At 41.6% G+C, this 72,089-nt stretch overlaps 2 protein-coding genes across 2 annotated transcripts; both read right to left on the reverse strand.

Annotated features, from left to right (window-relative positions):
- Nucleotides 1-30,869: 30,869 nt before the first annotated feature.
- On the reverse strand, nt 30,870-39,136 carry OTOR (otoraplin). The gene is made up of 4 exons (XM_067463209.1): nt 38,957-39,136; nt 38,534-38,673; nt 35,750-35,860; nt 30,870-31,121 (listed from the first exon to the last, which is right to left on the reverse strand). Exons 1-4 carry the CDS (start codon nt 39,126-39,128, stop codon nt 31,098-31,100), a joined length of 447 nt encoding a protein of 148 aa, XP_067319310.1. The 5' UTR covers nt 39,129-39,136; the 3' UTR covers nt 30,870-31,097.
- Nucleotides 39,137-46,270: 7,134 nt separating this feature from the next.
- Nucleotides 46,271-56,437, reverse strand: SNRPB2 (small nuclear ribonucleoprotein polypeptide B2). Its single transcript, XM_067469735.1, has 7 exons — nt 56,340-56,437; nt 54,383-54,458; nt 52,558-52,730; nt 51,527-51,664; nt 50,221-50,271; nt 48,637-48,725; nt 46,271-46,689 (listed from the first exon to the last, which is right to left on the reverse strand). The coding sequence occupies exons 2-7, from the start codon at nt 54,444-54,446 to the stop codon at nt 46,530-46,532; spliced, it is 675 nt and encodes a 224-aa protein (XP_067325836.1). The 5' UTR covers nt 54,447-54,458; nt 56,340-56,437; the 3' UTR covers nt 46,271-46,529.
- Nucleotides 56,438-72,089: the final 15,652 nt, after the last annotated feature.

Below are 72,089 nucleotides of genomic sequence, written 5' to 3' on the forward strand. Positions count from 1 at the left end.
AAGAGGAAGAGCAAATACCTTGCTTTGAACTTATTGGAAGAAAGATCAGTAATATATTAACAAACAAGCATTATTAACAAATAAGCTGTTAAAATGTGTACACAGTGACTGTATAGTAAAAACTTTTAGAACACCTCATTTTACACACCAGGCTGGAGAAATCCATGGAAACTTTGGAAGAGTTGTGGATCCAGATGATGGAATTCAACACAGGAGAATACAAAGATTAAGAAGTGGCTGTTGGATCCATTGCTGCAGGGATGGCTGAACCACATTTTTATGACTTCTCCTGTCACAGCTGCTCTGGATTCTACAGGAGATGTCCTGGTATCTGTGCTGGTACAGCTGTACCAGAAGCTCCCACTTTATTTGCCTTGTATTAAGTGTTTGCTTGCAGCCCAATTGCAGAAGGGTGCCTTCCTGTTAAAGTTTGCAGTTATAGGGCAGGCCCCCTGTCCATCATCGTTAAGTTTGGTTCTGCCCCCTGTTCAGGACAATTGAGAAGGGAAGGGAGCCATTTTCAGTCAGTCACAGCAAGGAAGTCAATGTACAGGACGTGTACAGACTTTCTCCTGTACAAAAGCTTCAACCCTTTAGACTTCCCGGGCGAGAACAATCCTAAAAGCATCTAAAGATTCCCAAAGGTTTCCAGGGAAACAGCCTTACAGCCCCGAGGATTTTCGGAGGGAATAATAGCTTTAAACACCAAGAGCTCCAGTTAAGTGACTACAGGCCTACTGGTAGGTCCACTCGGTGCTTTGAGACGCAGTTCAACCCGGTAGTGGCGCCCACATCAGTTAGGTTTAGGTTCACAGTTAGCCTGAGAGAAGTTTGGAAAGGGATTTTCCTTCAGAGTAAAAGTAACAGTTAGAAGCCACCAGTTGCACAAAGGCCTGGAAGCATTTGTTTACCCTTTTGAAGGCAAAAGAAGTTTCTGTTGATTGTTCACCAATAAAGACTTTGTTATATTTCACAAGCCCTCCAAAGACTGTTTATGGTGAAAATCCTCAAGAATTTCTCTTCGGGCCCCTGGCTTCCCACTGGGCTAAAGTTGAACGTCCTGTTTCAAAAGCAATTCGTTTCAAGCCCAGCGCGCGACAGAACAGGTACCCATGTTTTGCTAAGACTATAGACTACAACTTGGATAACTCCCATAGTAACCAAAAATATATGTGGCTGTAAAAACGAAATGTGGATTCATTGCCCATGTGGCACAGATCTACCAGCTATCCCTAATGAACACATTAAAAAAAACTTCAAACAACCAGATGTGACTGTGCTGAGTATAAGTGATAGTGAACATCAGAAATCTTTCCTTATTAAAAAAAAATGCAAAATTCTAGTCACTTCAATAGTATCCATTCTTGCCAATGCTTTGTGTGTTTTATTTGATCACCCAAATGAGATATGCCTAATACACACTGATCCTGTATCATGGAACGAATCGGAAGACTGTATTCATACGAAAGGCTTTAATGTTTAAAAGCAATTATTAAGACTCCAGTCACATCTCCACGAACTGCACCACAGCATACCCAAGGTTTGCTGAATTATTTATGTAGCAAGCAATCCAGATCGACCGAGTAAAGCAAGACTGGAGATTTCAATGCCTAAGTTTGGCTACATTTCCTGGAGCTATAGTTTTAAGAATTTAAACATAAAATAGAAAAATGTCTCTCTGAATATTGTGAAAAATAATTATAGTTCTACTCCGCCACTGAATAGGAGATTTGTTGCAGGCATTGCAAAGTGTTTGTGCCCATCTTGGATTTTGAAGAAGCGCAAATAGAGAAAGGGAGAAACATTGTGGCAAATAATAATAGTATTTATTTATTTATTTATTTCCTATATTTTTACTCTGCCCTTCTCACCCCCAGAGGGGGGACTCGGGGTGGCCTCACAAAAGCATCATAGGATGCCGACATCATAAAAACAATCAACAATCAGCAATACATTACAATACTAGCTGTCCCGTGCCACACGTTGCTGTGGCCCAGTCTGTGTAGATGTGATTTGTGTGTATATATATTTATGTATATATGTGTGTGTGTGCATATATATTTGTGGTTTTGTGCATACATTCTAATGTATTTTTTTGTTTTTTTGGCTTTTTAAGTCCCTTCCATTGTGTTTTCCAATGTTTTTATGAGTGATGGTCACTCGTTGGCCTGATAGGTATCTTGTGTCCAAATTTGGTATCAATTTGTCCAGTGGTTTTTTAATTATGTTAATCCCACAAACTAACATTACATTTTTATTTATATAGATTCTATTATTCTATTATTATTATTTTATTATGACCCTCTGCGCATGCTCTGGAACAATGGCCTAGCTTTACAGTGCTGGATTAATAATAATAATAATAATAATAATAATAATAATAATAATAATAATGGGATTTTTTTGGCTTTTTAAGTTCTTTCTGCTATGTTATTCAGTGTTTTTATGAGTGATGGTCACTTGTTGGCCTGACAACATTTAGTGTCAATTCATCCAGTAGTTTTTGAGTTATGTTAATCCCACAAATGAACATTACATTTTTATTTATATAGATTAAAAACAGTAATTAAACAATTGATTAAAACACACCTGTTAAAATCAGAATCCAAAACCCAGAGTCCAAGTTCCAGTCTGGGTCAATTCATTGTCTTAAAACTATTTTTTAACTCTTATCACTTGTTTTTAATTTATTTTGATAGTTTACCACATTTTCTCAGACTTTTTACCCACTCCTTTAACATGTTCTTTATAAGAATCTGTAGGTCCTCTAGCACAAGACTTTTATCAAAGTTTGCCAAAAAACTTCTGCAACTCTCAGAATTTTCCAGAATCTATGGTCAATACTCCAGAGGACAGGAGCAGAATTCAAAACGATCTTGACAGATTAGAGAGATGGGCCAAAACTAACAAAATGAAGTTCAACAGTGACAAATGCAAGATACTCCACTTTGGCAGGAAAAACAAAATGCAAAGATACACAATGGGGGATGCCTGGCTCAAGAGCAGTATGTGTGAAAAAGATCTTGGAGTCCTCGTGGACAACAAGTTGGACATGAGCCAACAATGTGATGTGGCGGCAAAAAAAGCCAATGGGATTTTGGCCTGCATCAATAGGAGCATAGTGTCTAGGTCCAGGGAAGTAATGCTACCCCTCTATTCTGCTTTAGTTAAACCACACCTGGAATATTGTGTCCTATTCTGAGCACCACAATTGAAGAGAGATATTGACAAGCTGGAATGTGTCCCGAGGAGGGCGACTAAAATGATCAAGGGTCTGGATAACAAGCCCTATGAGGAGCGGCTTAAGGAGCTGGGCATGTTTAGCCTGAAGAAGAGAAGACTGAGAGGAGATATGATAGCCATGTGTAAATATGTGAGAAGAAGCCACAGGGAGGAGGGAGCAAGCTTGTTTTCTGCTTCCCTGGAGACTAGGACGCGAAACAATGGCTTCAAACTACAAGAAAGGAGATTCCATCTGAACATGAGGAAGAACTTCCTGACTGTGAGAGCAATTCAGCAGTGGAACTCTCTGCCCCGGAGTGTGGTGAAAGCTCCCTCTTTGGAAGCTTTTAAACAGAGGCTAGATGGCTATCTGTCAGGGGTGATTTGAATGCAATATTCCTGCTTCTTGGCAGGGAGTTGGACTGGATGGCCCATGAGGTCCCTTCCAACTCTTTGATTCTATGATTCTATGATTCATGCTAGCTGATGAATTGTGAGAGTTTTCCATGCCTTCATCAAGTTATATTGAACTGCAACTCCCAGCAGCTATAGCTGGTGTCCAAAATGTCTGTAATGCACGAGAAAGGGAAAGGATGCCTTGGCCTATATATTCTGTGCTATTCTTCCATTTAGTTACTATCTAAAGGTGGTTTGCCATTTCTAAATATAGGTGTTCACAGCTGGGAAATGCCTATTATTTAGGACTGAGAATGTACTGTGAATGCCTCCAAATTGCTGCTCTTATCTTCAGCTTGGCATTAGATTATAGAACTCGCGGCAGAAGGTTGAATGGTAAATTGCATCATTTAAGTGGTGTAAGGGAGCAGTGTGGTTTCAGAGAAATCTTATATGGAACAAGAAACATTATATCCTGTGTCTGGGAAGCACCTTGGTGTATAAATGCCTTATCTTTAGCATGTGAAACAAAAAAGGAAAGCCACTTGACTGTGATAAGGCATATTCACTCTGTGCCACTTTGAAGACATTTTCACATGAATCAAGAGCTTGATCATATCCATGTTTGCTCAGGAATAAGCTCAGCTAAGAATGGAATCCTAGTAGTTCAAATATACCCAGAAACAGGGCTAAAAATTGAGGCACCAAAATATGTGTTGGCCAATGTTATTATAACAGTTCTCTGTTTGTCCTTCTCCGCAGATCATTGAACTGTGGTGCTTAGACTTCTGGTCCTTGTTCATCTCATCTTTTACTTTGCCTCTCATCTGTCTTAAAAATGGGAAAAGAAGTGAATAAAAATATGATATATATATATTGTCAAGCAGAGAGAAATGAAGTACACACAGTAATGGCAGACCGCAAAAGTCATAATTTGCACTAGGTTTTACTCTGAGGTTACTAGGACAATATATTAGACAACCTGGAGATATATATATATATATATATATATATATATATATATATATATATGTTGTTGTTCTTCATTCGTTCAGTCGTCTCCAACTCTTCGTGACCTCATGGACCAGCCCACGCCAGAGCTCCCTGTTGGCCGTCACCACCCCCAGCTCCTTCAAGGTCAGTCCAGTCACTTCAAGGATGCCATCCATCCATCTTGCCCTTGGTCGGCCCCTCTTCCTTTTGCCTACCACTTTCCGCAGCATAATTGTCTTCTCCAGGCTTTGCTGTCTTCTCATGATGTGGCCAAAGTACTTCAACTTTGTCTCTAGTATCCTTCCCTCCAATGAGCAGTCGGGCTTTATTTCCTGGAGGATGGACTGGTTGGATCTTCTCGCAGTCCGAGGCACTCTCAGAACTTTCCTCCAACACCACAGCTCAAAAGCATCTATCTTCCTTCGCTCAGCCTTCCCTATGGTCCAGCTCTCACATCCGTAGGTTACTACAGGGAATACCATGGCTTTGACTAGGCAGATCTTTGTTGCCAGTCTGATGTCTCTACTCTTCACTATTTTATCGAGACTGGACATTGCTCTCCTCCCAAGAAGTAAGCGTCTTCTGATTTCCTGGCCACAGTCTGCATCTGCAGTAATCTTTGCACCTAGAAATACAAAGTCTGTCACAGCCTCCACATTTTCTCCCTCTATTTTCCAGTTGTCAATCCTTCTTGTTGCCATAATCTTGGTTTTTTTGACGTTTAGCTGCAACCCAGCTTTTGCGCTTTCTTCTTTCACCTTGATTAGAAGGCTCCTCAGCTCCTCCTCGCTTTCGGCCATCAGAGTGGTGTCATCTGCATATCTGAGGTTGTTAATGTTTCTTCCAGCAATCTTAACCCCAGCCTTGCATTCCTCAAGCCCCGCACATCGCATGATGTGTTCTGCATACAAGTTAAAAAGGTTGGGTGAGAGTATGCAGCCTTGCCATATGCCTTTCCCAATCTTGAACCAGTCTGTTGTTCCGTGGTCAGTTCTGACTGTTGCTACTTGGTCCTTGTACAGATTCCTCAGGAGAGAGACAAGGTGGCTTGGGATGCCCATCCCACCAAGAACTTGCCACAATTTATTATGATCCACACAGTCAAAGGCTTTAGAATAGTCAATGAAGCAGAAATAGATGTTTTTCTGAAACATATATATATATATCCAGGTTGTCTAATATATTGTCCTAGTAACCTCAGAGTAAAACCTAGTGCGAATTATGACTTTTGCAGTCTGCCATTACTGTGTGTACTTCATTTCTCTCTGTTTGACAAATATTCTCCATATAAGGTAAATCAACATTTGCTTCCCTGAGAGTGTGGTAGGGAAAGGTGGGTTAACCTTCTCTTCACTGCCTTTCCATGCATAGCCTGACAAGTGAGCTGTTATTAGACTCCCTCCCTACCCCTCAAGTTTTATTTGGTTGCATGACAAATGCCTTCTGTATGAGAAAAGCACACTTGCCTTCACCCTTTTCTGTTTGTGCTTTAGAAGCTTGTACAGAAAGTCTCTGGGCTTTTGTTTGCTAATGATTTTAATTTGTTGCATGGCCAGAAGAGTTAGCAAATTGCTGATAAGCTTCCCTTTAGGTGTGAAAGGAATCACATGGTAAAGTGTTCATCAAGCCTAGAGTGAATAGCCTCTTTCCATTTGCTTTTGTGAAATGGAGAATAGCTCCTCACCATAAATTACAAGCACATAAGAACAATACATCTTGTCTATAAAGTGCTTTGCACAAGGTAAAAGCACTTTTCATACTCAGAAATCCTGATCCTCTCTGAGAACACCATACAAGTAATATGGAATTTCTGTAAAATGGAAGGAGCCCCCGGTGGCACAGTGGGTTAAACCCCTGTGCCGAAAGGACTGAAGACCGACAGGTTGCAGGTTCGAATCCATGGAGAGGCGGATGAGCTCCCTCTATCAACTCCAGCTCCTCATGCGGGGACATGAGAGAAGCCTCTCACAAGGATGATAAAAACATCAAATCATCCGGGCATCCCCTGGGCAATGTCCTTGGAGACGGCCAATTCTCTCACACCAGAAGTGACTTGCAGTTTCTCAAGTCGCTCCTGACATGACAAAAAAAAAGTAAAATGGAAAAGCCTTGTGTCCAAGTCTTCCTATTGATCTGAATAGGTATTTCATAGAAAATAACAAACGTGTTTGGTAATAGAAGCAGAGAAAACCTCATAAGGGGTATGGGAGATCAGTAGCTTTGAGCTTTTTTCTCTTGCAAAGACAAATTTCAACTCATTTGCAAGGGAGCTCTATCTATTATGTTGTTGTTCTTCATACATTTTCAGTCCAATAGTATTGAAGTGTATGTGTGAAATCCAGGGGATCTGTCCACTCATGGACTAGTTTCCAACCAGGGAATAGATTCCTCTTGATCATAGCATGGGAGCTTCTGTGCTGACATGCTCTGTACGGCCACGAAATGCCTATTCTATTTGGAGAAGTGATGTGTGTGTGTGTGTGTGTGTATGTGTGGGTGTTAGACAGTCTCAGAATCACTCAATCTACATGCTGGTCGCTTCTGCTAGAAACAATATCATACGAAAGCTGACTGGCACAACCTGGGGATCACAGCCAGACACAGTGAAGACATCTGCCCTTGCGCTGTGCTACTCTGCTGCTGAGTACGCATGCCCAGTGTGGAACAGATCTCACCACACTAAAACAGTAGATGTGGCTCTTAATGAGACATGCCGCATTATCATGGGGTGTCTGCGCCCTACACCACTGGAGAAATTACACTGCTTAGCCAGTATTGTACCACCTGACATCCGCCGGGAAGTAGCAGTCAATAGTGAAAGGACCAAGGCAGAGACATCGCCAGCTCATCCCGTTTGGGTATCAACCAGCACGTCAACGACTTAAATCTAGAAATAGTTTCCTAAGATCTACAGAGACACTCGCGGGAACACCTCAGCAAGTGAGAGTCCAAAAGTGGCAGGCTCAAACCTAGAACCTCAATCCATGGCTGATACCAAATGAGCACCACGAGATGCAGAGCCAACCTTAAGAAATGGGTCTACAAAGTGGAATCCATGGCATGCGAGTGCGGAGAGGAGCAAACCACTGACCATCTGCTGCAATGCAACCTGAGCCCTGCCACATGCACAGTGGAGGACCTTCTTGCAGCAACACCAGAAGCACTCCAAGTGGCCAGCTACTGGTCAAAGGACATTTAATCAACTACCAAACTCACAATTTTTGTATTTTGTCTGTTTGTTTGCTTTGTTCTGTTCGAAATGTAATATAATTGACTGGTTGCCCTGACACGACAAATAAATACTCAATCTACATGTTCATCCTGGGAGATTCTGATAGCTGTAGCCCAAAATAATGTTTCCAAACTCTGCAGATGACATGCCCAACCTTATGTAGACTTTCTTCTTCAACATCCACAGGATGTAGAATTACCCTAATCTTAAGGCTTGTTTACAAAAGCATAGAATCATAGAATCATAGAATCAAAGAGTTGGAAGAGACCTCATGGGCCATCCAGTCCAACCCCCTGCCAAGAAGCAAAAACAAACAAGGAAACAAAACAGATTCACCTAGTATACCAGGCTTGGTTGATCAAAAAAATAGTTCAAAACTCGTTTCGCACATAGGGGGCACTGGGGGTTCTCTTCTAAAGTCAATTCCTTTAAAAAAAAATATTCAAAACTTTCTGAAACTTCCGAAACTTCCAAATCTATTTGTTAATGGCGGACACGATTGTGCAATATGCGGAAAACAGCACTGGCACTGAGAAAATTCCAGGGCCTTCTCCCTTCTTCATTTTTACACCAATCTTGATGAAACTTGATATACTGCTACAACACATCCTCCTCTGTTAGCATATCAAATTTCAACATGTTCAGACAATATAACGATTTCTAAGAATTTTTAAAACAATTTGAGAAATAATTTATTAAAATAAATTATTGCTTAGTTGCATTAAAACACTTCATCATGGTTCCGACTCACTTCCGCATCCCTGAAATCAATGGCGCAAGGCGAGTCTAAACTATAGAGGACTATAACTTTGCAGAAACGTGGCAGAAGTTCCTTCAGAAGGCAAAAACATCCAATTTTTTCCCAAATTTTGCCACATCCGAGTGAACCTATCCAATCCTATAGTATACAAGACTGATTGCCTTCATAGCGACATCTAGTGAGTACCCCAGTTTTGTTTTTGTTTTGTTGTTTGTTTTTATTTGTTTTGTTTTGCTTGAACTTACAGTATTTTGCCTCGCCTATGGCAAAGTCAGGGAGTGGCCCTAAATTTGCTGGAAACTCCAAAGTATCCTGAGACTTTGAGGCTGCTTGGACAAGTAATCCACACTGCCAGGTAATCTGGGATAAACAGTAAACCTGCGATCAGATTCTGGGATATAGGGCCTGTCTGGAAGGGCCCTAGATCCACCCCCAAACAGTATTTTTTTTTTTGGAAGAATTTGAATAATTTTTCCCAGTTTTATTACCTTTTTTCTAAACATTGCAATTGTTTTATTTAAAAGTGAACGCTTTTTATTCAAATAATGCTTGTTCTAAGAGGTCCTTCTGAAATGGAAGGGAGAAGGTTTCAGGAAAAGAGACAAAGAGAGGTCCGGAGGTCTCAAAAGCACGGATTTATTTCCAGCTGGGGCCCTGGAGTGGAGTATGTCCAAAAGCATCCAGAGCCCCAATATAGGCGTTGACTATGGCTTTTATACCCTCCAATCGCAGTCAAACAAAGAAGATGCGTCTACATACATTGACCTCATTCACTACGTCACCTTAGCATCATACGAATATCAAATTCTACCTTCCAACATACAAAAGGCATGTCTCTGTGTCTTTCTAAAGAGCAAGCATACAGCTTACATTCATCAATCAAGGGGCCTAACTTTGACCTGTCAGGAGGGAGAGGTATTGGCTCCATTTGTACCAGTCTCTGTGGCTTATCTCTCTCTTGGAATGTATAGATCAGGGGTTCTCAGACTTTTTAAACAGAGGGCCAGGTCACAGTCCCTCAAACTGTTGGAGGGCCGGATTATAATTTGAAAAAAATATATGAATTCCTATGCACACTTCACATATCTTATCTGTAGGGCAAAAAACCACTTAAAAACAATACAATAATTAAAATGAAGAACAGTGTTAACAAATATAAACATATTAGTATTTCAATAGGAAGTGTGGGCCTGCTTTTGGCTGATGAGCTAGGATTGTTGTTGTTGCTGTTGTGTGCTTTCAAGTCGTTTCAGAGTTAGGTTGACCATGAGCGAGGGCCGGGTAAATGACCTTGGAGGGTCGTATCCGGCCCCCAGGCCTTAGTTTGAGGACCCCTGGTATAGATAATGTGCCCCCCTCTTCAGCCCCCCTCTTGCTGTGCCTGGACAGCAGCTTGCTTGTCCTGTTAGCTTGGGTTTCTTATACAGAGAGAGCCTGATTTTTCTATACATTTATTTATTTATTTATTTACTTTACTTTACTTGTATACCGCAGTTTCTCAGCCTAACCGGCGACTCAACGCGGGTTACAACAAGGATAAAATCAATCAACAATATACAATTTAAAACAAAAGAGCACAGTATACAATATTACACAACAGTAACAACCCAATGCATTTCATAACTAGAGTCGTGATCCAAATTCGTCATTCATATTTCCATTCATGTGATCATCACATTCATTGCACTGATTAACCAAATGCCTGTTCAAACATCCAAGTTTTTAATCTTCTTCGGAACACCATTAGCGAGGGGGCTGATCTTACCTCCATGGGAAGGGCGTTCCACAGCCGATGGGCCACCACAGAAAAGGCCCTGTCTCTCGTCCCTGCCAGCCGCACCTGTGAAGCAGGCGGGATAGAGAGCAGGGGCTCCCCAGAAGATCTTAGGGTCCTGGCGGGCAGGATAGAGAGCAGGGATACGTTCGGATAGGTAGCTTGGGCCAGAACCGTTTAGGGCTTTAAAGGCCAACGCCAGCACTTTGAATTGAGCCCAGTAGCAGATCGGCAGCCAGTGGAGCTGGTGCAGCGGAGGAGTGGTATGCTCCCTGCGCTCCGCTCCTGTTAGTATCATGGCTGCCGAACGTTGGACTAGTTGGAGCTTCCGAGCCGTCTTCAAAGGCAACCCCACGTAGAGAGCGTTGCAGTAGTCTAAACGGGATGTAACCAGAGCGTGCTTGTAAAGTACATACAATGTATACATAAATAAATATCTATTTTTTCCAATGTCTGTTTTTCCAATATCTCCTCATCACTTCCACATAGCCCTATATCCCAGAATATCAAAACAAAAAATCCTACAATAGTTGCTTTTAACTGGAATATATATTCCAGTTCAAAGCAGATATTGTGGAATTTTATTCAGCTGTGTGGAAGGTGCCTTGATAGTCTGGGATATAGGGCTATGTGGAAGGACCCATGGTTCATCATACTATGAGCTACCTGACATCTGACTGCTAATCTGAGTTTGATGTTGGTGGGAATTACTATGAGTTCAGGATTTACAGTAATTATTTTTTTCCCTCTTATGTCTTCCATTCATTCTTCATTTTTTAATTTAAAAAAACTTGCAATTCTTTGATATCATTTCTCTTTTCTTGCATTCTATTTTGCATTCATTCAATCCTTAGAATGCACAGAATTGTAGGGCTTTAAATGAAAACAGGAATAAGAACCCATTGAGCACACTCAGGCTTTTGCTCTGTGTTATGACGATTATAATTTCAAAGCCCTAGAAACATAAAAGGGGCTTTGAAATGGTAATATACTCGCCATCTCTTACAGTTCAGCCACTCCTCCTTCTTTTGAGAGAAGTGGAAATCTGACCCTTTCATCTAAATTCAGAGGAGAGAGAAATGTGAACCCAAATACATGCTTTTTGGATTTTTTTAAAAAATGAGAAGAAAGATGATGATTATATTTATTTCCACTCTGCCTTTTTCTGAGTGGCTTATAAGAAGTAAAAAAGACACATAGTTACAAACTCAAAACATGAAGTAGTTTAAACCAGATAAAGCAATTTTTAAACCAAATTGCAACATAACATCATCAAACATTCATACACACACACACACCCAACACAACAATTAGCATGATGCAGAGCATTGTTTAGCATGATGCAGAGCATTGTTCTGATCGACATCATCAGATGCCGATCAGAACAGAAAAGTCTTTCCTAGGGCCCTTCCACACAGCCATATAACCTGGAATATCAAGGAAGATAATCCACAATATCTACTTTGAACTGGATTATCTGAATCCACACTGCCATATAATTCAGTTCAATGTGGATTTTATAGAGCTGTGTAGAAGGGACCCTTGTCTGAGAAAAGAGAGTAGGGAGAGTGCCAGTCTAAGAAACAGAGAAGGACCCAAATTAGGTCAGAAGTTGTGGCTGTGAGTTGTGAAGTTAAACTGAGCCCCAAAATCAAGACAGACACAGGTTGAACATACCTTATCTGGAGTTCTTGGAACCAGAAATTTTTGGTGTTTTGGATTTCAATATACATCATCATGAGATCTCTCGGAGCTGAGACCCAAACACAACATTAATTTATGTTTCATATGAACCTTATACACATTGTCTAAAGCACTGCTTCTTAAAGAGTAGGTCCTGACCCTAAATTGAGTGCCCTTAGCTCTATGTTTATCCCCCGACCAACCCCAGAGATTACTCCGATCTGAAGACCAAAATCTGCTTGCAGTCCCTAACATACGGACCTATCATTTGTCATCTACTAGGCATAGAGCCTTCTCGATCGTAGCCCCTTATTTATAGAATGCCTTGCCGGTCGAAACTTGAACCATCCGAGACAGGCCCGTAGCCAGGATTTTGATTTGGGGGGGGGGGGGGCTGAGTTTGATTCAAGGGGGGGGGGGCTGAGTCTAAGTGGAAGAGGGTCTACCCTAGCAACCTTTTGTACCGTTACCCCAATACCCCCATACATATAAGATATATTGAGCATGGTGATCAGATCATGATATGAATAAACATAACGGTTTAAATAATGTACCAGTAAGGCCATTTCGCAGACCACCATGAGACAACGTTTCATCAAAAAGCAAAGATGCCACTTTGTCAGCCAGCCATGTAGGCAATGTTGGATTCTGGAATATTTTGGATTTCCAAGTTCCAGATAAGGGATGCACAATCTGTACCAGATCATGCCAAATAAAGCCTGCTGGGACTAGGACCCTTCCACACAGCCATATAACTCAGAATATTAAGGCAGATAATCCACAATATCTGCTTTGAACTGGATTATCTGAGTCTACACTGCCATATAATCCAGTTCAATGTGGATTTTATACAACTGTGTGGAAGGAGGCTAATGTCCAGACCTTGAATCTGTGTCTAGCTGCTGTGTCGGACTGGATGAGAGCTAACAAATTGAAACCGAATCCAGACAAGACAGAGGTCCTACTGGTCAGTCGTAAGGCCGAACAGGGCATAGGGTTACAGCCTGTGCTGGATGGGGTTACACTCCCCCTGAAGACGCAGGTTCGCAGCTTGGGAATGATCCTGGACTCATCGCTGAGTCTGGAACCCCAGGTTTCGGCGGTGGCCGGAGAGCTTTTGCACAATTAAAACTTGTGCACCAGTTCCGCCCATACCTTGGGAAGTCTGATCTGGGCACGGTGGTCCACGCTCTTGTTACATCCCGAATAGACTACTGTAACGCTCTCTACGTGGGGTTGCCCTTGAAGACTGTTTGGAAACTTCAACTAGTCCAGCGAGCGGCAGCCAGAGTGCTCACTGGAGCGACATACAGGGAGCACAGCACCCCCCTGCTGTGCCAGCTCCACTGGCTGCCGGTTCAGTTTCGAGCACAATTCAAGGTGCTGGTCCTGACCTACAAAACCCTGTACGGTTCCAGTCCAGTGTATCTGTCCGAACGTATCTCCCGCTACGTCCCACCTCAGAGTTTGAGATCATCTGGGGAGGTCCTGCTCTCTACCCCACCACTGTCACAAGTGAGGCTGGTGGGGACGAGGAGCAGGGCTTTCTCAGTGGTGGCCCCTCACCTGTGGAACTCACTCCCGGGGAAAATCAGAGCATCATCATTTATTTATTTTATTTATTTACAGTTCTTATATTCCGCCCTTCTCACCCCGCAGGGGACTCAGGGCGGATTACAGAAAACACATATATGGCAAACATTCAATGCCAGTTTGACAAACAACATTTAACAGACAAATACACCAAGGCTATTTAACTTTTTTTTTTCTGGTCACCAGGGGAGCTGCTGCTTTTCATCGTCCATCAACGACACCGATGAAGTTCTTCCGCATTTTTCTTTATGGCCTCATAAATTAGTTAAATTTAGCCTCCCACACAAGGTGGTACCATATTTTCCTACTTGACAGATGCAACTGTCTTTCGGGTTGCAAAGGTCGACAACGGGCTACACAATGGCTGGACACCCACTCCAGCCCGGGCTGGCTTCGAACTCATGACCTTTTGGTCAGAGTGATCTTAATGCAGCTGACACTCAGCCAGCTGCGCCACTCCTCCTTCAGGAGGAGGGTGAAGACATGGTTATGGGACCAGGCCTTTGGGCAACCAGGCAATTAAATAAGGCAATCAGACGAGTACGACCAGCAGGATTGACGAAGTGGAATCAAAAAACAGATCTATGAGATAGCGAACACTGACAGTGTAGGAGGAGGAATTGAGTTTGTATTGGTTTTATTGATTTTATTTGGATAATGCATGAATTGTTGGTAATTGTGAACTTGTTGTAGTTTTATGATGATTGTTTTGTGATGCAGGCATTTAATCGTGCCTTTGCTGTTGTAAGCCGCCCTGGGTCCCCTTCGGGGTGAGAAGGGCGGGGTAAAAGAACCCCAAATAAATAAATAAATAAATAAATAATGGTACAAATGGTTAAGAAATGGCAATTTGTACCATTCCCAAGAAGTTTAACCTGCCTTTTTAAGAGACGCAATCACTTATTCCAAATACTGTGATCATCTCAATGCTATGGCTGGAAGTGTTGTAATTTTAAAGTGCTCTGTTATATAAATGACCTCAGAGGTTTCATAATTTTCAACTTGGCAAGCAAAGCCAAAATCATGTCTTTTTTAAAAAGTATTTTTAGCAGAGAAACGTTCTTTGCAAGTGATTTTCAAAACACCAGAATGATAAATGGGAGCGTTTTCGCCTGCCCACATATCTTTATTTAACCAAAGTCATTGCAGTTTTATAGCCCAAAATGATTGATAAGGGCTGTCAACATTTCTATAGAAAACACACTTTTCTCACTGGAGATGAATTCAGAGTATGGATATCCACCAATGAAGACTCTACATTGCTCAGCTCTAGGTGGCATTTCTGCAGCACTAGGACCAATAAAAAGGGAAGACATCCAACCACAACTGTCCAAAAGGAGAGTGAAACATGTTCTTCTGAGAACATGAAGGAGATTAGAATCAGTGCTGATGGCAATGCCATTCATTCATCAATTGTCCGGACAAAACAAGCATCTCAAACCATGCATACATTAAAAATTAGATATATACCTTCTGAAATACATGCATAGTGTCACCTCTTTGCAAACATCCAACTAGTCACAGTTCTCGCTATTATCCATATGCCCAACTGGAGGGTCTGGAGAACAAGCCCTATGAGGAGCGGCTTAAAGAGTTGGGCATGTTTAGCCTGAAGAAGAGATGGCTGAGAGGAGACATGATAGCCATGTATAAATACATGAGATGAAGTCTTAAGGAGGAGGGAAAAAGCTTGTTTTCTGCTGCCCTGGAGACTAGGACATGGAGCAATGGCTTCCAAATATAGCAGCAAATATAGGAGAGATAATACCAATAGACATCCTTTCTGGAGATAAGAAAAGAACGGCTTTTATTTCCAGCTGGGACTCTGGTGTGGACCTGTGTCCCAAAAGCAAAACCAAAGCACCCAATCAAGGGGCTGACTTCCTTTTATAGTCTCCAATCAGAGTCAAACAAAGAAACATGCTACTACATACATTTACATCATTCACTGCATCATCTTAGCATCAAATTCTACCTCCTAACATGCAAAAAGCATGTCTGTGTATCTAAAGAGCAAGCATAGCTTCATCAATCAAGGGGCCCACTTGGACCTGTCAAGAAGCTCCTTCCTTAGAGCCTTGATGTACCAGCCTGTGGCTCCTTGGACTTATCTCTCTCTCCTGGAATGTCCCCCCACCCTCTTGGCTGTGCCTTGGACACAGATCTCCTTCAGCATTCTTTCTACACACACAGAGAGAGCCTGATTTTTCTATATATTTCAGTAATTGAAAAATGCATACAATTTAAACATAAATCAATGAATATCTATTTTTCCAATATCTCCTCATCAAAACTACAAGAAAGTAGATTCCATCTGAACATGAGGAAGAACTTCCTGACTGTGAGAGCTGTTCAGCAGGGGGACTCTCTGCCTCGGAGTGTGGTGGAGGCTCCTTCTTTGGAAGCTTTTAAACAGAGGCTGGATGGCCATCTGTTGGGGGTGCTTTGAATGCAATTTTCCTGCTTCTTGGCAGGGGGTTGGACTGGATGGCCCACGAGGTCTCTTCCAACTCTATGATTCTATGAAATTCATGAAAGAGATAGGCATCCTGACCTTATTTCACCCAACAGACTAGTGGTGAGAAAATTGAAGGCTTCCTAGTTATATCCATTTCCCTTTGTGTATTTCCTTCACTCAGGATTTTCCTCCCAAAGTTGTTTTTCTTCCTGAAAAGGAAAGAATGTGCAAACTTTGTATTTGCCCCCTAGATATATATATATATTTAGGTAGGAAAGCAAATGGAAAGGGAGAAATGCCTTCAAGGAAGGGATTATGTAGCTCCCCTTCTCTTGCTGCCACCACCATCATCATTGCTATTCTGCTCCTAAGTGCAACATTTCAGTTTTTCATTTCAAAACACCAGCAGCTTGTGTTATTAAGAGGAAGGAGCATTCAACTGCGTGCTGGAAGAAGATAGTGGAGGGCAACTGCATCCTCTTCAGCCCCAAATAAGCACATTGTAATTGTCAAGCCTGTTTGCACAACAGTACACAGTCTGTCAGCACATATCAATACTGGATGGAAAGCATCCATCTGCCCACGCACATTCAGAAGTCAGCCACATCAGTCGTGTATCTCACTTAACAAATCTTGACAGGAGTGGAGGCTTTCCTTTTTTTTCCTTTTCATTCTCTGAGGCAAGATACAGACAACACCGATGAGACATTCAGAAACGAATTCCGGGAAGCAAGGTTCGATTTAGGGATAGATCAACACAATTGATTTCCAAAGGACAGCGAGAAATGCTGGCTTCATGTCAAAATCCAGTAGCCTTTTTGATCCATGAAAAGATGTCATTGTAATTGATGCTGCTTTGAAATGGAACCCCAGCATTTCAATGTTAATCAATTAGTTATATCGTATTGTCCTGGATTCTCCACATACAGAGGATAGTCTGGGTTTTTCCTCTCCACCTCCACAAATACCATCCATTTCATAACTTCTCATTCTGCTTCTTGGGCAACTACAGAATAGAGAAGAAAAAGCAACCGGAAATCCGTTGTGTTGACATCCTCTAAGGTTGGATCTACACTGGCATTTAATACAGTTTGGAACTGCATTATATACTTACTTACTAAGGTGATCCCTCATTTATTTATTTGTCATGTCAGGGCAACCAGTCAATTGTATTACATTTCTAACAGAACAAAACAAACAGACAGACAAAATACAAAATTTGCAACTTTGGTAGTTGATTAAATGTCCTTTGACCAGTACCTGGCCACTTGGAGTGCTTCTGGTGTCGCCGCAAGAAGGTCCTCCATTGTGCATGTGGCAGGGCTCAGGGTGCATTGCAGCAGGTGGTCTGTGGTTTGCTTTTCTCCACACTCGCATGTCATGGATTCCACTTTGTGGCCCCATTTCTGAAGGTTGGCTCTGCATCTCGTGGTGCCAGAGCGCAGTCTGTTCAGCATCTTCCAAGTCACCCAGTCTTCTGTGTGCCCAGCGGGGAATCTCTCATTTGGTATCAGCCATTGGTTGAGGTTCTGGGTTTGAGCCTGTCACATTTGGACTCTTGCTTGCTGAGGTGTTCCAGCAAGTGTCTCCGTAGATCTTAGAAAACTGTTTCTAGATTTAAGTCGTTGACGTGCTGGCTGATATCCAAACAGGGGATGAGCTGGAGATGTCTCTGCCTTGGTCCTTTCACTATTGGCTGCTACTTTCCAGTGGATGTCAGGTGGTGCAGTGTAATTTCTCCAGTGGTGTAGGGCGCAGACACCTCGTGATAATGTGGCATGTCTCATTAAGAGCCACATCCACTGTTTTAGCATGGTGAGATGTGTTCCACACTGGGCATGCGTACTCACCAGCAGAGTAGCATAGCGCAAGGGCACATGTCTTCACTGTGTCTGGTTGTGATCCCCAGGTTGTGCCAGTCAGCTTTCGTATGATATTGTTTCTAGCACCCCCCTTTTGCTTGATGTTCAGGCAGTGCTTCTTGTAGGTAAGAGCACGGTCCAGAGTGACTCCCAGTTATTTGGGTGTGCTGCAATGCTCCAGTGGGATTCCTTCCCAGGTGATCCTCAGAGCTCAGGATGCTTCTCTGTTCTTGAGATGAAAAGCACATGTCTGTGTTTTAGATGGATTAGGGATCAGTTGGTTTTCCCTGTAATAGGCAGTAAGAGCACCTAGAGCTTCGGAGAGCTTCTGTTCTACCATCTCAAAGCTCCCTGCTTGAGCAGTAATGGCACGATCATCAGCATAGATGAAACTCTCTGTCCCTTCTGGCAGTGGCTGGTCATTTGTGTAGATGTTGAATATTGTATAAGTAGGATTGTCTTCCAAGATCGGTGTACTGGAGTTGGGCCGGTAGGTGACTGTGGAGCCCTGTTCTTGATCTGCATCTTCTCCCGCAGTGAGGGCATTGGTTTCCAAGTGGAAGGCTGTCCCAGTCGGGGTTGGCTTGACGCACCTTCCTCTTGGCACATTTCTCTCTTTCACCCTCCATTTGTGCCTCTTCAAATTCTACAGCACTGCTGGTCACAGCTGACCTCCAGCTGGAGCGGTCAAGGGCTAGGGCTTCCCAGTTCTCAGTGTCTATGCTGAAGTTTTTAAGGTTGGTTTTGAGCCCATCTTTAAATCTCTTTTCCTGCCCAACAACATTCTGTTTTCCATTCTTGAGTTCGGAGTAGAGTAACTGCTTTGGAAGACGGTGATTGGGTATCCAGACAGCGTGGCAAGTCCAGCAGAATTGATGGCGGAGGACCATCACTTCAATTCTGGTAGTCTTTGCTTCTTCCGGCATGCTGACATTTGTCCGCTTGTCTTCTCAAGAGATTTGCAGGATTTTTCAGAGGCAATGCTGATGGAATCAGCTGATGCATTATATAGTCAGTATAGATGCATATAATGCACTTTAATTGCATTGAACTGCATGACATGGGTCTACACTAACCATATAATGCAGCTCAGAACTGCATTATTTATGCCAGTGTAGATCCAGCCTAAGAGGTGTCTTTTTAATCTGATTCTTACGTATATTCAGGAAACAGGTCACGGTATCTTGCTGTTTAAAAGTGGGTAAGATCCTGTGTGTGTCTGTGTGTTTTTCACACAGACACACTCCAAGTGTTCAAGTTAATTGGATTTTCTGTTGACTTCTAGTTAAAGCCATGTTTTGATTTCCCTTGGGAAGCACAGACTCTTGGATTTCCAGCTCTTGTCTTAATTTGAGCACCTGAGTCAAACCACACTGGCACCAATTAATCAGAGTACCAGCGGGGCATTCTCAAATGCTGTCAATCTGGCAATAATCGAGATCTGGACCTCTGTGTGCATGTCTCCAGTTTATGTCACTGTTCACTCAAAGGAAGGTTTTTGTTGTTGTTGTTGTTGTTTTTAAACAATCTACACTTCTTGCTGTGGATGTTTATTCGTCTTATTTCTTGTAATACTCTGACACAAAACCGAAGCCAAACAGAGCTGTTCCAATATAACTATACTCAAAGAGAGAGCTTGAACTGAATTCATCCATCTTGTCATATTGTATAGCCTTCTGCAACCGTGATAGGGCTGCACAGAAGGAGTTTTGAGCTGATCAAAAACTACGAAGTACAATAATCTCTTTAACAGCTCTTCTGAGTTACTGCTAATTAATCTTTCAAGAGTGGCCAAGGATTATACGTTAGCTTTAACAAGATGATAGTAAATACGTATATGGCCTGTGACAACTGAACAGTAGGAGTGCTGTCGCACCCTGGGCCTCTGCATAAAACTGTAGACAGGACATAAATTCTGTGTGCCCAACAGGACGCCGGGGCTGCCTCAGATTAAAGGCCTTTGGATTTCCTTAAAACAGAGTCTTTAGATTACTTAAAGGTTCAATAACGTTCTTTATTATTGAAAACAAACAGGTACTTTAAGGCTTCCTTAACAATCTATTGGCCCTCTCTTAATCTTGTCCACAGGGAGCAGGCACTATCTTCATAGCTGACTAATGATTTTGTATTGTGTTGTTGATACTGGTTGTTAACCGCTCTGAGTCGCCTGAGGGCTGAGAAGAGCAGTATACAAGTGAAGTAAGTAAGTAAATAAATAGCTGTAACTAATGGGGAAATCCTTAACTTCTAATCTGGGCAGTCTGTCTTTGCCTCTGTTGGCATGGAGCCCCTGCACCAACTGCTTCTGGCTTCCGCGAGTGACCCTTACCAAGCAGAGCTTTGTAGACTTCCAGGGGGAAAGGAGTTCAGGTTTCGGTGATGGCTGGCTGAAGTCCCTCAGCAAAGAAGCTGTAGGGCTGTATAACCCCGGCCAAGCTGTAGAACCTTTTCTCCCCGGCCAAGCTATAGAAGACAAAGCTTTCTACAGGAGCTCTTGGTATTATGTCCTGCATGAAAGGCTTCTCTGTGTGGACTGACCCAAAATGGCTCCTATTCCCTCCAAAACCCAAAAAGGGAGTGGGAACAGGGAACCTAACTATAATTGACAGGTGGCTTGCCCTATGATTGCAGCCAAAAGAAGCCACCTATCTGCAGAGCCCCTGAAACTCAAGACTACAACAAATATTCAATGCAAAGCAAACAAAATTGGAGCTCCTGGTACAGCTGCACAGGAGCATTGTATTGTTGAAGGATTTCATGGCCGGAATCACTGGGTTGCTGTGAGTTTTCCAGGTTCTATGGACATGTTCAAGAAGCATTCTCTCCTGATGTTTCACTCAGGTTGTGAGATCTGTTGGAAACTAGGCAAGTGGGGTTTATATATCTGTGGAATAATGTCCAGGGTGGGAGAAAGAACTCTTGTCTGTTGGAGGCAAGTGTGAATATTGCAATTGGCCAGATTGATTAGCATTTAATGGCCTTGCGGCTTCAAAGCTTGTCTGCTTCTTGCCTGGGGGGATCCTTTGTTTGGGAGTTGTTGGATGGCCCTAATTGTTTCCTGTCTGTAATTCCCCTGTTTTTTTAGTGTTGCAATAATAATAATAATAATAATAATAATAATAATAATCCTTTATTTATACCCTCCTAACATCTCCCAAAGGACTCGGTGCGGCTTACAAGAGGCCGAGGCCCAACACATCAATAAAACAACAGCATAACAAATACAACAATAAATAAACTCATAAAACAAGCAATAAACATTAAAACAATAGCAATAAACATTAGACAATAACACCATGACACATTTAAAACTAAGGCCGGTCCAAATGTAATGATTAAAATTTTAAAATGCTGAACATGACAGGTGAGATGGATAGGTTTTTGGAGATAGGTGCGGTGTGCAGACAATTTTAAATCTCTAGTAAAGTGCATTTGGGACATGATGCTTGGAGTTTCCTATTCTGGGAAGGCACACTGGAACAACCATTTCTTCAAGCTCTTCCTAAAGACTGCCAATGTTGGGGCTTGTCTGATGTCCTTGGGGAGAGAGTTCCAGAGTCGGGGGGCCACCACAGAAAAGGCCCTATTTATTTACTGTCCTGATTTTATACTTTTTTAAAATTCTAGTAGCCAGATTTTGTTCATTTTCATGAGTTCCTCCTTGACTGCTCTGGTTGAAGTAGTCTGCAGTGTCTTTCATGTTCCTTGATTCGTATCTGGGCAGTGCTAGTTGGTGGTCCCTATGTAGATTTGTCCACAGCTGCATGGTATACGGTAGAATCCTGCAGAGGTGAGAGGATCCCTCTTGTACTTTGCTGGATTTTCTTAGTGGGTCTATAGATTATTTGTATGTTGTGTTTCTTTGTCAGCTTCCCTATGCAGTCAGTGATTCTCTTGATGTATGGTAAGAACTATTTTCCTTTGGGTGGATTTTTGTCTTTACTCCTGTTGCGTGTTCTTGGTCTTGCAGATCTTCCGATGTCTGTGGTGGAGTCTCCATTGGCCTGTAGAGCCCAGTTTAGGTGGTTCAGTTCACCTTGGAGGAGGACACCTTCCATCATCCAAATCAAAAAAGAAACACAAAGCCCTGGCAGATCATGCAAAAAAAAAATTCTATGAATCCCACCTCACTACCTCTGAGGATGCTTGCCATAGATGCAGGAAAAACATCATGAGGGAATGCCTCTAGAACATGGCCATATAGCCCGAAAATACCTACAACAACCCAGTGATTCCAGCCATGAAAGCCTTTGACAATACATATGATGTAGTAGTTTGAGTGTTGACTGCCAAACAAGGATTCAAATCCCCACTCAGCCATTTACGGGGTTACTTTGTGCATGTCATACTCATTCTCAGAGGAAAGCAAGGGCAACCACCTATGAACAAATTTTGCCGATAGAATTCCATTTTGGTTCATCTTCAGGTTACCAGGAATGTAAGGCACACATTAAAAATATATTATCATTTTGTAGTTTTTGTGATTGTGTAGAAAACTGAGACAAAATAACAGAATTTACTATTTAATCCTTCTAGATGTGTTGGACTACAGCTTTCATCACCCTGCCAAGATGGTCACTGACATGTTTATACAGTATTTTAAAACATCTAATTTTCTGGAAACAAAAGAAACATGGTTGTTGTTGCTTGAACCACAAGACAATGCTGTCCTTAAGATTTCTATCTGGCCTGTTATTCAGGTTAACCAAAACTATGGAAACATTTTTTTCAGGTTTTGTAAACTATCTGCTTTGAAAACCACCACCACCACCACCCCATCTCCTCCTTAAACTGGCAAAAACATAAAGATAGGCGTGAGGCTGCATTAAATGACTCCCTTCTTTTCTGAAGCTGCTCTCCAGCTTAAGGATCATTTTAGATAAAAACAGAGATGAAAATGCAAAACTTCTACTTTTCTAGACACTGCATAGAGATCTGGTGGAGGCAGGCAGATACAAAGGGCATGTGAAGGATGGCCACCATATGAGAGGCACATGTGCTGTCTGGAAGAGAGGGGTCAACAGTGGCAGGAGAGATAGCACAGTATAAAGACATCCAGAGATCCTCACCTGAAATAAAATTAGATCTGAAGCTTACTTGAGTTGCATAACTTTTGGCTGAAATTAGGAGGACATCTAGAGGCAAAAGGATGCAGTTAGCTAGCTTGAGATTGCTTCCTGCTGCTTCATAATAACTATGCCTTTCAACAATACCTGTTGGAAGTAACCAAGCATATATCTAATTACAATAGCCTATTTGCAAATTCCACAAATTCAGATTCTGTCCTTAATCATCTTACTCTTGTGTAGCTTCTACAATGGGGAATGTGTGAATCTGTCCAAATCTTAATATCCTTGGGGAAGGGTTTTTTCCAGGTCCTGCCACTATCACTAATTCCACTCCTATTGGACAAGTTTTTTTCCTTATTGACCAAAAAAAATGCCTCCAGACAAAGATTATGCAATTGCACGTTGCCTTTGATTAAGAGCAATTAATATTTATTTTATTTATTTGTTTACTGTATTTGTATACCACCTTTCTCAGCCTATCGGCGATTCATTTGTTATGCATTTGTTTTTATCTTGAATCATAAAAAGGAGGAAGGAAAGAAGAAGGAAAAACTGGAAAATGGGATCAACTGTTTTTTAAATTTTCAGATGTTGTATTAAGTGATATTAAAGCATCAGATATACAGTCTATGTTAGTAGTTCCCAACCTGTGGTATATGGACCACCAGTGGTCCGCAAGAATTAAAATATGATCTCCAGCCTCACCATTACTACACCATTGCAACAAGAGCAACTGGTCTTGTAGAACCCTCTTATAGCAGTCGGGCTTTATTTCCTGGAGGATGGACTGGTTGGATCTTCTCGCAGTCCAAGGCACTCTCAGAACTTTCCTCCAACACCACAGTTCAAAAGCATCGATCTTCCTTCGCTCAGCCTTCCCTAAGGTCCAGCTCTCACATCCGTAGGTTACTACAGGGAATACCATGGCTTTGACTATGCGGATCTTTGTTGCCAGTCTGATGTCTCTGCTCTTTACTATTTTATCGAGATTGGACATTGCTCTCCTCCCAAGAAGTAAGCGTCTTCTGATTTCCTGGCCACAGTCTGCATCTGCAGTAATCTTTGCACCTAGAAATACAAAGTCTGTCATGGCCTCCACATTTTCTCCCTCTATTTTCCAGTTGTCAATCATTCTTGTTGCCATAATCTTGGTTTTTTTTTATGTTTAGCTGCAACTCAGATTTTGCGCTTTCTTCTTTCACCTTGATTAGAAGGCTCCTCAGCTCCTCCTCGCTTTTGGCCATCAGAGTGGTGTCATCTGCATATTTGAGGTTGTTAATGTTTCTTCCAGCAATTTTCACCCCACTATTTTCACTATTTTACTATGACACTGTATATAGCGGGTCAGGGCCACCAATGGATTTTGTTATCTATCTTCAAACCAAAGCCCAGCATATCTCATGGCATTGTGCACCCATAAATAGGATGCCTCTCCTCCATACTATTTATATACATAGCATCATGCTCCATTTTTTTTAGAAAAGTAGTAGAGCCTTACTAGATTTTTGTGAACCAAAGTCAATTGTAAAAAAAAAAAATCCACTCAACGTTAAAAAATAATATTTTTAAAAAATGTTGAAGTGTGAAATTTTTTAAAGCAATGAATCTTTGTTCAATTTTTTTTTAGCAAAGCTCAAATTGCACCATTATACACAATTTATTTAGGACTAAGCACCACTGAACACAGTGGGAATCACCTATGAGAAAATATATACAGATTGCTCTTAAATTATACTCATTTGTGATTTCTGCAGCAAGCCTTTTTAACTTGTATGCAGAACACATCATGCGATGTGCGGGGCTGGATGAATGCAAAGCTGGGGTGAAAATTGCTGGAAGAAACATTAACAACCTCAGATATGCAGATGACACCACTCTGATGGCCGAAAGCGAGGAGGAGCTGAGGAGCCTTCTAATCAAGGTGAAAGAAGAAAGCGCAAAAGCCGGGTTGCAGCTAAACGTCAAAAAAACCAAGATTATGGCAACAAGAATGATTGACAACTGGAAAATAGAGGGAGAAAATGTGGAGGCCGTGACAGACTTTGTATTTCTAGGTGCAAAGATTACTGCAGATGCAGACTGTAGCCAGGAAATCAGAAGACGCTTACTTCTTGGGAGGAGAGCAATGTCCAGTCTCGATAAAATAGTGAAGAGTAGAGACATCAGACTGGCAACAAAGATCCGTCTAGTCAAAGCCATGGTATTCCCTGTAGTCACCTACGGATGTGAGAGCTGGACCTTAGGGAAGGCTGAGCGAAGGAAGATCGATGCTTTTGAGCTGTGGTGTTGGAGGAAAGTTCTGAGAGTGCCTTGGACTGCGAGAAGATCCAACCAGTCCATCCTCCAGGAAATAAAACCCGACTGCTCACTGGATGGAAAGATACTAGAGACAAAGTTGAAGTACTTTGGCCACATCATGAGGAGACAGGAAAGCCTAGAGAAGACAATGATGCTGGGGAAAGTGGAAGGCAAAAGGAAGAGGGGCCGACCAAGGGCAAGATGGATGGATGGCATCATTGAAGTGACTGGACTGACCTTGAGGGAGCTGGGGGTGGTGACGGCCGACAGGGAGCTCTGGCGTGGGCTGGTCCATGAGGTCACGAAGAGTCGGAGACGACTGAACGAATGAACAACAACAACAACAACCTCCATACTATTTTTATACATAGCATCATGCTCCATTTTTTTAGAAAAGTAGTAGAGCCTTACTAGATTTTTGTGAACCAAAGTCAATTGTAAAAAAAATTCCACTCGACATTAAAAAAATAATATTTTTTAAAAATGTTGAAGAGTGAAATTTTTTAAAGCAATGAATCTTTGTTCAATTTTTTTTAGGACTAAGCACTAGGCTTGGGTAACAACGGAAAAATTTGTTTCTAAACTCATTTCGTTTTTAGGGGTCCATCGCATTTCATTTTTTTAAAGAATTCCGAAATTTTCCTTTTAAAAATTTCGTAATATACGAAATTTCATATAATTACGAATCGATTCGTTAATGGCGGACGTGATTGCGCAATATGCTAAAAAAACCTCCAAATGGGACAGGGGGAACTTCTGAAGCTTCCCTCTCCCTCTGTTGTTGACTGTTGGTGTGATAAAACAAACAACAACTATAAAACTTGCACCAGGCATGCAAAAATAATTACGAAATAATTACAAAATAATTACGAAACAATAACGAAACAATAACGAAATAAATTGAAAAAATTGTTTCGAATCTAATTTACTCCTCACACTATTCCTGCATGGCTCAATATTGGATCGTAAGCTAATTTAAATAAGAATTAATAACGAATTACGAAATTAACGAACGAAACCGCCCAAGCCTACTAAGCACCACTGAACGCAGTGGGAATCACCTATGAGAAAATATATACAGATTGCTCTTAAATTATACTCATTTGAGATTTCTGCAGCAAGCAAAATAAAATTGATTCCTTCCTTCTTTTTCCCCTTATTGAGCTCATTTGCTATGTCAGCTGCTTGGACAGCTAAATGTGATAACCCATAACTGTTTTTCAAAATGAAATGCAAATTTACTTGTCTTACCTATAGTGCATTTACTTGAAAGCTCGAGTTCATTGATTTATCTTCTCCCTAGAATCTGTGTCTTTGGTCTACAGTATAAAATAGAGTATTAACTTGAGAAAACTACAGTGGAGTTTCATATAAAACCCAATACAGCCACTGGAGGTCAGCACAAACCTGCTGGAAAATTGGGTATGATCCACAAAAGCAAATTTATAATCGGATTACACAAGAACTGTTTGCATGATGTGAAGCAAGCCAAGGGGAAAATGCACAGGCCTAAAGGCTGTGGGTCACTTGAAACAGCAAATGATAGTCTAAAGCAGTTAGAGGTTGCTCAGAATCTCCAGAAAGGAAGGAAATACCCTGGAGAACACAATACCTGAGAGATTTTCCTTTTGAGTAATCCTTATTTTCACAGTGAATTGGTTCAGATTTGTAACCCTACATCCACAACTGACCCAAATACACTATACTACAGGTGGATGCCGTAAGTGTCTCAGCTTTATCTCTATTAGAGTGCTGAACTCCTAGTACAAACACAAGATATTTCCTAAAAAGAGCAGCAGCACCGAAATGAATTCAAAGGAAAATTTACTCGCTCAGGATACAACTGTGAGTCATAGAATCATAGAGTTGGAAGAGACCTCATGGGTCATCCAGTCCAACCATCACCAAGAAGCAGGAATATTGCATTCAAATCACCCCTGACAGATGGCCATCCAGCCTCTGTTTAAAAGCTTCCAAAGAAGGCGCCTCCACCACACTCCAGGGCAGAGAGTTCCACTACTGAACAGCTCTCACAATCAGGAAGTTCTTCCTCATATTCAGGTGGAATCTCCTTTCTTGTAGTTTGAAGCCATTGTTCCGCATCCTAGTCTCCAAGGAAGCAGAAAACAAGCTTGCTCCCTCCACCCTGTGGCTTCCTCTCACATATTTATACATGGCTATCATATCTCCTCTCAGCCTTCTCTTCTTCAGGCTAAACATGCCCAACTCTTTAAGCCGCTCCTCATAGGGCTTGTTCTCCAGACCCTTGATCATTTTAGTCGCCCTCCTCTGGACACATCCCAGCTTGTCAACATCTCCAGGTGTGGTCTAACCAAAGCGGAATAGAGGGGTAGCATGACTTCCCTAGATCTAGACACTATGCTCCTATTGATGCAGGCCAAAATCCTGTTGGCTTTTTTTGCCACCACATCACATTGTTGGCTCATGTTTAACTTGTTGTCCACGCGGACTCCAAAATCTTTTTCACACATACTGCTCTCGAACCAGGCATTGTCCCCCATTCTGTATCTTTCTATCTAGTGTGTCATGCAAATCACAAGTTCTGACTTGTCTCTTCTCCCAAAAAATAAATAAATAATAATTACAAGCCAAGAACAAGCTTGTGCAGCTTGTCACGAAAGAGGCAAGCCAGAAATTGTTAGTTTAGTTGGTTCTGCTTGCACATTGTTCCAATTCTGTAGCTTATACCAACAGACAGCTCAAACACAATAGGACAGGTTTTGCATCATTTAAAACTAGAAATATTTTGGATTTCCCCCCAGATTTTGGAACCCTGAAGGTAATTTTACACAATCTTTCAAACAATTTTGCCATGATAAAAAGTTTGTGTGTGCCAGCAGCAACCAAAGGTGTCCCTATTTTGGAATTCTGAATAAGAAATGGCCAACTTGTACATTTTTATAACTCTGGGTTATTGTAAATACACCCCTGGAGGCAAACAAATTTATCCAACACTATGGAAAGAGAACATTCAACCCACTCAGTTCAGTCATTCAATCCAGAAGTCTAAATAGAGGACTACAGCATAGTTAAGTAAAATCCAGTATGCATAGGCATACACAACTAATTGATAAAACAACTAATTCATTTCTATACTTCGGCTCTATACACACTGGGTTTTACACATGCATGATATGTAAATGTTACATTTATGCATGGATATCCAGTGTATAATTGCCAAGGCAGGTGCATATGAATCAGAGGATACTAATTATGAATTTTCCCATTACACAGTTCAGTAAAAAAACCAGCCTAGCCTGTTGCTATCCTAAATCCTGGAGGAGCAAAATGTAATGCTTGTTGCACCAAAGTAATGCTCGTGGCTCCAAAGATCTTACCTAATGAAAAATGCAAAGTCATGAATATTCTACAGAAAACCAAATCATAATGCCATTACTTGAGTTTTGACAGAAAAGTGATTTATGTACTCAGTGAATAAACATTATAGAATAAAATGTTTCCATTTCACCTCTTATTTGTTTATTTATTTGTTTCCTTCATTTCTACCCCGCCCTTCTCCCACAAGGGGACTCAGGGCGGCTTTACATAAGCATCAGTGATGCTGAAAACATATACATTCAATTAAAAACAGTAAAGTTTGATTAAAACATTATAAAATCATCAAAAAAATCATTTAATTCAACTCTGGATTCATAGCTGAGCCTGGAACCCCAGGTCTCGGTGGTGGCCAAGGGAGCTTTTGCACAGTTAAAGCTTGTGCGCCAGTTGCGCCCGTACCTTGGGAAGTCTGACTTGGCCATGGTGGTCCACGCTCTGGTTACATCCCGAATAGATTACTGCAACGCACTCTATGTGGGGTTGCCTTTGAAGACTGTTCAGAGACTTCAAGTAGTCCAATGGGCAGCAGCTAGATTACTCACCGGAGCGCCATACAGGGAGCATACCACCCCCCTGCTGCGTCAGCTCCACTGGCTGCCGGTCCACCTCTGAGCACAATTCAAAGTGCTGGTCTTGGCCTATAAAACCCTATATGGCTCCGGCCCAGCTTACTTATCCGAACATATCTCTCTCTACGTTCCACCTCATAATTTAAGATCTACTGGGGAGGCCCTGCTCTCGGTCCCACCAGCGTCTCAAATGCATCTGGTGGGGACGAGGGACAGGGCCTTCTCAGTGGTGACCCCCCACTTATGCAATTCACTCCCCAGCGAGATTAGATTGGCATCCTTCCTCCTTACTTTTAGGAAAAAAACTAAAGACGTGGTTTTGGAGCCAGGCCTTTGGCTAGTGGGCACAACAGCACTTTAGGCACTGAACTCGGACAATAGGATTGTTTGAAAATTGGAAATGGCTTTATGACCTGTGATTATGTGATCTGTTCTATGTGGTTATGTAATTGTAATTAATATCCAAGCGAGAGTCCAAAAGTGGCAGGCCCAAACCCAGCACCTCAATCCGTGGGTGATACCAGATGAGAGACTCCCCCCGGGCACACAGAAGACTGGGCGACTTGGAAGGTGCTGAACAGACTGCGCTCTGGCACCACAAGATGCAGAGCCAATCTTAAGAAATGGGGCTACAGGGTGGAATCCACGGCATGCGAGTGTGGAGAAGAACAAACCACTGACCACCTGCTGCAATGCAACCTGAGCCCTGCCACATGCACAATGGAGGACCTCCTTGCGGCAACACCAGAAGCACTCCAAGTGGCCAGATACTGGTCAAAGGACATTTAATCAACTACCAAGTTTGCAAAATCTGTTTTTTTTAAATCTGTTTGTTTGTTTTGTTCTGTTAGAAATGTAATACAATGGTCTGGTTGCTGATAACACGATAAATAAATAAATACTGTTTAATTGTTATGTAATGGATTTTATATTGCTGTTTTATATTGTTGTTTTGATACTGTTAGCATTGAATAGTTGCCTGTGTTAGCCGCCCTGAGACCCCCTTCGGGGGTGAGAAGGGCGGGGTAGAAATGGTCTAAATCAGGGGTCCTCAAACTAAGGCCCAGGGGCCGGAAACGGCCCTCCAAGGTCATTTACCTGACCCTCGCTCAGGGTCAACCTAAGTCTGAAACAACTTGAAAGCACGCAACAACAACATCAATCCTATCTCATCAGCCAAAAGAAGACCCACACTTCCCACTAAAATACTAATAAGTCTATATTTGTTAAAATTGTTCTTCATTTTAATTATTATATTCTTTTAAAGTGTTTTTACACTACAAATACGATATGTGCAGTGTGCATAGGAATTCATTCATGTTTTTTTTTAGTTATAATCCGGCCCTCCAACAGTTTGAGGGATTGTGACCCGGCCCTCTGTTTAAAAAGTTTGAGGACCCCTGGTCTAAATAAATAAATAAATAAATAAATAAATAAATAAATAAATAAATAAATAAATCTTAGCAACTCTAAATATATCTCAGGAGAGAAAAGGAGGTCAAAGTAAAGATTGACTGACAGACAACTTTTAGGTCCTACTGAAAATCTGGAACTTTATTTATTACATATTCCAAACAATAATACAGTCATGGGAAAGGCAACAGAATTCTGAACAATGTTTAATATCAAATACAGCAAAGGCTCATATAGCTATTTCATTTTAAAATGTCTTCCCTTTGTATTTTTTTAAATAAGAAGATATTTAGGAAAGGCAAGCTATCTGTATTTCCTGCAATAGAAAAGGAACAAGTTTGTTTGTTTTCTTTTTTACGCAGCACTTCTGGACTTCTTTGCTTTCGGCTATGTCAATGGGGCACATTACAAGCTTCTATTCGCAGAAGAAATCAATGGCCTAGAAAAGAAGCAATGATTGGCTGTTAGAATCTATTTGCTTTCATGGGAAAATAGGGTTATTCAGATGCAACACTAAATCAAATTTGCCATTATGAACAAGTTCTCCTTCCCACCCCCAGCCATATACACTTACATGCCTTCCCTCCTTTTTCTCCAATCTATATAAATAAAAGTGTAATGTTCGTTTGTGGGATTAACAGAACTCAAAAACCACTGGGGGGATTGACACCAAATTTGGACACCATACACCTAACAACTCTGGGGGGCATCTGCTCCAGCCTCACAGAACCCGACTAGCAACCGTCACCCAGAGGACCGTTTCATCGGCCGCCCCAAGTCCATGGAACAACTTGCTGGAAGATCTCCAACAGCTAAATGAATTGTCAAAATTTAAAAGCCGTCTAAAGACCTATCTCTTCTGGCAGACCTTCCCAGACAGTCCTTAAACATGAATTTTAAAGTTGCGTTCTTTGTTTAATCTCTATTTTATGTATTTTAATATGGATTGTGGCGCAGCTGGCTGAGTGTCAGCTGTATTAAGATCACTCTGACCAAAAGGTCATGAGTTCGAAGCCAGCCTGGGTTGGAGTGGATTTCCAACCAATTATGTGTAGCCTGTTGTTGACCTTTGCAATCCGAAAGACAGTTGCATCTGTCAAGTAGGAAAATTAGGTACCACCTTAGTGGGGAGGCTAAATTAACTAATTTATGAGGCCATAAAAAAGACTCCAGCAAAGCATTCCAGCTGGGAAGCATGCGGGGAATGCGGAAGCACTTCATCAGCATCGCAGATAGACAATGAAAGTGACAGCTCCCCTGGCGGCCAGAAAAAGTTAAAGTGTATGTCTGTATATGTTTGTATGTCAAAAATTGGCCATATATGTGTACAGTGTTATCCACCCTGAGTCCCCTGCGGTGTGAGAAGGGCGGAATATAAAAGCTGTAAATAAATAAATAAATAAATATTTTATAGAAATATGTTTTAATACATATATTTTATAGAAATGCATTTTAATATGTATATATATGGTATTTTTACAATGTTTATGTGTTTTAATTATTCTGCAACCCTCCTTGAGCCACAAGGAGAGATGAGTAAGAGTTATTATTATTATTATTGCCCAATAAAAAGTTATATTAATGGGGCTGCCAGCATAATGGTGAGGCCCGTCTTGGTTTCCTTCAAACATGGCAAGGTTTCTGTTTACCTGTGAGAACATTTCTCTGCATGTAATTTATTAATGATATTTTTAAAATCATGCTCATCAAACGGTGACTCTTCTGTGTCAATCAAGAGATCAAGAGAAATAAAGCTATGACAAAAAAGTTGTCCAAAAATTACACAAAAAGAAAGGAGAGCACTTAACACCCGGGCAAACAGTCCAAATAATAAAGTCCAGCTAGAGATTTCCTATCTAAGTAAGAATTTGGTAAGTTTAGGAAGTGATCCCGTTTTCAGAATCCAAATAAAAAGTGGAAAAAGTGATCAAGTTACTTCTGGGCAATGCCTGTTGCAAAGGAAGCAATAAGGCAGAAGTAAAGAAAGTGGCATATAGCCCAGTCAGGAAAAAAGGCAGCTTTTGGCAACAGGAAGAATATCTAACAGCAAGCACAGTGTCTCCCTTGTACCCAAAGACATCTGTCTGTCTCTCAGTATGTACAGGGCAAGAGCCAAGGACAATAGGGGAACTTCTGTGTTTATTCAGTAATTGCAGCAAAGCAACATAGTTGTGCTTGGTTAGTACTTGGATGGGAGAGCATCAGTGAATACTGGGTGCAATGGGCTATATTTCAAATAAATGTCACCAATTTCTATTTACTATCTTAAACAAGGGAAATACAGTGAAAAAATCAAGAAAGAAGATGGAGAAAATATTTAGAAAATATCTATGTTGGGTTGCCTTTGAAGACGGCCCGGAAGCTCCAAATGGTCCAATGTACAGCAGCCAGGTTACTAACAGGAGCGGCGCTCAGAGAGCATACAATTCCTCTGCTGAACCAGCCCCACTGGCTGCCAGTTTGCTACCGGGCTGGCTTTAGCCTATAAAGCCCTAAACGGTTCCGGCCCAGCTTATCTATCCGAATGCATCTCTTCCTACGAACCCTCCAGGAATTTGAGATCGTCTGAGGAGGCCCTGCTCTCGATCCCGCCTGCTTTGCAAGCACGTCTGGCGGGGACGAGAGACAGGGCCTTCTCTGTGGTGGCCCCTCGGCTGTGGAACTCCATGCCTAGGGACATTAGATCAGCCCCCTCCCTCCTGGCCTTTCGGAAAAAAGTAAAAACTTATCTCTTTGAGCAAGCATTTGGAACCTCCGAATAAATAGACAAACTTGAATTGGAAAATGACCCAGGAACTGCCCAAGACAATGGAACGGATAAGGACTTGAATGAGAGGATATAGTTTTTAGCTTTTAATATTGTTATTATGCCCTGTCTTATGTCTAATTGCACTATAATGGTTCTTTTGCTTATCAATGTATGTATTTTTATGGCATCAAATTGTGCCGATTGTGTACGCCGCTATGAGTCGCCTCCGGGCTGATATGAGCGGGGTAGAAATAATGCAAATATAAATATAAATAAAATAAATAAATAAAAATACAGAAATCAGAGGAAGGATTGGCAGGATAAATATATAAATTGATGATTAAGGATGATCAATATATGATAAGAATAATACAAACTAAATGGCAGAAAGAAGTCAAACAACAGACGGATTACTGAAGGGGATCAAGAAAATTAAATGGAGAAATACAAAGAACTGGGAAGGAAATTTATTTTGAAATGGTATAGGACTCCAGCCCAACTTTCATATATGGTAACAGGGATAAGACCAATGTGTTGGCACTGGGGATTAAATAAAGGATGGTATGCCCATATGTGGTGGGAATGTTCAAAGGTAACACCCTTTGCGGGAAAAATAGTGAAGAAAATGGAAAAACTATTCAAATTATGACTTCAAGTAAATATAGATGCTCATGGGATTATTAGGCAACAATACGATTAATGTAAAAGAACAAGAATTGTTTAAAACCATGATTTTAGCAAGAAGGCAGTGATAGCATAGGGTTGGAAAAATGAAAAAATGAACTATGAAAAACCTGTAATAATTATTTTTATGATCAGGTTCAATCTGACATTTTCGCATGTTTAATTCAGCACGATACGCAGGGTAAAATAAGAGAAATTAAAGATAAATTGGGTTTTTTTGTCATGTCAGGAGTGATTTGAGAAACTGCAAGTCACTTCTGGTGTGAGAGAACTGGTCGTCTGCAAGGATAAATGGATAATTTATATGAAATGGATAAAAAGCGGCTAAGCCAACATAAATATTGTACAGAAACTAAGAAAATTTTGCTCATGGTTAAAGATATAGAGGAAAATATGTGGTCTGGATGATGGATGGTGTCATTGGGAGGATTTTAATAATTTAAAATTAATAAAAATATATTGGATAAAAAGAGAAAAAAATAGACAGCATTTTAGAGGAAGGAACTGGTGAAACCACCTGAGTATTCCTTATTTAAGAAAACCCTTTGGAATCCATGGAGTCTTCATAAGTCCACAGGTAACTTGAAGGCACATACACACACATTGTCACTTGGCTAAATTACCGTATATTTCGGCATATAAGATGACTAGGCGTATAAGATGATCCCCAACTTTTCCAGTTAAAATATAGAGTTTGGGATATATTCACCGTATAAGACTACCCCTCTTCCAACGCACACCAAATAAAAATTTAAAAAGCATCGGATTTGATTTCAATATGGTAATTTTCCTATTACTGTACCTCCTTCTCAGTCTCTCAGATCCGGCACATGCGCACTTGCACCCCTTCAATGAACTCTTCAGGAGCGAGATCTGAGAGGCACAGGAGGAGGTACGATAATAGGATACAAGGGCTGGCCAGACAGGTAAAAGAAGTGTGTTTGTCTGGGCCAAGAGCCACTCTATCTCTTTTTTCCATACCCCGGGCATCCCGGATACCTGCAGCTTGCTCCGCCCTTCACTTACACCTTCCTGGTGAGGCACCCCTTCACCTCACCATCAGGATCACATTAAGTCCACGAATCCTGATGAATGGATTTTCTTCTACCGTACTTGTACAGCGTCGCCCTTAATGCTTTCGTACAGTCGCTGCATACGGCAGGGATGCGGCCACTGCCATTTTTGAGCTCCCCCCACCATATGCGGCAACCACAGATTCTCCAATCCAATTGGAAATTTTAGCACCCACTCTATAAGACGACTCCCGCGTATAAGACTACTCCTGTGTGTAAGACTACACCTGTGTATAAGACTACTTCCATGTATAAGACTACTCCCGCGTATAAGACTACTCCTGCGTGTAAGACTACTTCCGTGTATAAGACTACTTCCGTGTATAAGACTACTCCCGCGTATAAGATGACCCTACATATAAGATGACCCCTGACTTTTGAGAAGATTTTCTTGGGTTGAAAAGTAGTCTTATATGCCAGAATATACGGTAATAGACATCTCAACATGCAAGATGCGTTTCTTTGCTATGGCTACCAGTGATGGCAGTGCAATGATGAGCTAGACCAAAATATTTGTGTGGCAACATTAATGTAACTAGTTCATTTTTAATGTTCTTTTACCTTTGTGGCAACTGTCTCATTTGCTTCCTGATAGACATGCTGTTCTGTGACTAAATTCCTGGGGAAATAACCAACAGTGCCCATCTCGTTCTCATAATGCTGACCGTAAACCTGAAGAAGATACATCCAAGTACAGAATTAAACATCATTATTATTCATTGTACACAAGCTTGATTTTCTTTTGGGAGCAAAGAATGCAGCTGTCTTTTTATATATCGTTTGAAATTAGTTTGATTATCATAAAGTACTAATGAAACATGTTGTTTTTCTGATCAATCATCTTTTGAAAAAGGGATTATATGTGTGTGCATGCAATTATGGTAATGAATTTCTGTGGACTACAAAGCAATACACATTGGCTGCATCCAGTATAGGATCAACACTCATGGATTAGGGAGGTTTAAATCTTCCATTCACTGCAACAATTTTTTTTTCCAAAACTGGTATTGTATGCTGCTGTGAATGCTCATCCTGCAAAGGTGACAACATGGACAAAGCCTGCTTGTTTTCATGGCCCCGGGAATGTTTTTAATAAATAACTTCAATCCAATTTAGGGCCCATTCTCCCTCTTCATTCACAGTAACTCTGAGCCAATTGACCCTAAGCATAAAACAGTCCCCTCTTCAATATACAAGGAAATATAAGGAAAATATAAGGAAATATAATATATAGAAACATTGTCTTTCTTGCTGCATTGAAGCATTTCAGGCTTTTTTGAGAAGATTCTGAGATCTTTTTGTTTTCTCACCCCACTGTTTTTTAGCATAAAATGCTCCATAAGTAAAGGTAAAGGTTTTCCCTGGCATTAAGTCTAGTTGAATCCAACTCTGGGGAGGAGGGGGTGGGGGTGATGGTGGTGGTGCTCATCTCCATTTCTAAGCCAGAGAGCCAATGTTGTCCATAGATACCTCCAAGGTCATGTGGCCGGCATTTTTTTTTTTGTCGTGTCAGGAGCGACCTGAGAAACTGCAAGTCGCTTCTGGTGTGAGAGAATTGGCCGTCTGCAAGGACGTTGCCCAGGGGACGCCCGGATGATTTGATGTTTTATCATCCTTGTGGGAGGCTTCTCTCATGTCCCCGCATGAGGAGCTGGAGTTGATAGAGGGAGCTCATCCACCTCTCCCGGGATTCGAACCTGCGACCTGTCGGTCTGCAGTCCTGCCAGCACAGGGGTTTAACCCACTGTGCCACAGGGGGCTCCATGTGGCCAGCATGACTGCATGGAGCACCATTACCTTCCCACATAAGCGGTGCCTATTGAACTACTCACACTTGCATTTTTTTGAATTGCTAGGTTGGAAGAAGCTGGGGCTAACAGTGGGAGCTCACCCGCTCTGTGGATTGAAATCACCGATCTTCCAATCAGCAAGTTCAGCAGCTCAGTGGTTGAACCCACTGAGCCACCGCAGCCCCAAAATGCTCCACCATAGAAGGAAAGGTGGATATACACCTGGACCTAGAATGTGGAACTATTATAATACAAGTTTAGGATTGTTGTTTTACTTTTTTTACTTTTAAAGTAATGTTTAAAACCTTTTAAAATAAAGTTAATTTTTAAAAATCTATTATTTATTCATAAGTAAGAAGTAGCATTGCTAATTTGTTACTTTTTTTTAATAAGCATTCAAAATGCAAAAAATGGACAAAATGTTCCCAAATTCTTCAAAATATCACTTAAAATATTTTTGAAGTACTGAGTAAACATTATTTGTAACACTAAAATTCAATGTCACATTATTTTTAAAAATATCAATGTTGCGTCCATGCCATTCCAAAAAGTGGCACCTTATAAATAAAGAAATTACTGGGTTGTTGTAGGTTTTTTTGGGCTGTATGGCCATGGTCTAGAGGCATTCTCTCCTGACGTTTCGCCTGCACTTTGGCAAGCATCCTCAGAGGTAGTGAGGTCTGTTGGAACTAGGCAAAAGGATTTATATATCTGTGGAATGACCAGGGTGGGGCAAAGGACTCTTGTCTGCTGGGACTAGGTGTGAATGTTTCAACTGACCACCTTGATTAGCATACAATGGCCTGACTGTGCCTGGGGCAAACCAGAGAAGTCAGCCATAGCAGAGCACCTGACGAACCAACCTGGACACAGCATTTTATTTGAGAACACAGAAATGCTGGACCGCTCTCACAACCACCATGTCAGACTACACAGAGAAGCCATTGAAATACACAAGCATGTGGACAATTTCAACAGAAAGGAGGAAACCATGAAAATAAACAAAATACTGGCTACCAGTATTAAAAAACTCTAAAATTAGAACAGCACAACAACAGAGAGGAAACAAACAAGGACATCTAATTACCTCTCAACAAATGTTTGCCCCAGGCGCAGTCAGGCCATTGTATGCTAATCAAGGTGGTTAGTTGAATACATTCACACTTAGCTCCAGCAGACAAGAGTCCTTTGTCCCACCCTGGTCATTCCACAGATATATAAACCCCTTTTCCTAGTTCCAACAGACCTCACTACCTCTGAGGATGCTTGCCAAAGTGCAGGCAAAACGTCAGGAGAGAATGTCTCTAGACCATGGCCATAGAGCCCAAAAAAACCTACAACAACCCAGTGATTCCGGCCATGAAAGCCTTCGACAATACAAAGAAATTACTTGTGCTATGTCTGAGCCCTGTCTGACCCTCCCTGAAAAGAAGAATTTTGAATATTTTTCCTGCTTCTTTGCCTTTCAAGGATTCTGGCACCTCTTTAAATTGTGTGCGCTAAGTAAATAGCTAAGAAAAGGTAAATATCCTGTTTATATATTGAAAATTCTTACGCTTCCAGCCCAAAATTCTCCAGCTCCTCTTTCTGGCACAAGCTTGGAGTAAACATAGACCAATTCTCCCTTTTTAATATTAATAAATCGGCAGTCCGGTGCATTGTAGTCGTCTTCTGCTCTTGCCAAGGAAATGGCATCTGTGGGATCAAAAACACAGAAACAAACCTGTAAATCTGCAGGTATAGCCTTTCACCTTCATACAAATCAAGAGAACTGCCTGACTTCATCAGTTCCTTTCCAAAGCACAGATTCCTATGAGCCTCTTGAGGTCAGATAATAGATACCCATGCTTTAGTTAAGATACCCACAGCTTGACTTAGGAATGGGGCAATTGCAGTTAAAGAAGTCCAGAAACTTTTAGGTCTCCAGAGTGCACATTCAAAGCAGACAGGTAAACAAACAGAAGTGAGAGAGACTTACACAAACACTCCTCATCCGCACACAGCTTCTCGCTGGCAAGTTTGTCCATAAAAATGCCCTTTGCGATCTGGAATGTAAATCCTAGAGACAGAAGAAATATCAGCAAACGAACAGTGTGTGACATTTTCTTTGCCCGTCCTCTCATTCGCAAGTGCCTTGCTCTCCCTTTCATAAATGCGACAGAAGTGGAGGAATGGATCTCTTTTATAGAAACTCTTTCACATTAGTCTGCAGGGAACCACCTCTCTGGCCAATGGGAAGCGATGAGAGCAACGTTCCATTCTTTTTGCAGAACTGCGGAGGGATCCTTGAGGCCTTGCTTCCTGCTCTACAAACTGTTCGAGGCAATGTCCTTCATAGAATCATAGAATCAAAGAGTTGGACGAGACCTCATGGGCCATCCAGTCCAACCCCCTGCCAAGAAGCAGGAATATTGCATTCAAATCACCCCTGACAGATGGCCATCCAGCCTCTGTTTAAAAGCTTCCATGAAGGAGCTTCCACCACACTCCGGGGCAGAGAGTTCCACTGCTGAACGGCTCTCACAGTCAGGAAGTTCTTCCTCGTGTTCAGATGGAATCTCCTCTCTTGTAGTTTGAAGCCATTGTTCCATGTCCTCGTCTCCAAGGAAGCAGAAACAAGCTTGCACCCTCCTCCCTGTGCCTTCCTCTCACATATTTATACATGGATATCATATCTCCTCTCAGCCTTCAAATTACATTGAGCATATTTTACAAAAGAACAGAAAATTAAGAATCTGTTGATTACACTATGTAACACAATTTTTGTTCCTGGTTTATAAATGTTATTTCCTAATTGGTTCTATCATAAAAACATGGGAAGTTTATTAGACTGCAAAAAAAAACTTTGCTTCTTGTGGGACATCCTGCAGCACGTTTTGCTAGTGCTTTTTAATGAATATCTCATTGACTCTCAACCAATTCAACATAGTTTGTGGCAGTCACAAAAATTATTTATTATTTATTTATTTAGCAATTTTGTATACCGGACTGTGGCCAGGAAATCAGAAGACGCTTACTTCTTGGGAGGAGAGCAATGTCCACTCTCGATAAAATAGTAAAGAGTAGAGACATCAGACTGGCAACAAAGATCCGCCTAGTCAAAGCCATGGTATTCCCTGTAGTCACCTACGGATGTGAGAGCTGGACCTTAGGGAAGGCTGAGCGAAGGAAGATCAATGCTTTTGAACTGTGGTGTTGGAGGAAAGTTCTGAGAGTGCCTTGGACTGCGAGAAGATCCAACCAGTCCATCCTCCAGGAAATAAAGCCCGACTGCTCATTGGAGGGAAGGATACTAGAGACAAAGTTGAAGTACTTTGGCCACATCATGAGGAGACAGCAAAGCCTGGAGAAGACAATTATGCTGGGGAAAGTGGAAGGCAAAAGGAAGAGGGGCCGACCAAGGGCAAGATGGATGGATGGCATCCTTGAAGTGACTGGACTGACCTTGAAGGAGCTGGGGGTGGTGACGGCCGACAGGGAGCTCTGGCGTGGACTGGTCCATGAGGTCACGAAGAGTCGGAGACGACTGAACAAATGAACAACAATGAAAGAATATGGCTGACCTCAATAACAACATACCGGTCTTCTCCCCTCTATTGGGGGACTCGGGTCGGTTTCCAACAATAAAATCACAAAACAATCATTAAAAACATCATATAACATATTCAATTAAAACGTTATAACAGCAAAATGCAATCACATAATAACAATGGTCAGTCGTCATAGTGAATTTGTTGTCCATCATTCATTGTCATCTATCCGATCACAGAAATATTGATTCACTCGTTGAAAGCCAAATCCCATAGCCAGGTTTTCACCTGTTTTCTGAATGACAGAATGGAGGGGGCAGTTCTGATCTCCAGTGGGAGAGATTTCCAGAGTCGAGGGGCCACCACCGAGAAGGCCCTGTCCCTCGTTCCCACCAGACGCGCCTGAGAAGCCGGTGGGGCTGAGAGCAGGGCCCCTCCGGACGATCTTAACAACCTAGATGGTTCATAGGGGAGAATATGTTCGGACAGGTAAACTGGTCCGGAGTCGTTTAAGGCTTTATAGGTTAACACCAGCACTTTTAATTGTGCTCGGAAGCTGATTGGCAGCCAGTGGAGCTGGCGCAACAAAGGAGTAGTATGCTCCCTGTATCCTGCTCGTGTTAGCATTCTGGCTGCCGCACGTTGGACTAGTTGGAGCTTTCGGGCAGTCTTCATAGGCAACCCCACGTAGAGAGCAGGATAATAAATGCTATAATTTATTTGTGCATAAGGCAGACCTTTGTGCTGTTTAAACTCCCGCTTTACCAAAAGCTAGACATTTTTAAACATTTAATTTCCTAATAAACCTCATTTCCATTGCTGAGAGCATAGTAGTATCATATAACCCTCAGTGCTGCAGTGGGTTAAAGCACTGAGTTGCTGAACTTGCTGATTGAAAGGTTGCAGGTTCGAATCCAGGGAGCGCCGTGACCCTTCAGTTGAAACTTCTTTGGACATCCATTCTTGGTATTTGTTTTGTTTTGTTTTTTTAGACTTCTCTTATTTTTTTCTCCCTGTTGGCATTGTTTGCATTTGTACCTTCAATGATCGAATGGTCGCAGGTTCGAATCCGAGGAGCAGCGTGAGCCCCAGCTTCTGCCAAAATAGCAGTTCAAAAACATGCAAAATGTGAGTAGATCAATAGGTACCGCTCCGGCGGGAAGGTAATGGCGCTCTATGCAGTCATGCCAGCCACATGACCTTGGAGGTGTCTATGGACAATGCTGGCTCTTCGGCTTAGAAATAGAGATGAGCACCAACCTCTAGAGTTGGACACAACTGGATTTAATGTCAGGGGAAAACCTTTACCTTTATCTATAAGGACTAGACGTAACAGCAGGTCGTAAGAGATAAGGATTTGCTACTACATTCAGCCAACCACTGTTTGCTGACCTGTCCACATATTCAGATCTACAAATTGACTGAAACGGATTCCAATTTGTTTGAATGTACAAATTACCCAGTTGTAAGAAGTTGGTTTCTCTGTATTAAATTAATTCAAGTTTATTTTACTGTTTTATTAACAACTGAACTAATTTCTAATCAATTGAGCATATTATGTGTGGCTTGTGTCAGCATCATTACACTTCATTCTGTATTCTGAAGCTGTCACAAGTTCAGGCCTCCCTCTTGTAACCGCATATTAATAAATCAATAGCATAAATGTGTTTCTTAATCTCGATTTCCTGACTTTTGACCAATGTCAATTTTCTTGATTTTGCAAAAAACAGAAACAACAACAACACTTTAATTTTTTTCCGCTCTATCTCAAGGGACTCAGAGCGGTTTCCAAGTAACATAAACAATACATACAAGAAAAAATGGCATAAACATAAAATTAACAAGACAATATAAGCATTAAAACCACAATAGCACATATATTTAAAATAATCATGCCTGATCAAGGCAGTTTAAAAGGCCAGGCCGGGCTACTGCGATTTTAGAGGGCCCGGGAAATTAGGTAGAGACTATGGCTGTACATTTCCAGGGCCTAATAGAAGAGAGTGACCTGGGTAATTGATAGAAGAAGAAATGGCCAATTTCAACAGTATCTGGGGCAGAGCTAGAACTAGTCATTCTCAGAGGCTTGTTTAAACCACCAGGTCTTCAGGCTCTTACAAAAGGAGGGGAGGGATGGGGCCTGTCTTATTTCTCTAGGAAGGGCATTCCAGAAGCAAGGGGCCACCACTGAGAAGGCCCTCTCTCTCATCTCCAACAACCGTACTTGTGACGGTGGTGGGAGCAAAAGGAGGGCCACCCCGGAAGATCTTAAAGTTCGTGCTGGTTCATAGAGGGAGATGTGATTGCGAAGATAGATGGGGCCCGAACCGTTTAGGGCTTTATAGGTCATAACCTGCACCTTGAATTTGGCTCGGCAACTTATTGGCAGCCAGTGAAGCTGTTTTAAAAGGGGCGCTGTATGCTCCCTATAGTTTTCTCCACTAAGGAGGCTGGCTGCCGCTCGTACCAATTGGAGCTTCCGGGCCATCTTCAAGGGCAGCCCCACATAGAGCACATTGCAATAGTCCAATCTAGATGTAACCAAGGCATGGACCACGCTGGCCAAGTCAGATTTCATGAGGTATGGTCACAGCTGGCGCACAAGTTTAAGTTGTGCAAAGGCCCTCCCGGCCACCGCCGACACCTGAGCATCAAGTGACAGCGTTGAGTCCAGGAGGACCCCCAAGCTATGGACCTGCACCCTCAGGGGGAGTGTAACCCCGTCAAGCACAGGTTGCCACCCAATACCCCGGTTGGCCCCACAACTGACCAGGAGGGCCTCCGTCTTGTCTGGGTTACGCTTCAACTTGTTAGCCCTCATCCAGTCCATCACAGCAGTCAGACACTGGTTCAAGGTCTGGGAGGTTTCCTTGGAGTTTGGTGGAAATGAGTAGTAGAGTTGGGTGTCATCTGCATACAGATGGCACCCAACTCCAAAACTCCGGATGACCTCATGTAGATATTAAAAAACAAGAGTGGGAATTGGAAGAAGTGATGGTTTAAATCAGGTGTGGGAAAATTGGCTCTCCAATTCTTTTAATTATCACCCAGAAGCGCCAGCAATGTGACTGAGTGAACTGTTGTCCAAAAAATCTTGAAACAACCCCCCCCCCCCCATTTTAAATAATCTGATGTCTCTGGGCAGCACTACTTATGGACTACTCCACTAGTTGTGCATAACCTATTGGAGTTGTATGTCAAAATATTTCAAAACAAAGGTTCCGTGGTATATAGCATGGTGGATATTCCCTTTAAATACAACATAGCCTTTCTGATATGCCTGTCTTCACAAAGACCTGGGACGAAGACAAGAACTTATTCCTTCAGATGCATTCTATTAATGTGAAAGTCTCCAACAAGAGATACATCTATATATATATATATGCTCTGTGCATAATGAGTACCTTAAGAACCAATGAACAAAATCACACCAAATTTGGCAACAAAACGTTTCACAACACAAGGAGTGACCATCACTCAAAAAATTATGATTTTGTCATTTGGGAGTTGTAGTTGCTGGGATTTATAGTTCACCTACAATCAAAGAGCATTCTGAACTCCACCAATGATGGAATTGAACCAAACTTGGCACACAGGACTCCCCTGACCAACAGACAACACTAGAAGGGTTTGGTGGGCACTGACCTTGAGTTTGGGAGTTGTAGTTCACCTACATCCAGAGAGCACTGTGGACTCAAACAATGATGGATCTGGACCAAACTTGGCACAAGCACTCAATACGCCCAAATATGAACACAGATGGAGTTTGGGGGGAAATAGACCTTGACATTTGGGAGTTGTAGTCACTGGGATTCACAGTTCACCTACAACCAAAGAGCTTTCTGAACCCCACAAACGACAGAATTGGGGCAAACTTCCCACACAGAACCCCCATGACCAACAGAAAATACTTAAGGCCGTCCAATCCAAGAAAACATAATCAAAGTCCTCCTGACAAAGAGCCAGCCAGCCATACATCTTGATAGAGATGTAGATAGATATGATTCACACAGAGAGAAATAGTATCCTAGATTTGAAAGGGACCCCTAAAGAAGGACAATGATATGTTGCATGTTCCCAAGTAGGCAAACCAGACAAGAAAATGTAATCAAAGCCCTCCTGACAAAGAGCCATCCAGCCATAGATATAAATAGAAATATATGATTCTCACACACACAGATATAGTATCATAGATTTGAAAGGAACCCCCTAAAGAAGGTCAATATATGCTGCATGTTCCAGAGTGGGCAAACCAGACACTCTCCACATCAACACTGACATAGAAACAAGGAATACTGTTTACCCACAAGCATCAAGACATTACATAGATTAGAAACCATTACTTTATTTTCCAGATCAACAGACTGGGGCACAGCAACGCGTGGCAGGGGACAGCTAGTTACAATATATGGAAAGAAAAACATTCCTTTATTGTTCAGAGCAAGCTACATGACAGATATAGCCTCCTATCAGGTCATCATATGTAGTCAAATCATATTCTACAGCAGTGTTGGAGAACTCTTTCTGTTACAGGTCTCAGGGATATTTCTGCAAGTGGTGTGTGGAATCCAGTCATCAGGGCATAGAGTTAAAAGATAGAAGTGAGTAGGATGTAGTACCTTGGATTTGGAAACATAAGTCTCCTCCGAAGTATCATAGGATTAGCATTAAATAGAATCATAGAGTTGGAAGAGACCACACAGGCCACCCAGTCCAACCCCCTGCCATGCAGGAAAAGCTCAATCAAAGCACCCTGACAGATGGGCATCCAGACTCCAAGGCAGTGAGTTCCACTGTTGAACAGTTCTTACAGTCAGGAAGTTCTTCCTAATGTTCAAGTGGAATCTCCTTTCCTGAAATTTGAACCCATTGCTCCATTGAGTCCTACTTTCCAGGGCAGCTGAAAACAAGCCTTCCCCCACTTCCTTATGACATCCTTTCAGATATTTAAATATGGTGATCATGCCTCTTCCGAAACATCTCTTCTGTAGGCTAAAAATGCTCAGCTCCTCAAGGGGATTTATGGTCTCTGGCCCTTTGATAATTAGTTGCCCTCCTCTGGACACCTTCCAGCTTGTCAATATCTCTTTTCAACTGTGGTGCCCAGAATTGGACACAGTATTCCAGGTGAAGTCTAACCAAAAGCAGAATATATTGCTATCATTTTTCAAGAATGTCAAGTTTCTATGTAATTAGATCATAACAATTTGGACAAAGTAAAACTGCCCCACGGATTCCTTCCCGTCTTAGGAAAAGCACCTACCCTAGAAACCTTTAAAAAGGACCTTAAAACCTGGCTCTTCCGTTGCGCCTTTGGTGAGTAGGTTTACAACCTCACACCATTGTTTAGCTCGTTCTGTCATTGGAGTATAAATCCCGCCCCGCCGCCCTTGTAGGGAAGCTTGATTCCACAACCCCCGTTATAATGAGCCCTCCGCCGCAAATAACCTGTTTCTCATTTTTAATTAGTTTTAATTGGTTTTTAATTAGTTGTCTTTTAATCCATTACATGCAGCCCGCCCAGTGTCATTGTGATTGTGCTTACTGTAATTTTATATCGTTATGTATCCACAAGTTTTATGTAATTATGATGCTGTTTATTGTTTGTGTTTGCACTTTCGGTTTGCGTTTTCGATTTTACTTTGTTGTATACGTTGTTTGGGCTTGGCCTCATGTAAGCTGCCACGAGTCCCCATCGGGGAGATGGTGGCGGGGTATCAATTATTATTATTATTATTATTATTAGGAAATAAAATGCAGCATTTTTTACAAATAGGCAACTTTATTGTGAAGAACATAAGGTCACTGACCTATATACATAAACAAAATGTCCATCATCTGTAGTTAGCATTCCTTGAATGTATTCAGAATCCTTACAGTTGTCTACTGACTTCCATCAACTCTGCAAAAGGTATTTCCCTTAAAAAAAGGAACCAAACTTCAAGCTATCAAAAAAAAATTAATAACATATTGAAAGAAAAAAATGAGAGCAAGTCCTTTGACGATCGCAGGTCATTTCCATCACTTCTTTGCATAAGTAATTTTCATGGCATGTGATGGGGTGATTTTAAATCCTTGGAGGGCATCCCGGGCTGCTCCCGCCTGACCTTCATTTTCAAACTCCACAAACGCAATGTCATGTCTGCCAGGGACCAGACGCACTTCTTTGAAACCAGGGAACCTTGGGAGAGAAATATTTATCATGAAGCTCAGGTTCTTGAAAGCTAATCTCATCTTTCTAACTCTCCCTTCCAATAAGTTCTGAAAATTGAAAGTCGTATTTGAGAAACGAAGGTGAATGCTACAGGAAGATTCTTCCAAGAAAAACATGCCAAAGGACTTAGGAACATAGTTACAACGCAATGGGAAATGGGTTTGACATGCAGGGATTACAAACTGGGTTTGCAGGGTAAAGGTAGGAACACTTCACAATTAACATGCTAATCTATGTTTACAAACTCTCATTCAATGCAGTAATATTTTCAATACTTCCTTTTGAGGACAGTTAGACCTCCACTATTTCTGTGGTAAAGGACACAGTGTCCTCATGAAAGTGGGGAAAAATGAATAAAGAAACTCCTGCCATACACACATATATCAAAATAAACAATTGCAATTAAAACCAAACAATTAAAATCAGAATTATCAAAATCAACAAGTAAAAACACACCAACCAGACTTTAGGTTGGAATTTTGCCAGATTTACTTGAAGGCACCTTGTAAATAACACAAAACATACCAGCTACCATCAATGTATGGGTCTCTTAAGTATATTATGTATTCCCAAACCATCAATTCTTCAAAAAATTATAAAACCCCAAGGCGGATGGTTCATATTTCTAAAAGCCAAATCCTTTCATAGTATAAAAATGAATCCTTCCAGTCAGGCATGTAGCTGAAATTCTCATGGTGGTCCGCGAGAAGGCCTTACTGGTGCATTATTTAAACTGTTATGCTTATTCATATCATGATCTGATCACCATGCTCAATAGATCCCATACGCATGGGGGTATTGGGGTAACGATACAAAAGGTTTGCTAGGGTAGACCCTCTTTCACTCAGACTCAGCCCCCCCCCCCCTCAAATCAAAATCCTGGCTACGGGCCTGGCTCCAGTTGAATTTGAAGGAGAAACATCCACTAAAGAAAGGTCAGAATGAAGCAATCTATAGACAATCACTTCATTGGCTACTTTAGGCGCTCAGAATCAAATGCACATAGGAAAGTGTGTACTACTCCCATCCTTTCATCTTCAATCTTCATATGGGCAGGAATCAGGCCTGTAGTGAGGGGGGGGGGGGGTTAGGGGTTAACCCCCCCCCCCCCCGAAATGTTTCAGATTTTTTAAAAAACCTGGTTTACTCATGAATTTTAACTGGTTAACCAAATCCCCATGCTAAGTCTATGAGATGCAAAAAATTAAGAGTCCCTCTAGAACTGCAAGCACTATCTCAAGCAAATATTGACAATTTATTCACACTGTCATTACTTGCAGCAATAGCCGATGTAGTGAAGCAACCAAGTTGGGGGGGGGGGTGTTGAATGCTCCCATTAAGGAGGCCAGACTTGATGGAGATGGTTGACAGGGGCGGAGCTGCAGGCTCTGCCCCCTGCTATGCTCTTTGCTTCAGCGTGAGCTAGGAGGCAGGTTTCAACCCCCAACCCCCCCCCCCCCGCGAAAATTTCAACCCCCCCCCCTGAAAATTTCAACCCCTCCCGAAATTTTTTCTGGCTATGGCCCTGGCAGGAATAATTATCCTCATGAATTATCAGGGTTCTGGAGTCTATCATCTTCAACCCTTGCTCTCTATAAGGACAGGAACAACATTAAGTAAGAAGCTGTGCCCTGTGGACTATTAAGTTTCAGATTAAGCAATTGGTCTTTTTATTCCACTTCCTTTCTTCCAATTTAGTATAAAAGCATCAGACTGAGAGAATGGAAAGTGCTAAAGGCCATGAGACTACATTGTTTCATGAAAGATTTACAGAAATTCAATGGGGGGGGGCAGTGTCAAAGCCTAAAATCTCATCCATCTCAGTGGAATTCAACGTCGAAAAAACCAACACAGAATCACAGCTGAAGTATATTTTACAAACACAGAATTACATCTATTTCTAGATGTACTTACTGGTTGAACAGCATTGACAACATCATTTCATTTGTCTCTTCTGGCAAATTGTTGAGGAAAAGTATATAGTTTGGTGGATTATCAGGCACCTGCAATAACACAAACAAAGGATAAAGGATACTATGCAACAAAAAACATTATTTCCAAGAATTCTATTCACTTTCATGGACACACTTATCCCATCATGCTGCTAATTCTCCGACTGATCATAGCCAACAAATTGGCAAGAGCGTAATTTATTATTATCATTATTATCAGTGCCTTTGGCTTTTTTGAGCCAATTTAACTTGTATGAATGTATTTGTATTGAAACATTCTAGTTTGTGTGCAAATTATTTCTGTAAAATACAAACTAGCAGTTGATCAGTTTTGTCTTTCAGCGTTTGCTTAGTGTTTTCTTTTTTTTCTGCTATTTTCTTTTTAATTATGTTGTCATTTTAATTTTTTAAAAGATGACAGGAAAAAATGTCAAAAGAAGATGTTCTAGGTACAAAACTACTCAGCCTGAGGAGGCTCAACAATATGTTTAACAAACAGATTGGTGGACTGCTGAATCAGTGAGACCATTTCACATGGTCTCCTTCATGTATTCATTCAATGAATATGGTGGCAGTGGTGAGGGAAACAGGACCCTTTGAACAAACATGCATGTACACATTTGTGCATGTGAGTATGCCAGGATATCATAATAAATAAATAATAAAACTTTATTTATACCCCGCTCTATCTCCCCCAGGGGGACTCGGCTTACATGAGGCCACGTCCAAAAATACAGTAACACAATATAACACAAAAGCATAACAAAACCAGAAATAAAATACATAAACCCAATATAATAAACGAACAGCAAAAGCAAATCAAACATTAAAACACATTAGGCTGGGCAGGGTCGAACTCAATAATTTTTTTAAAAAAAATTATGCACATGTATATGCACAATTTCTTTCTCAGACACACAAACACAGACATATTATTTTTGCTCAAAGTCTTCAGAATAGAATAAATGAAGAGCATTATGACCTAGGTTTCCATCTCACTTATGCTCAGGTTTAGTTGGGTCTTCCATTTTCTCACAAATGCTAAACCGGTATCCTAAACAATCAGCAGCAATTGGATTCCAGCCCTGAATAGACACAATGCAATTTCTGATTTTATATACAATAAAATAGTTTAGCATGTGTCTTGTTGTTCATTCGTTCAGTCATCTCCAACTCTTCGTGACCTCATGGACCAGCCCACTCCAGAGCTCCCTGTCGGCCGTCACCACCCCCAGCTCCTTCAAGGTCAGTCCAGTCACTTCAAGGATGCCATCCATCCATCTTGCCCTTGGTCGGCCCCTCTTCCTTTTGCCTTCCACTTTCCTCAGCATCATTGTCTTCTCTAGGCTTTGCTGTCTCCTCATGATGTGGCATGTGTAATATTGTCTTATTGTGCCTGTCTGATAACACCAAGATGTTATCTAGCACAAATGAAATGTTTCTGTATCATAGGTTTTTAAAGGTACTGCTAAGTTGCTAAGTAAACTTCTATCTCCTAAAGCTGCATATCCATTCAGATGCAACTGATAAAGACGATAAGAATTACCTGTTGGTTTTGTGAGTTTGCCTGGGTGGTCGCTGAATTCTGATTTGCTCCCTATTAAGAAATAAAAACAGTCAATATTGTATATATGAGTGTGTGTTACAGTTCCGGTTTTAAAGAACACTGAATTAATTCAGTGTGTTAAGAGTGTGTATAAAACCATATTCTAAGAGGCTCCAGCTTAAAAAACAAAACGCATACTGTATATGAATAGTTAGTTCACACAAACTATTTGTGATTTGTATTGTCGAAGGCTTTCATGGCCGGAATCACTCAGTTCTTGTGGGTTTTTTCGGGCTATATGGCCATGTTCTAGAGGCATTTCTCCTGACGTTTCGCCTGCATCTATGGCAAGCTTCCTCAGAGGTGAGGTCACCTCTGAGGAAGGTGAGGTCACCTCTGAGGAAGCTTGCCATAGATGCAGGCGAAACTTCAGGAGAAATGCCTCTAGAACATGGCCATATAGCCCGAAAAAACCCACAAGAACTATTTGTGATTTTTTGGGGGCTATCAACATCTCTACTCTTTTGTTTCACGCACAAGAGACAGTGTTGTTATTGTTTTTTAGAATGGTAAGACAGTCAGGTAATACCAAATAACGTTGAAAAACAACAACCCTGAATTCCTTAAATACTTTTCTTTCAATAACACAAGCTGCTGATACCCAAATAGGCAAGATTTCACCATTCCTTTGCTTATTTGTTCAGAATGTAATCTTATGTGTGGACTACAACTACTGATGGCCATGTTGGTTTTGGAATTACAAGAATTGTAATCTCAAAAGTTATATTTCTAAGGCCTACAAATGTGGCAAAAGGTAGATAGTATGTCCTCAACTGAAACATTACAGTAAAAAAAATTATTGCTAATTCCTATTTGCCTGAAGCTATCAGAATTCAAATTCATTACTTAGCTCTAAAATTCAAAATAAGTTTAAGTCAGGGAGTGAAATCAGATAGAAAGAGTGAATTAATGTAGCATTCTTCAACTGCAACTCTCAACATTCATCACCATTGGCTATCCTGGTTAGACTGCTGTGACCTTGAATGCAATAGTATATGAAGAGCTTCTCTGGTTTAAGTATTTCATAAATGAAATTTGCCCCCAAATTGTTTTGTTGATTCATATATCTCATTTTAAAAAAATTAAAAAACTGAACTTAAACCATACTTCTTTTCAGTATGCGCTGCAAATAATTAACCATTATTATTCACATTATGAAGGTAGTAGGCAATCATCAGTCTGCCTATTCCTTGGTGAAGGGTTTTTACAAACAGACTTGGACAGAAAATCTGTAAGTCTACATTACCTGATTTGGCTTTTTTGCAGCATTGGCCGACTGTTCCAAAGACTTGGTTTTCTTTTTCTCTCTTCTCTTCTCCTTATCAGCGAATGTGCCACGCATTTTAGAAATTACATCAGAGTCTGTTTTTGCATACTGAATGCGCTGTTTAAATGAAAATACTACATTAAGTTCAATCAGATACTCAAGAACACACTTGCTACTAGAAATGACAATCCGGTCTATGTGCTGCATTCACATCCCCTGTCAACTTACGGAAAGTCTTTTTCTACACCAGGCATAGGCAAACTTTGACCCTTCAGGTGTTTTGGACTTCGACTGCCACAATTCCTAACAGCAAGTAAGCTGACTGGGATTTCTGGGAGTTGAAGTCCAAAACACCGGGAGGGCCAAAGCTTGCCTATGCCTGGTTTAGAGTAGGGGTCCTCAAACTTTTTAAACAGAGGGCCAGGTTTATAATTTTAAACTGTTGGAGGGCCGGATTATAATTTGAAAAAAAAAATGAATTAATTCCTATGCACACTGCATTTATTTGTAGTGCAAAAACCACTTAAAAACAATACAATAATTAAAATGAAGAACAATTTTAACAAATATAAATTTATTAGTATTTCAATGGGAAGTGTGGGCCTGCTTTTGGCTGATGAGATAGGATTGTTGTTGTTGTTGTTGTGTGCTTTCAAATCATTACAGACTTGGGTTGACCCTAAGCGAGGGCCAGGTAAATGACCTTGGAGGACTGCATTTGGCCCCCGGGCCTTAGGTTGAAGACCTCTGGTTCTAGAGGATGACCAACTCTCCTTGAGTATTATTAGGGCTATTTCTGTTTTGTTTTTGGTATAAGTGATACTGGAACACAAGAGAGGTAGTTGTACAGCAATGCTAAGTCTTGTGAGGATACACCAACTGAAGAATGTATATATGCAGTGTGCATTTCAAGAATAAAATTACAACAACAAAGACTTTTTTTTTTAGATATAAGCACTTCACCACATTACTGTGTTTGTACCATGTGTGCAATAAAATCTCATACTTACCATTGGTTTGCTGTAAAATGGAAAGCCTTGTAACTGTCGCAAGGCATTGGTGGATGAGCCAAGCTCTTTATATATAACAAAGGCTTGTCCTCTCATTTTCATTGTTTTCAGAGCTACAATGTCCACTACGTGGCCAAATTGAGAAAATAGTGCATATAAAGATCTTTTCAATTCTGTTAAAAGAAATAAAAAGAGAATTAAATGACTAGTGCTTTCCTATTTCTAAAAAGTTATTGTCTTATATACCAGCAAAGGCCAACAAAGTTGACAAACAACTCCTGACTTGACAAGGAACCCAGTTGAACTTCTAACACCAAATGCGGAAGAGGAAAAACTTGTATAATACTGTATAAACACTTGAAAGTATGGTACATGTTGCCTTGATGTTCTTCCCCTTCCACCTCCACACTTAATAATAATAATAAATAAAACTTTATTTATACCCCGCCACCATCTTCCCAAGGGACTCGGAGCGGCTTACATGAAGCCATGCCCAACAACACATCAATAAAACAAGAAAGCAATAAACAAAACAATACAATGCAATACAAATTAATATAAATCACATATAAAAAATAACACACAAGGATTTAAAAACCTATGGCCAGGCCGAATGTAATAGTTTAAAAAAATTAAAAAAAAACAAACACTGGGCATGAACAAGGTAGGATATATCTGGTAGGAGGGTTTTAAAGAAGTGAGAGACGCAGTCCAACGCAATCCAATAGTTAAAGTGCATTCTGAGGACATATTTCTGGGAATTATTTCTTTATTCCGGGAAGGCACACTGGAACAGCCACGTTTTCAGGCTCCTCCTAAAGACTGCCAATGTTGGGGCATGCCTGATTTCCTTTGGAAGTGAGCTCCAGAGTTGGGGGGCCACCACCGAGAAGGTCCTCTCCCTCGTCCCCACCAATTGCGCCTGTGAAGGAGGTGGGAGAGCGAGCAGGGCCTCTCCAGATTATCAAAGAGATCGTGTGGGTTCGTACACAGAAATGCGGTCAGTTACTGTATTGCAGGTTTTGTGTACTCATACTGCAAATAAGGTAATGGAAGGCTGTTGCAGTACACTATCCTACACCATTATTAGGACACTGGGCTATAAAACTAGTGTCAAAAAGCTTTCTCTTCTCTCCACTTTCATTTTCTTTAGCACCTTTTAGATTGCAAACTGAAGGACTATGCTGTAGCCATATAAAATTCACTACACATAGATGACTCTGTCCTAAACAGTGGGCTAAAAGTGCTTCAAGTACAACATTAAATGCATGCTTCTACCACATTGTTATTGTAATTTTCCAAGAAAATATACAAACACTGCTTACAATAATAATTAAATTAACTTGTGTCACATAGACTGCTTTCCATTTTCACCAAAATGTAAAACTAGTATGACCTTGATATCTACTGGAGAAATGATACCTGACACTGTGGGCAATAGTAAACCCTATATTTTGATTGCACGTTTGCTGGATTTACACTGGAGGACCTAGAAAGGCCTACAAATAAATTTGGAGTATGGGTAATTGAAACTATAGATATCAAATTTGTGGATAATACTGTATAAATAGTTTTCAGTGCAGTCTTAAATATATGTCTTCACAAGAAAATCCTGCTGTGTCCAGGTAAAAGTGGAAAGAACTGCAGCCAAAAGGACAACAGCTAATTGTCAATATATTAAACAATTCACTCCAATAACAACCAAAACAGTTAAAGACAAAGCCTACTAGAGAGTGAAAATTATAAGCTGGAACACACACACACACATATCTTGACCCTAGGCACCAGAACATGGTAGAATAAAAGATCTGAGCTATTTTCTTACCTTCTTTTTTAATTTTGTCATTAACATTATTGATGTAAAGCGTGTGATTTGGTCGAATATCCATCTTCTAACTTCCCTAGGAAACAAGATAGCTTATTTAGCCTTTTCTCCAAGGAACTCACTTTTTTGTTTTGCATTTTTCAGGCAATTCTAATCAACCCAAGCTGATCCTACTTATGGTGTTTTTCTTGTCAAGATTTGTGTAAGTTTGCGGCAGCTTTCCTATTGGTTCTCACTTCCAAAGACAACTGTGAGCCCCACCAATGACGGAACTGGAGCAAACTTGGCACACTGAAATCCCATGACCCACTTAAGTTCTGGTGGGGTTTCTTGGGGGAAGAACTCTGGATGATGGGAGTTGCAGTACTGTCCCGCACATCATGAGATTACTGCAAACCTCTTTAGCCATAGATCTGGACCAAACCTGGCACACAGACACCCCATGACCCACTTTGAGTCCTGGTGGGGGTTTTTTTTTGGGGGGGGGGGGAGGTAGGAACCTGGATGATGAGAGTCGCAGTACCTTCACCCGCATCCAGAGACAACTGTGAACCCATCAACCATGAATCTGGACCAAAGTTGGAACAGATACCCCATGGCCCACTTTAGGTCCTAGTGGGGTTTGGGGGGGGGGGGGGTAGGAACCTGGATGATGTGGGATTTGCAGTACTTTGACCCACATCCAGAGACGACTGTGAACTCCATTAACCATGGATCAGGACCAAATTTAGCACATAGATGTCCCATGACCCACTTTAAATCCTGATGGGGTTTGGGGGTATAGGAACCTGGATTATGGGAGATGCAGTACCTTCACCCACTACTGCCAACCCCATCCAGAGGACAGGAGCAGGATTCAAAACGATCTTGACAGATTGGAGAGATGGGCCAAAACTAACAAAATGAAGTTCAACAGGGACAAATACATGATACTCCACTTTGGCAGGAAAAACGAAATGCAAAGATACAAAATGGGGGACAATGCCTGGCTCGAGAGCAGTACGTGTGAAAAAGATCTTGGAATCCTCGTGGACAACAAGTTAAACATGAGCCAACAATGTGATGTGGCGGCAAAAAAAAGCCAATGGGATTTTGGCCTGCATCAATAGGAGCATAGTGTCTAGATCTAGGGAAGTCATGCTCCCCCTCTATTCCACTTTGGTTAGACCACACCTGGAATATCGTGTCCAATTCTGGGCACCACAATTCAAGAGACATATTGACAAGCTGGAATGTGTCCAGAGGAGGGCGACTAAAATGATCAAGGGTCTGGAGAACAAGCCCTATGAGGAGCGGCTTAAGGAGCTGGGCATGTTTAGCCTGAAGAAGAGAAGGCTGAGAGGAGACATGATAGCCATGTATAAATATGTGAGAGGAAGCCACAGGGAGGAGGGAGCAACTTGTTTTCCGCTGCCCTGGAGACTAGGACACGAAACAATGGCTTCAAACTACAAGAGAGGGGATTCCATCTGAACATGAGGAAGAACTTCCTGACTGTGGGAGCCGTTCAGCAGTGGAACTCTCTGCCCGGGAGTGTGGTGGAGGCTCCTTCTTTGGAAGCTTTTAAGCAGAGGCTGGATGGCCATCTGTCAGGGGTGATTTGAATGCAATATTCCTGCTTCTTGGCAGGGGGTTGGACTGCATGGCCCATGAGGTCTCTTCCAACTCTTTGATTCTATCTGCAAGAATTTCTAACGGGTGCATTCACAAAATCCAAAAACAAGCCATGCCTTTTTTGAAAGCTAGTAGACCAGGCACGGGCAAACTTCGGCCCTCCTGATGTTTTGGACTTCAACTCCCACAATTCCTAACAGCCGGTTAGGAACTGTGGGAGTTGGGAGTTCAAAACACCTGGAAGGGCAAAGGTAGTCTATGTTGACCCAAAAAAAACCCATCTTTTGACAAAACAAATCCGAAGGATCACAATGGCAAGGCTGAACCATCCAGGACCGCCTACCTGAGCGGAGAGAAGGGACTGCGGGCTGGAGAACGAAGAGGGAAGCACGAGAGAGACGACTTCACGAGCACCGCCTTTCCGCTTCCGGGCGCAGAAGCTACTTCCGGCTCTCCATGAAGGGGCGGGGCTTTCTCACTTTAGAGCTGCCAGCATCATCGTGGCCTCATAGGGTGAGGGGAACCTTGTAGAGTCATAGTAACCTTTATAAAGAGACAGGGAGTAGGGAAAGGAAACGTTTAGTGTTGTTCTAGGAGAGCAAGGGGAGAAGGAGGAGAGAAAAACCTGGCCCTCTTGTCTTCACCTGCCTCAGGAGTATAGAGGCCTATCAAACTTATCACTAGGTTCATACAACCACTGGGCAAGAACTCTCATTCCCCCCAAAACTGGTTGGCCACATGGAATGCTGCAAAGGATCATAGAATCCTAGAGTTGGAAGAGACCTCATGGGCCATCTAGTCCAACCCCTGCCAAGAAGCAGGAATATTGCATTCAAAGCACCCCTGACAGATGGCCATTCAGCCTCTCTTTAAAAGCTTCCAAAGAAGGAGCCTCCACCACACTCCGGGGCAGAGAGTTCCACTGCTGAACGGCTCTCACAGTCAGGAAGTTCTTCCTCGTGTTCAGATGGAATCTCCTCTCTTGTAGTTCGAAGCCATTGTTCCGCGTCCTGGTCTCCAAGGAAGCAGAAAACAAGCTTGCTCCCTCCTCCCTGTGGCTTCCTCTCACATATGTATACATGGCTATCATATCTTCTCTCAGCCTTCTCTTCTTCAGGCTAAACATGCCCAGCTCCTTAAGCCGCTCCTCATTGGGCTTGTTCTCCAGACCCTTGGTTATCTTAGTCGCCCTCCTCTGGACACATTCCAACTTGTCAATATCTCTCTTGAATTGTGGTGCCCAGAACTGGACACAATATTCCAGGTGTGGTCTAACCAAAGCGGAATAGAGGGGTAGTGTTACTTCCCTAGATCTAGACACTATGCTCCTATTGATGCAGGACAAAATCCCATTGGTCTTTTTTTGCCGCCACATCACATTGTTGGCTCATGTTTAACTTGTTGTCCATGAGGACTCCAAGATCTTTTTTACACACGTACTGCTCTCGAGCCAGGCATTGTCCCCCATTCTGTATCTTTGCATTTCGTTTTTCCTGCCAAAGTGGAGTATATTGCATTTGTCACTGTTGAACTTCATTTTGTTAGTTTTAGCCCATCTCTCTAATCTGTCAAGATCGTTTTGAATTCTGCTCCTGTCCTCTGGAGTATTGGCTATCCCTCCCAATTTGGTGTCATCTGCAAACTTGATGATCATGCCTTCTAGCCCTTCATCTAAGTCATTAATAAAGATGTTGAACAGGACCGGGCCCAGGACCGAACCCTGCGGCACTCCGCTCGTCACTTCTTTCCAGGATGAAGAGGAAGCATTGGTGAGCACCCTCTGGGTTTGTCCATTTAACCAATTACTGAAAGAAGACATGAGCCAGGATAAAACAACCCAAAATCAGGTTTCTTTTATGTATAATGTCTGCTTGCTAAAGAGGTATGATAACATAATAATAATAATAATAATAATAATAATACTTTATTTATACCCCGCCACCATCTCCCCAAGGGACTCGGAGCTGCTTACATGAGGCCAGGCCCAACAACCCATCAATAAGAACAAGAAGCAATAAACAAAAACAATAAATACAATACAATTAATATAAATCACATATAAACAATAACCAATAAACAGTAACACAACAAGGATTAAAAAACCTATGGCTGGGCCAATGTAATAGTTTAAAAATTAAAAAATAAACGCTGGGCACGAACAAGGTAGGATATATCTGGTATAGGGTTTTAAAAGAGAGATGAGGGAGCGCAGTCAATCCTAAACCAATTGTAAAGTGCATTCTGAGGGCATATTGCTGAGAATTTTCCTTATTCTGGGAAGGCATACTGGAACAGCCACATTTTCAGGCTCCTCCTAAAGACTGCCAGAGTTGGGACATGCCTGATGTCCTTGGGAAGTGAGTTCCAGAGTTAGGGGGCTGATGCGGAGCATCTCCCCCCCCCCCAAGTATTTGTAGTTCGCCAAGGGCCAGACAATGGATTCTGTTGCTTCCTGACCCAGCACACATAACTGGGTTCCTGTTTCCTCTCTGTGAATTCTCTGGCTTGTGCACTGGACCCTGGCCCCTGATCAGGGAAATGTAGTTTTCTAAAGGACATTGCCCCACTCTCCACCATTTGTGAATTCCTTGCGGACCTCTTTGCCCTCACTGATTGACTTGATGCCCTATCGTCATGAACTTCCTCCACGGACTCTGAACCAGGCCTCTTGGAGAGAATAGTCTCCGCCTGTGCGTGCGCCCTTGCCAAGAAGATCATACTTCAAACAGAGATGAATTGCTTTTATCAATTGTTATTACCTCTAATAAACTTTGCTGGGTTGGGATGGGGATCTCTTTATGAAATTTATGAAACTTATGAAGATTTATGAAGAATGTATATGATATGTATAATATGAAATCTATGAGATGTACCCTTGCCCTTTTCCCTACTTTTCTCCTCTGAACTTTACCCTACTAAGAAAGGATGTGACCTGAGGCTACAGCGGAGGAAATCCAATTTCCTCAAAATAACCCCATTCATATTGACATTTTGCATGGATCAGGGTTGACAATTATCTCAAGGTTTGTTTTCAGAGTCAGACAAACAAGCCAGAGATGGGTCAACCGAAACCCGGAAAACGGACTGATTAAATCAATCATGGTATTTGTGTAAGCTCCTTTGTGATTAAGGGTCCCCTTGTCTACAGAGTTTTGAGATCCAAATGCCACCAATAGCCCCTTTTCATGTCTATACACATCTGCAATCAGAAATCAGGAAATCCTTTGTTTCTCCCGTCTGCCACCCTGCCGTGTAAGAACAAAGGCTCTCAATCAGCTGGCGGACGCCTCCCAGGCGTTCCGCCCCCTCTGAGCTGTCAAACCACGTCCCGCCTCCTGGCCGCTGATTGGACCATCTTCGGAGGCGCTCTAAGGGCTCTGATTGGCCCCCTAGAGGCGACAGCGCCCGGCGATTGGAGGGGAGGCGGGACAAGCGGCCAAGCCTCCTCCCAGCTGTTCCAGAGCCAGCCAATCAGGGCGGAGAGAGCTGACAGAAGGCGGGCGGGAGTTTCAAACCAGGTTTTCTTTGTTTTACTTGTATAAATATGCCTGGAAATCACTGTACTGTATGCTTATGGTGGAATTATCCCTGTAACGCATCCTTTTCAGCTGAATCGCAGAAATAAACGCTTCGGTCGCTGGATACCTCTTCAGCCTCTGGTGGGATTAATTCTTAATATTTTGCGCTTTGGATTGGCTTTTGCTGGCAGCTCACCAAGGTCAGAGACCCCCTTTGCGGTCTTCTGGGGCCTTCCTCGCTGGGAAAGCCCCCCAAAAAGAGCTCGATATCAGGGCCACCACTGAGAAGGCCCTCGTCCCCATCAATCGCGCCTGCGAAGGAGGCAGGAGCGCGAGCAGGGCCTCTCCTGATGATCGAAGAGATTGTGTGGGTTCGTACACAGAAATGCGGTCATGCAGGTAAGCGGGTCCCAAACCGTTCAGGTAAGAACCTGTACCTTGTATTGGGACCAGAAAATGAACGGCAGCCAATGGAGCTCCTTAAACAGGCGGGTTGACCGCTCCCTGTAAGTGACACCAGTTAGTAACCAGGCTGCCGCCCATTGTACCAATTGAAATTTCCGGGCCATTTTCAAGGGCAGCCCCACATATTGTGCACATCTGAGTGTGGACTCGGATAACCCAGTTCAAAGCAGATATTGGTGGGATTTTCTGCCTAGATATTCTGGGATATAGGACTGTGTGGAAGGGCCCTTCTACACAACCATATAAAATCCAGATTATCTGCTTTGAACTTCAATGCCCTTCCACCCAGCCCTATATCCCAGAATATCAAGCCAGGAAATCCCACATCTGAATGTGGACTCGGATAACCCAGTTCAAAGCAGATAATGTGGGATATTCTGCCTTGATATTCTGAGATATAGGTTTGTGTGGAAGGACCTTAATATTGTTTCTTCCTATTCTCTATACTGTTCTGTAGTACAGATGAGAGAAATCTCTGCTAATACTGGAAGGTTACACAACCTGGAAACGAAACAAAAAAATAGAAAAAACCCCCAAAATATTCAAATAAAGATATTCTTTCCTGCCATCCTAAACAGTTTTTTTAAAGCCAGAATTATATAAGAGATGTCAGCTGTATCTCTTGTCTCAGCCTCCTGTTTTCACAGATAGAGGTTGGGATCTGGCTAAAGCAATAAGAACAGTCTTATCTTCATTCATCTGGAACATCGGTTCTGACAGAGATTATAATCTGAGAGCAAGAGACAAGAGAAATACCCCCAGTTTTGCCAACTAAAACTGCTGGGCTTCTCTTGGATAAACATGGTTTTTCATGGGGTCACCAATTCACTGGTATGTATGATCATGTTGGTAACTTTATCCAAATGATTGCAGAACTGCTATGAAGTGCAACATCTGATGACCTTGTTTAGTTTTCTTAGTGTCAGCATTCACAACAGGATTTGAAAATGAGTATATAACTAAAGTGCACTTAGCACACAGCAGGCGCTTCAGTCATACTATCCACCTTTTTTCACATCCTGTTGTAAATGCTTATACTAATGAAACTAAATTATTAAATTGTTGAGCTTCACAGCAGTTCAGAAATCGCCATGTTTGATCCATAACTAGAACTTAGTAAATTTAATCTAGTAGCAGCGTAGTAGTTCTATTAATCCTGGTTTGTTTTAACACAAAACAGAACTCAGTATATGTACACTTAGTAGAAAACTTTATATTTTAATTCCAAGTTGTTAAGTAGAAAAAAAGTTGTCTTTGTGTTTCCCAAAAGCATGATATTCAGAGTGCTATAATTTCTGACCAGTAATACCTGAAATGCAAATGGATGATCGGGAGTGAGTAAACTGATCTTCCAGATGCTGTTGATTGTGACACCCATCAGCCTCAACCAGCATAGCCTTTGTTGAAAAATGCTGAAAGTTGTACTTCAGCAATATCTAGATGGTTACACCCCCTCCTCCCATAAATATTTGAGAAAATTATTAATTGGCACATGTCACTCATCTGCCACTTTGATAGCAGATTGCAAATGGTCATCAAATAATAGTAGGAGCAAATTGGAAGGGGAAACAATTGTTGTTGTTCATTTGTTCAGTCGCTTCCTACTCTTCATAACCTCATGGACCAGCCCACGCCAGAGCTCCCTGTTGGCCATCACCACCCCCAGCCTCTTCAGAGTCAAGCCAGTCACTTCAAGGATACCATCCATTAATCTTGCCCTTGGTGGGCCCCTCTTCCTTTTTCCTTCCATTTTACCCAGCATAATTGTCTTATCTAAGCTTTCCTGTCTTCTCATGATGTGGCCAAAATACTTCATCTTGGCCTCTAATATCCTTCCCTCCAATGAGCAGTCAGAATCCACACTGTCTGCCTCATTTGACTCACTGACCGGAACATGTTCAAAAATCTCATCATCCTCCTCGTCCTGAGCAGGTTCAGAAAGCTCAGACTCAAACTGAGCCACAACCTACTCAACAGTCTCCTTTCCTGAGCTTGCCAGGGTGGTCTTGGGGTTGATGCTGGAGTCTCCCCTAAGTCATTGTGTTTGGGTTTACAGCCTTAGAGAAATGAAGTATGGATGCTTTCTTATACAACAAAACATATGCAGGTGAACATGAAATGAGACAGTTTTTATTGTTTCCCCCCTACAGCATTAATATGTGACTCAGCAGGTTTTGAACTAGCAGTAAACATAGGGCTTTCAAAATCCTTCTATAGACAAAGAATGTTTGTTCAATAAAACTTGTTTTGAATGATTGAAAAAGAAAGATTATAAAAATATTTTGTTCAATTTTCCTGAGTTGCCTGGAGAAATAAGCATTCCAAAAAGTACAGATGATGAATGCTAGAAACTGGTTTGCTGGCAAAATGCCTTGATTTGTGTGTATAAGCAGCAGAAATTTCTTCTATCAAAAACACATTGTTCAGATCCCTCCAGAAAACAATTATAATTCAATTGGTATTCTTTTTCCATGTATTTTCAAAAATGGGTTATACTTAAGCAAAAAATCAATGGTATAACATTCAGTTTCACCTCCTTGCAAGTTAGCCGTAAAATGGGTAGGCAAACTTGGAAGACTTGGGGCAAAAAAATGAAAGCCAGAAATGTGTGGTGTGTGTTCAGTATCCTTTCTAGGACTTAGACGCAGAACAATGGCTTCAAACTACAAGAAAGGAGATTCCATCTGAACATGATGAAGAACTTCCTGACTATGAGAGCCGTTCAGCAGTGGAACTCTCTGCCCCGGAGTGTGGTGGAGGCTCCTTCTTTGGAAGCTTTTAAACAGAGACTGGATGGCCATCTGTCAGGGGTGATTTGAATGCAATATTCCTGCTTCTTGGCAGGGGGTTGGACTGGATGGCCCATGAGGTCTCTTCCAACTCTTTGATTCTATGATTCTGTGATTCCTCCACTACACCTGAGTGACTTCCTTCATGTTTCTTCTTTTTCTCTTGGACTGTTAGATTTCAGTGCTGCTCTTCAGCTTGTATTACCCTCCAGTCTTTTACCTCATGAAACAAAGGTGAGGAACATATCACCCTCCATGACCCTTCCATGTTATGGTCCACCCTTGTCTGCACAGCCAAAAGTGAGGAATGCCTGGAGCTGTCCCCCCATAATTCCATATTGTCAAAGCTGCAGAGTTCCTTGTAATGGATTGAAAGCTCAACATTAATACCTGGTATACAATAGGAGGAAATTAAATAGGAGTAGTCCCTTCAGATATCATTTCTGGACCCTAGAGGCAGGAGAAAGAAACATCAACAATCTAAAATAAAACTTGATAATCTGCCCTATTTCCCCAGGGGGACACAAATATGCAGGTAAAATCATACAATGCTGTGGATGTAGCATACCTGGATTTCAGTAAGGCTTTCGACAAGGTCGCCCATGACCTTCAGGCAAACAAACTAATCCAATGTGGGCTAGGCAAAACTACGCTGAGGTGGATCTGTAACTGGTTAAATGGACGAACCCAGAGGGTGCTCACCAATGCTTCCTCTTCATCCTAGAAAGAAGTGACAAGTGGAGTGCTGCAGGGCTCCGTCCTGGGCCTGGTCCTGTTCAACATCTTTATTAATGACTTAGATGAAGGGTTAGAAGGCATGATCATCAAGTTTGGAGACAACACCAAATTGGGAGGGATGGCCAATACTCCAGAGGACAGGAGCAGAATTCAAAACGATCTTGACAGATTAAAGAGATGGGCCACAACTAAGAAAATGAAGTTCAGCAGTGACAAATGCAAGATACTCCACTTAGGCAGAAAAAACAAAATGCAAAGATACAGAATGGGGGACACCTGGCTCGAGAGCATGTTAAACATGAGCCAACAATGTGATGTGGCAGCAAAGAAAGCCAATGGGATTTTGGCCTGCATTGATAGGAGCAGAGTGTCTAGATCTAGGGAAGTAATGCTCCCCCTCTATTCTGCCTTGGTTAGACCACACTTGGAATATTGTGTCCAATTCTGGGCACCACAATTGAAGAGAGAGATTGACAAGCTGGAATGTGTCCAGAGGAGGGTGACTAAAATGATCAAGGGTCTGGAGAATAAGCCCTCTGAAGAGCGGCTTAAAGAGCTGGGCATGTTTAGCCTGAAGAAGAGAAGGCTGAGAGGAGATATGATAGCCATGTATTTATTTATTTATTTACTTTATTTGTATACCGCACTATCTCAGCCCGTAGGCGACTCAGTGCGGTTTACAACAGGACAATATACAAAGTGCATAGCATTAACATCTAACAGTCATTAAAGCAGTTAAAACAATACAACAATACATCAGCAGATGAACAAACATCAATACATCCAATAACTAATCCGTCATGTATCCAACTCTCTTCCAACTCTTTGATTCTATGATTCTGTGATTCCTCCATTACACCTGAGTGACTTCCTTCATGTTTCTTCTTTTTCTCTTCGACTGCATGAGGGGAAGTCACAGGGAGGAGGGAGCAAGCTTGTTTTCTGCTTCCTTGGAGACTAAGACACGGAACAATGGCTTCAAACTACAAGAAAGGAGATTCCATGTGAACATGAGGAAGAACTTCCTGACTGAGAGCTGTTCAGCAGTGGAACTCTCTGTCCCGGAGTGTGGTGGAGGCTCCTTGTTTGGAAGCTTTTAAACAGGCTGGATGGCCATTTGTCAGGGGTGCTTTGAATGCAATATTCCTGCTTCTTGGCAGGAGGTTGGACTGGATGGCTCATGAGGTCTCTTCCAACTCTATGATTCTATGATTCTATTAGCAGAAATAGCAAAGACTTGAAAGGATTTGTGAAGAAAATCAAGGAGAAAAGTGCAGACATAATAGACAGACATATATACCAGATAAAAGAGCTGCTACCATTGTTGATTGAATAAGATAATGAGTCTCTGTCTACTTTTGTGGATACAGAGCAAAAATACATAGAAAATGTACATTATTATGTACACACACACACACACACACCCCTTGCATGTTACATTTTTATTATTTTTAAAAATACAACTATTCAATCAACAATGGTAGCATATCTTTTATCTGGTATATATGTCTGTCAGTTATGTCTGTATATGTCGAGTGTATATGTTGTATATGTTGATAACCTTTTATTCAATAAAAATAAATAAATTAAAAAAAGATTTTGGAGCACTAGTTTAAAGAAGAACGGAAATATCTGAATTACATGTTTGAAATAAGACTTTCTTCCCTATCCTTGTAAGACCAGGCAGTGATTTAAAGGAATATAAACTTTTTTTTATTCATAGACTTTTTTTCTGCATTTCCAACTACTGGTTATGAACAACCAGGGGAGAAATACATAGATCATCATCTAGAGATTGTCATGTTAAATTAAGTGTTGCATACAACTATTATTTTGAGATAGAGGGTGGACGTGTGCATTTCCTTTTATCATTACCAAAATAAACCATCCCCAACAGATTGCCGAGTCTTCACTGTCACATCATTTATCTGTCTCTTCTTGGTATGATTGCATTCTGTGCCATTTTTGACACAGACACTTGAAGTGCTTGAAACGTCTAACTACTTTTGTTAAATGAACTGGGATGAATCAAGTTGCATCTTGACATTTGGAGCTAATTGCATCTCACACAGACCGTGAAATCATGTCCCCATGGATATAATGTATTACTTAAAAGAGCCACAGAAAGATGCAAACAAATGAGTATTACTCACCTAAACTGAACCATTGCCCCTAAGTCATTTCAATCTATATAATATAACATCCCTCCAAAGCTTTCCCATCCACTATCAGAAACAGTTTTCTCATACTGTTAGAGACCCTAAATTGGGTCTTCTTAGGTCCACATCACGGGAACACGTAAGGAAGGAGACAGTGCCAAAAAAGGTCAAAAAACAAGGTTTATTTTAGTTTCTTCATGAAGAAGACAGACAGACTGGCAGCATACACAGATGCTACCCTTCAAGTGACTGCCGCACCCCTCCTCTTTCTGCTGACTTTTATACTCAAGTAATAGGTCATGGAAAGTACTCTCTTTCCAGCCCCTCTCCCTTGACCTTTTGATGGAAAGTACCTTCTTGTACCTGCGGACTCTGCACTTAACCACAACCTTTGAACTTAACCACAACACAACTTCCGACCTGTACATGTCACATCTTGTTTCTTAAAAACATTTTCTTCCCTGTTGCTCCTTTTCTATAGAGAAAGGGTATGTTTCTCTTTTGCTGTTAATTTCATTCAAAGCCCCTTGCATAGCATTTGCAAGTTTCACTCAAAGTCCCTTTCAATACTGCTTTCTGTTTTTGAGAATAGTATGTATCAAAAGTAAGAAGCCTCAATAATATGCAGTACATCTTCCTCTCCTTGCATAAAGTGATTTGAAGAAATTTTGCTAATCTGGTTTTCATCAAGCCAGGCCATCGCAATATAGTGAGCTTGTTAAGAGGTTGCTAATCTACCTTTCAGTGTCATGAAATATGAGGTATGGATTGAATGGAGTTATATGAAAGTTATATAGTTGGGGTATATGTAGAGGCTAGAGATGCCATCCTAAGAAATGATGCCTGGAAAACTACTAAATTCATGAACTGCAATTAAAAGTTGCTGAACTATTGATGAACAGAGAAAAATGGTTAACTCTGGTGAAAAACAACATGTTTACATTACCAATGACAATGACTCTTTTAAGTTAACAAGGAAGTAAACAGTGTTCCTTAAGAAGGAAAACCAATTATTGTTTAATTGGTTTAATTTGTTCTCACCTACAAAGCCCTGAACGGTTTGGGACCCACCTACCTTTGTGACCGCATCTCTGTATACAAACCCACACAATCTCTTCGATCATCTGGAGAGGCCCTGCTCACGCTCCCACCTGTATCACAAGTGCGATTGGTGGGGACGAGAGAGAGGGCCTTTTCGGTTGTGGCCCCTCGACTCTGGAACTCATTTCCTAAGGACATCAGGCATGCCCCAACCTTGGCAATCTTTAAGAGGAGCTTTGACGTGGTTGTTCCAGTGTGCCTTCCCAGAATAATGATCCCATAGCACTTTGTCCTCCAAAACATTATATATTGTTTTAGGTCTGCTTGTATGTTTCCACAAACCGCCTCCATCACTTTTTCGCCCATGTCCAGCATTATTACTAATTTTAATTACATTTGGCCTACCCATAGATTTTAAAGTGTGTTGTCCTATTTGATAATGCTTATGTTATTGTTTTATTGTTTTGTTGTTTTAAATTGCTTGTGTTATTGTTGTTATTGCTTGTATTGTATTTTGGGCTCGGCCTCATGTAAGCTGCACCGAGTCCCTTGGGGAGATGGTAGCGGGGTATCAATAAAGTGTTGTTGTTGTTGTTGTTGTTGTTGTTATTATTATTATTATTATTATTATTATTATTATTATTATTATATAAGGAAGAAAAGTCAACATCTGTCCAGGAACTAATGGAGTCAGGATGTCTTAGCTTGAAAAACATCTGTCATTCATTTACAACTTTTTGGAACCACCTCAGCAAGAAATATGCTATGTAAAAGACACTTTAGTATTCCAAAATTGTGGCAGACAGCCGGGGCTGGTCTGGTCCACCCACTGATGTTCTCCAAGGTACAAAGGAAGATTTTTTTTTTTTGTCGTGTTAGGAGAGACTTGAGAAACTGCAAGTCGCTTCTGGTGTGAGAGAATTGGCCGTCTGCAAGAATGTTGCCCAGATGATTTGATGTTTTTATCATCCTTGTGGGTGGCTTCTCTCATGTCCCCGCATGAGGATCTGGAGCTGGTAGAGGGAGCTCATCCGCCTCTCCCGGGATTCGAACCTGTTACCTGTCGGTCTTCAGTCCTGCCGGCACAGGGGTTTAACCCACTGTGCCACCGGGGGCTCCAGGAAGATGGTGTATTTGCAGAATGGCAGATTTGCTAGGAACACAATCTAGCCAATGTTCAGGGTCTCTTTTCCAGAAGGAAGAAAAGATGGCAATGTATGCATGATGATGAATTGATGTTTATATGTGTGTGAATGGGGAGTGAAATGTAATTCCCCTTTATTTGTGTACCCAATATATCTAGAGTCTGGGAATCTACTTACTTTCTTTGTGTTGCTCTGTCATATACTTGGCCTCATTACGAACAAAATAAAATCACCTTTTTAATGATTTTTAATGATAATCTTACTGTCAATGTGAGAATGTGATGAGTGCTTGCTTTTTTGTACTTTTAATTTCAGTATTTTGCCCAAAATGGAGTTGCAGAGGAATACATGAAATTAGCCAGAAAATTCTAAAGACAAAACTCCCCCTAAAACCAGAATGCTTCTTACTAGGATTAACAAACACAGACTGACCCACAAATACTGACAAACTCTTCACATACATCACCACAGCTGCAAGAATCATCTATGCAAGAAGATAGTGGAGTGAACATACACCTAAGAAAGAAGAGTGGATTGAGAAGATGCTGGACTTCTTTTAGGATTGCCAAATCCCAGGGAATTAGAGAAACAAAGACCAATTGGAAACCGTTTAAAGACTGGAAGAAAGAAAATAAACTAAAGCTCTTAATCTAGTAATTTAGAGAAAATGGACTGGATCACAACAGAGACTAAGATAAACATAACGGACAATATATTTTTCATATAGATATAGATTTTTCCTTCTTTTTCACACTTTATTATCACTCACCCCACTATAAAGAAGAAAGGAAGTCCTTATAAGATTCTTTTTTTGTTTTTGTTTTTTGGTGTGTTTTTTCTTTATTTTATTACATTTTTTTCTTTTTTAAAACTATAATCCAATTTTATATATATATATCTGATGTCTTTTGATTCCCCCTTTTTTCTCTCCCCCCCCCCGCTTTCTTAACCCTTTTCCCCATCCCTTTTATCCCCTCCTTTCTCTCTGTACCTATTCCATACCTCTTGAAAAATATCAATTTTTTTTTAAAAAAAAATCAACAAAATTCAGTTCATCTACCTCCCTGTTTTAATATATGCCTGTAGTTGCAACTTCGTATTGAGAGTGAGACTGTGCTGGTACGGCTGTACCAGGAGCTCCAACTTTATTTTCTTTCTGTTATCTGTTTGCAGTCATGGGGCAGGCCTCCTGTCCATCATAATTAAGCTTTGGTTCCGCCCCTTGTTCAGGGCTCTGGGAGGGAAAGGAGCCATTTTTTTGGGCAGTCTCACATAAGGGAAGCTAAGATATAGGACGTAGATCAGCTCGTCCCGTAGAAAAGCTTCTTTTCTCAAGAGTATCCAGGGAAAAGAACCCAAGGCTCTGGTTGAGAGCTCACAGCCTCTCAGCCTCACAGCAAACAGAGGAAAAACAGCCGTGAAGTTCTCAAAGAATTCTCTGAGGGAGGACAGCACTACAGATCCACAGAACTCCAGCTGAAAACCGACCTGAGTCCCTCGTCAAGGTGAGAAGGCCGGTATAGAAAACTTCTAAATAAATAATAAATAAAATAAATGAAATATCTCCAAGCCTCGACTCGTAGGTCTACTCGATACCCAGACGCATTTGGAATCAGTAGTAGGACCCACACCGATGAGGCATAGATAGTAAACAGCCTGGGGAGGGGTTTTCCTACAGAGAAGGTTCAGTTAATCAAAGTCAGCTACCAGCCCATTGAGGACTAGACTAAGAAATCCTTGAAGTGTTGTTTGAACCATTGAAGATTTGTTGTTTGTTCCATAATAAAGACTTTGTTGTATCATTAAAGACTCTAAAGACCATCACTTCAGGAAAATCCCTGAGAACCTCTCTTTGAGGCGCCCCTGGCTTCCCGCTGGTCTTAAAGTATACGTCCTATAGAAAAGTACAGCTGTTACAGGCCCAGCGCGCGATAGAACAGAGACAAATGGAGCATATTCTAACATTACAACCAGAAATCTGGGGCAGGGTTATAAGAGTTATATCTTACACTTAGAAAATAGTTTGACATAATTTTGACATATAGGAGTATGAGAGAGAGAAGTCTGAAGTTGGTGCATTTATGCTGATATTGTGGGGGAAGTGTGAGATAACTTATTTTGATGTGATTCCAGGTTTGACAAATGATTTAAGCAGTTTGTCAAGGTTTGGCCAGATTTTTCTCTCTACAGGCTTTGCTGAAGTTGGACTTAATTTAGCCGATCTTTTCACTCGTACTGCATCTCTTTTGTGAGAGCTGAAGGGGAGCACATATTATTTGCTTCACCCCACTAATGGTATCCCCTGTGTAGTTTTTATTAAAGAAGCAAAAATGTGCCCTATTTTAGGCTCTAGCTGGTAAGTTATCCTAATTGGCTCTCTTAACCTATCTATAGGAAACTAGGTTTCTATGTTCTAGAAATATTATTGATGTAGCAAAATGTATTATTATAAAGACAGAAAATACCTGCACATCCTTCAGTGGAGTTGATTAGCTTCAGCAAGGTCGGTTCATTATATCCCCCAGCTCTCTTCAATGTGTTGCTTGTTAAATAATTTCAGTTATATCTTCAATCCCCATTATGGCAGGTAATAATGAAAACTACATTCCATTCCTCCTGGAGGGTACCAGGCTGAGGAAGGCAGAAGAATCATTTCTACGTTTTTAGTCATATTAGCAGATTCCCTGATTCTCAAAACTCCATCCATCTTAATATATATCAGAATTTGCCTGCAGATCATCTTTGTATTATGACTTGCATTATGTGGCATTAGTAAAATATTTTAACTGTTCTTTGAATGAATGCATAGTGTTATTTTGAGCTGGTTGAAATTTGCTTACTGAGTTTATAAAAAGTAGAGCTGGTTACTGCGTTTACACCGAAATACAACACCGCCTGAGCTCTGCAAGCGCAGCATTTTTCTGAATGAAGCAGAGAGTGTTTGCAGACCGGGACATCCGTAGGGATACCAAGGTGCTTGTTTATAGAGCTATTGTCCTCCTTCAATCCTCCTGGCATGTAGAAATGATGCACCAAGAGTCTGGGGACGGGGGCGAGAAGCAACATCTCCTTTCCCATCTTCCTAGCACTTGTTTTGGGGGGTTTCAGGATGGCTGGGTGCCATCTTCATAGTCACCGAGATGGCATTTAGACATCCCACTGAGAAATCCCAGGTTTTGGGTGTGGACATCCGTAGGGATACCATGGTGCTTGTTTATAAAGCCATTGTCCTCCCAACCTTGCTATATGCCTGCAAAACATGGACTGTCTACAGACGTCACATGCAACTCCTGGAACGATTCCATCAGCGCTGCCTCTGGAAAATCCTGCAAATCTCTTGGGAAGATAGGCGGACAAACGTCAGCGTGCTGGAAGAAGCAAAGACCACCAGCATTGAAGCAATGGTCCTCCACCATCAACTCCGCTGGACCGGCCACGTAGTCCGGATGCCCGACCACCATCTCCCAAAACAGTTGCCCTACTCCGAACTCAAGAACGGAAAACGGAATGTTGGTGGACAGGAAAAGAGATTTAAAGATGGGCTCAAAGCCAACCTTAAAAACTCTCACATAGACACTGAGAACTGGGAAGCCCTGGCCCTTGACAGCTCCAGCTGGAGGTCAGCTGTGACCAGCAGTGCTGCAGAATTTGAAGAGGCACGAATGGAGGACGAAAGGGAGAAGCGTGCCAAGAGGAAGGCGCGTCAAGCCAACCCCGACCGAGACCGCCTTCCACCTGGAAACCAATGCCCTCACTGCGGAAGAAGATGCAGAGCAAGAATAGGGCTCCACAGCCACATACGAACCCACAAGAATACTGGAAGACAATCCTCCTCGGAAAACAAGGGATCAAGTAAGTAAGTAAGTAAGTATTATTTATTATTTATTTATTTCGAACATTTTTACCCTTCCCTTCTCAACCCCTGGGGGGACTCAGGGTGGCAATTGGCAATAATTCAATGCCGCATCATAAAATACAGAATAACAAATATAACAATTAAACATGAACATTACTAAATAAAGATTAAAACAGTATACTTACACTCTGATTAGCTATTGCCCGTCTGGTGGCAGTTTAGCTAGCCATCTACTAATGATTACTCCGCTTAACTTATCCAAATCCTCTTCCATGCCATAGTCAAACATTATCAATTGTCCTTTAACCTGATTCCCCGAAGGCCTGGTCCCACAGCTACGTTTTAACCTTTTTTTCTAAAGGTGAGGAAGGATGACGATGAC

This window comes from Anolis sagrei, chromosome 1, assembly GCF_037176765.1.
Source record: "Anolis sagrei isolate rAnoSag1 chromosome 1, rAnoSag1.mat, whole genome shotgun sequence".
Classification (NCBI taxonomy): domain Eukaryota; kingdom Metazoa; phylum Chordata; class Lepidosauria; order Squamata; family Dactyloidae; genus Anolis; species Anolis sagrei.

Excerpts from the sequence above, each read along its gene's own strand:
- SNRPB2 (XM_067469735.1), bottom strand. The coding sequence starts at position 54,446 with ATGGATATTCGACCAAATCACACGCTTTACATCAATAATGTTAATGAC. Across the intron at positions 52,731-54,382 it reads TGACAAAATTAAAAAAGAAG|AATTGAAAAGATCTTTATAT; the intron begins GTAAGAAAATAG and ends TTCTTTTAACAG. Across the intron at positions 50,272-51,526 it reads CTGCAAAAAAGCCAAATCAG|GGAGCAAATCAGAATTCAGC; the intron begins GTAATGTAGACT and ends ATTTCTTAATAG.
- OTOR (XM_067463209.1), bottom strand. The coding sequence starts at position 39,128 with ATGAAAGGGAGAGCAAGGCACTTGCGAATGAGAGGACGGGCAAAGAAA. Across the intron at positions 38,674-38,956 it reads TGCGGATGAGGAGTGTTTGT|ATGCCATTTCCTTGGCAAGA; the intron begins GTAAGTCTCTCT and ends TTGATCCCACAG. Across the intron at positions 35,861-38,533 it reads GAGAATTTTGGGCTGGAAGC|GTTTACGGTCAGCATTATGA; the intron begins GTAAGAATTTTC and ends TATCTTCTTCAG.